Source organism: Maylandia zebra, linkage group LG5 (assembly GCF_041146795.1).
Source record: "Maylandia zebra isolate NMK-2024a linkage group LG5, Mzebra_GT3a, whole genome shotgun sequence".
In the NCBI taxonomy this organism is placed as follows: domain Eukaryota; kingdom Metazoa; phylum Chordata; class Actinopteri; order Cichliformes; family Cichlidae; genus Maylandia; species Maylandia zebra.
In genome coordinates, this window is record NC_135171.1 from 19,746,621 (window position 1) to 19,800,229 (window position 53,609).

General features: G+C 40.0%; 2 protein-coding genes and 1 long non-coding RNA gene across 3 annotated transcripts; 2 read left to right on the forward strand and 1 right to left on the reverse strand.

Annotated features, from left to right (window-relative positions):
* Window positions 1-7,954: 7,954 nt before the first annotated feature.
* On the forward strand, window positions 7,955-24,929 carry cdk4 (cyclin dependent kinase 4). Its single transcript, XM_004544987.3, has 8 exons — window positions 7,955-8,213; window positions 18,401-18,635; window positions 18,711-18,846; window positions 19,021-19,188; window positions 21,131-21,240; window positions 22,443-22,493; window positions 22,579-22,714; window positions 24,138-24,929. The coding sequence occupies exons 2-8, from the start codon at window positions 18,418-18,420 to the stop codon at window positions 24,237-24,239; spliced, it is 921 nt and encodes a 306-aa protein (XP_004545044.1). The 5' UTR covers window positions 7,955-8,213; window positions 18,401-18,417; the 3' UTR covers window positions 24,240-24,929.
* Window positions 24,930-27,625: 2,696 nt separating this feature from the next.
* Window positions 27,626-48,376, forward strand: LOC101475024 (arf-GAP with GTPase, ANK repeat and PH domain-containing protein 1). Its single transcript, XM_004544986.5, has 20 exons — window positions 27,626-28,440; window positions 29,001-30,231; window positions 36,674-36,732; window positions 36,818-36,905; window positions 37,221-37,306; window positions 37,414-37,555; window positions 37,635-37,769; window positions 37,901-38,022; window positions 38,227-38,385; window positions 41,002-41,085; window positions 41,356-41,460; window positions 41,554-41,701; window positions 42,289-42,417; window positions 43,441-43,578; window positions 43,711-43,770; window positions 44,017-44,168; window positions 44,473-44,563; window positions 45,204-45,426; window positions 45,614-45,914; window positions 46,342-48,376. The coding sequence occupies exons 2-20, from the start codon at window positions 29,085-29,087 to the stop codon at window positions 46,621-46,623; spliced, it is 3,651 nt and encodes a 1,216-aa protein (XP_004545043.1). The 5' UTR covers window positions 27,626-28,440; window positions 29,001-29,084; the 3' UTR covers window positions 46,624-48,376.
* Window positions 48,377-50,045: 1,669 nt separating this feature from the next.
* Window positions 50,046-53,271, reverse strand: LOC112430607 (uncharacterized). Its single transcript, XR_003022099.2, has 3 exons — window positions 53,112-53,271; window positions 51,855-51,990; window positions 50,046-50,571 (listed from the first exon to the last, which is right to left on the reverse strand). It is a non-coding gene; the product is annotated as an uncharacterized LOC112430607 (long non-coding RNA).
* Window positions 53,272-53,609: the final 338 nt, after the last annotated feature.

Genomic DNA, 53,609 nt, shown 5'->3' on the forward strand with positions numbered 1-53,609 from the left:
ACAGCTGCCACACTTTCACCCAAACCTCACCTAAAACAACTGCAAGGCTTCTGTGTAGGTGCAGATGTTGTGGTATTTATTTAGACTACATGAAACTGTGCGTGCAAATGTGCATTTGTCATTATTTATTTTGGTATTAAATAATTTTTTAATTTATGGCTTTATGTGTTTCTTAAAGCAGCCACTGTTTCCCTTTTTGACAGCGTTGCACGAAGATGCAAAGCTGTCAAGAAGGCATGATTTCATTACCTGGTAAGGTGACAGAAGAGCTTCTTCGGAGTTTAATTGGCACCGTTTGTGTTCCAGTTTAACCAAACTATCTCATTTACATCAGCTGATTGTGGAGGCCAGGTCGTCTGATGCACCACAACACCTGGAGGCTGTGCAAGGGCCACAGGTTCATCTGGTCTGTGATACATAAAGCCATGGTAGCTGGAAACATAAATCTAATTGGACCAAAGCACATACTTTGGTCTTCAGTTCAGCTTGTGTTTCTTGGCCCAAGCAATTTTCTTCTTATTATGGAGCTCCCTGGGTAGTGTGTGCTATTTGAACTGTGGGAAGCATTGGGCTGTACTCTGAGGTGCTAGTAATAGGCTATTTGAGGCTGGTAACCAAACTTTCATCAGCCATTATGACATGAAATAGTAGGCAAGCACGGGTGTTGCTAATCACATTAATGAAGGTTCAGTTATTTTTAGGTCCAGAAGTATCTTTAATGTGATTAGTAACATCTGTGCTTACCTACTACTTTAAGTCAAAATGGATTTTGTGAAAGCAGACTGTCATACTGAACAGTTTGACAGTTCCTTTGATTTTATAGAACAAAGGATCTTCTTATTGAAAATGACATAAACCTCCTTGAGAAGTAAATCAATCATTTGAAGAAGGAATATAGAGAAAAGTGATCCTTCTTAAAAACATAAGAAGTCTAGTCTGAGGTGATGAAACAAAGCAAAAACAAATAAACAAAAATCAACAACTAGACAAATTATTCCAACGAGATAGAGCTTCTTTTTTTTTAAAATCTTACTTAGATACAGAGAAGACATGAAAGAAACACTGATGACTTGCTTTTTTCAAGATGCAATTAATACAAATTCAGTTTAGAGTAGATTATGATACCCAAATATTTTTTTTTGTCCTTTCAAAGTGTTCCAGCACCATTACTGGTTAAAGCAAAAGATTTTGATTAGAGGTTGAGGTTCTGCCTCTTACTAATGAGCACTCAGTAAGGTTTGTATTTATTAAGCAGTAGTTTGTTTGCTCAAATCTACATTTGTAGAATATTAAAACTGAATTGCAGTGCTTCTTGTACTTGTAAAACCTTTTTTAAAATATAATACTGTTATCTGAATAATTTGTGTTTTAGAGTTAGCAGAAAAATAAAGGTTCAAATCATTAATAATATCAGAGAAAAGAAACGGTTTCAAGGTAGAACCACAAGGGGAATCTAATAAACAAATGAATTTAGAAAACCCAATGAACTTAAACATGACCCATAAACATCAAAATAAACTAAAACTCAAAACACTGGGTTAAAAGACCCAGGATCATGACAATGAGCTGAAGATGGTCTTGTTTTTCCTATTATACAGGTTATTTGTTGTGTACTGAGTACCTGATGGCCCAAAAAAACAAGAAAGAAGTTTCAATCTGAAACGTCTTTCAGTTTCAATCTGAACAAGACTTACGTGAAAATCATCTCGGGTTAAAATATTTTAGTCATACAGAGTGTATAGAGCTTTCAGTGAGTCAAAAAATGGCAGCTTGGGAAATTTCTAAATATGGTAAATGGCCTGTATTTATATAGCGCTTTACTAGTCCCTAAGGACCCCAAAGTGCTTTACATATCCAGTCATCCACCCATTCACACACACATTGGTGATGGCAAGCTACATTGTAGCCACAGCCACCCTGGGGCGCACTAAAACATATTTAACTTTGTCTACATTTTTTTTAGCAACGTAGAATTCAACTTGTGTTACTTTTCATGTATTTTCTTAACTGCAGAAAACACAGGTGTAAATCTTGAAATGAATAATTAAGTTATATACGTCAGGTAGAGATACGGTTTTCAGGGGAATTGTGGGGGAGAAAGGTCCTCAGATATTAATAGCGCTTGCATTTTTCAGTGATAATATTAAACTTTAATCATTTAGAATAAGTACTTTTTAAAAAGAGATACAGAATGTATAAGAAACCTAATGCATCATACTGTAGTGGTCTGTGTGTGGAGTATTTACCTGGTGTCTGAGCTTTGTGTTTTTCAAAATAAAGGGGTGGTGAGATGAAAACTCCAGAGATGCCTGAAACCCTAAGGAACAACTTTATTGTCAGACAAACGTGTTTCGGCTTGTGGCCTTCATCGGGGTTATTACAAAACACCAAACAGCTTGTGCTTAATTTAAAGTAAAACAACAGAAAATAAAAAAAACTAATGAACCAATCAGCCACTCACACATAAACATAATCATTAATGGGGATGATGATTGTTCAAATATGTTCTGGACTGAACCATTACAGGATAAGTGACTGGATGTCACCTTATACATGTAAAAGTGGGTCATTCCCACAGGTGCACAAAAAATGCAAACAAGATAAAAATTATACATAACAATCACAGGAACTCTAAGAAATGAATTCCATGAACTAAACAACAACAATATGCATCACAATTTTTTTAGAGACATTTTTTCAGAGACAAAAATAGATCGAATCACAGAAACTCATTAATAGCTAGATCTTCATTCATACCTTTGGGAAATAAACTCTTTAAATGGAATATCTAGAATGCCTCTCACTTTTCTCTGATGAAATTGATATAACCAGCTCTTTGACTGAGCTTGATGGCTTCAATGCCTATAAAGAATAAAGATGAGCTACAATGTTTTTCATTAAAATTTCTTGCAACAGGGCTGGTTAAATCATTTCTCTTAATAGAACTTCTGTGTTTGTTAATTCATTCTTTCACAGGTGTTTTGTTGCATGGACACCGTATCATGTAGACCACATTTTTAGTTTTGCTGGTAATAAAGCTTTTTGCATCAATAATCTTGCCACTTGGTTTTACATTTTTGAGTATTCTCAATGTATGGAAGACCCACACTTAAAATGACCTTGTAGGTTATGAGTTGCCAGGTGTTGTTTCTGGGGTTTAGAATCACAAAAAGCTCGAATAACCCTATCCCTAATGTTTTTATCATTGGCTGTTCTTTAAAAATCTCCTGTAAATTCGAAGGATGTGCCAATATTTTAAAATTATTTCTTTAATGTTCCTGGTTTTTGTTGTAATGGTTGTGCAAAAAACAAGATTTCATTTGGGTTTTGGAGGTTTCTTAGTTACCAGATAAAACTTTCTGTTTTTTGAGTCCACCTTATTTTCTGCAAATCTTAGCCAGTCCTCTTTGTCATTTTTATAACATCTTTTCTTTGCTGTAATTATATTGTTCAGGAATTTCACAAATGCATTTGAATCTAATGACTTGGCTTACAGGTAAACCTTTTTTGAGGCTGAAAACTTGCAGCGTGAAGTAATGTATTTCAATAGGTTTGGAGTAAAGAGAGGTGGACAGATATTTGTCTTTTTTGGTTACTATTATGCCAAAAAGGTTAATTTCTTTACTACCATGAACAAGAGTAAAACATCAATCTGCAAAGTGTTCATTTAAAAATCGTACAAACTCCAATACTGTGGAGACTGATCCCTTCCAAAATAAAAATAGATCATCTATGTACCGTTTCCAAGACATGATGAATGGTAGAAAAGGGTTTTTTTTGGTGGTCGTATAAAATTCATTCTTCCAGATGGACAACAAGTAAACAAGCAAAACTAGGTGTCATTTTCGTGCCCATTGAAGTCCCAGAAATTTGAAGCCATAGTGTGTCATTATAAAAGAAATCATTCCTCTTCAGAACAAAAGCAGCCAGCTTAATTAAAAAGGAAGTAGATGGTGATTTTGTAGGCCTGTAGGTGAAAATGTTCGACTGACTCTTTGTCTTTGAGGCTTTGTTGTTTTTTCACAAGGATGTAACATCATTCATTGGTGGGAGGTATTTGAAAAGAAGCAGGAAATGAGAGCTGTCTTTTATGTAGGAGTTCAAGGTCGGTACGAAATCTCACTATGGAAGCCTACAAAAGTTGATATTCACTAGATTTCTGTGGATTTTTGGAAATATATACAAAAAGCTTTTAAAGGATGTTTACTGCGTAAAAATGTTTTTTCCTTCAGAGAAATTTCACCATAGAAGAGGTCAACAAGGAACAGCTGTTTACAGCTTATTTACTTGTGACCATTGTGACAATGGCACCTCCTTTCTTAAAGGCTTTAAATACAATTATTTATCCTGTCCAAGCTCTATTACTGCTTTCTGTTGATCATTTGTTAAATTATTTAAGGGAAATCAAGTTCTGTGAGTCTACAGTATGTATCTATCACGTGATTTCTGTTCTCAGTGGGACAAAAATTACTTTTAATATTAAAATCACTTCATTTTGACAAGACTCACTTCTCATTAAAAATTCTCTGACGTTTTTACAGCTCTTAAAAACAAGTTCAAATGGACTTACAGAAGGAGTTGGCACAAAAGAAAGACGAAGTTCAAACACTGATAGTGGAGCGGGAGTCAATACAGTTCTGCTCGGGTTGGCAACAGCTGACTTCTTCCCCAATATTGAGATCGGGTCCATGGGCGGTCGAATGGATCTTTTCCTTTTCCCCCATCATCCAGGAGATGGGGGTTCCAGGGGATGAAACATTTTGCCCAAAAAAGGATGTCCAAGGTGGCTGGAGAATTTACATTGAGTCTTTTTCTTGTTTGGAGTGGTTGAAGGGAATCTTTGCTTGGATGTGTGTGTCATTAAACCAAACTTTCTGTTCTGTTGGGCGTGGTTCAGTGATGGTGGAAGTATTGGTGGTTAAATTGTGAGCGTCTTTGGACCAGGGATATATAAATCCCTCCTTATAGTCGTTCTAATCTCTGAGGAATTCTGGCTTTTTTTAGGTCTTTTATTTCTTTTTCACATTCTGTTAGTCTTATATCAGGTTCCTCCATTTGTTTTAGTGCATCATTATTATCTCTTGTCAACACTTCCAGGTACTGTTCATTCTTTAATATTTCATTTTGTATCTTACTTTCTTTCTCATTCAAGTACTTTATAGTAATAGCCATCAGCCAAATGGCTTTCACATATAGTCGAAACACGTAATAAAGTTGTTCCCTAGTGTTTCAAGTGTTGCTGTAGTTTTTATCTCACCAGTTCTTTATTTTTCTCCAAGCACCTTGGAAAAGGTGAAGTTGAGGCGGAAACTTTTAGATAACTGATTTTTAAAATAAAGAAATTTTCATAATTTATGCAGAAAGGAGACAATTTGGTCCATTATATGTTCAATCATAAGCTACAGTCATGATATTAAACACAGTATCAGGGCTTACTGGGTCACTTTCATACAACTGAGCCATCACTGATGTTATTATTAACAGCTGTGTTTATAAGGCAAGTAAAGTGTCTGCAAGGGAAGAGTCTATCGAAGGTTCTTAAAATAGTTCGAGATCACTTATAAATCTCTGCAACTGACTCTGTGTTTTCTCAGCAGTTCTCCTGGTAGGCAAAAAGCCCTCGAGCAGCTTTAGAGAAGCAATGCCTTGATTTAGAGTTTGTCCCAGCTACTGGGACAGCCTGCACGTCACTATCACTGTACTATATTCCCATTTCTGGTCACAAGTAGATAATGTCTACTTTCTTCCCCTCTAGCAGGCAGCAGGCACATAAATGCATGAGTGATGGCTGGAGAGAAAGCTGTAAAAGCAGGGAAAGACTGAGCGCCAAATGGATATGTTGTGCAGGATATCAGAGCACAGAAATTTTAGCTGACCTAATGGGATTTTATTTATAAAATACTACGTCCACCATTCATGCTTTTGTTTTTTGACCCCATGCATCAGTGCAGACTGACTGTGGAGTTTGTTCATAACCAGTAAGCATCCATTAAGTAAATATAATGAATGTGTCTGGGATTGAATTCACCCCATTAAAGCCCCTTTATTTCCAGTACTAAACACTTGTATGTTGTTTTGGGTGCCTGATGCAGAATTCCCTCAAGGCACGGAGACAGACAGGATGTCCATTAGTGTGGACAGACGATAAGATCAGATTATTGTTAACAAGAGATTCACAGCCAAAAGTATTCAACCTAATAGCCACGTGTAATTCATTATTATCTAATAATGCAACACTGAATTGTTGTAACAGTCTGATAATCTGTCCAGGATACTCCACCTCGTACGCTACATCAGTATGACAGACTTGATATCCACCACCTGCTACTCTATATTGGATAAGCATTCAAAATAACAGTATGGACAGACTATTAGCTGTCAGAGATGAATGAAGCCTGATGTTATTCCATTTGCATCTTTTAAATAAATACACAATTAGCCATTTTGCTAATCTAATTACACTGTTTAGTTTACATGGTGTAGTCTTTTTCTCCTTTTTAGAGGACACCTGTTTCTCTTTTGAATTGTTTTTAGACTAATTGTTGAAAAAAAAAAACTGTTTTGAAATTGAAATTAGGTGATGTTTTAAATACTGAACATATGGAGAGATTAAAGAAAAACTGTTAAATTAATTTGCAGGTCCATATGTCTCTAGATAAAGTTTGCAAACTTTAGTTTGGTATTTATGTAAAGGGTGATTTTAGGATATGAAATAAACTATTACATAGTTACTGGTACACAGTAAACAGAGGACAATACATATATGCATATTTCAAAGAAGTTGTACAACTTTTAATAGACTGGCTAGTCCTCTAGCCTCCATAGAGGAGGTGGGTGAGAGGAGGATGTTAGCCAAGCTAATGCCCATTATGGACAACAGCTCTCACTCCCTGCATGAGACTGTGGAGACTCGGAGCAGCTCTTTCAACAGTTAACAATTACAGCCACTGTGTAGGACGGAGCATCATTGCAGGCCCTACATCCCAACAGCAGTCAGACTGTACGATAGGCACATAGGATAAATACTTGCTGAGAAAAATATGCGTGTATATATTATCATTCCTGCTGCACTTTATTTATGTATTTAAAAAAAAACTTTGATTTATCTTTTAGAGTATTTTGCTGTGTATAGTATTGTACAAACCAGTCTTGTGTAGTGTTTATTTGTAAATCATTTTTCTTATTTATTCATGTATTTTAATGGTTTTCTGAAGTATCTCTAATTCACTTTTTCTTTCTGCCCCTCGTGCTACTGTAACAAGTGGATTTCCCCAGTGTGGGTCTATATCTAGACCATATCTATATCTGCATCAGTCTGTCTGTATCTGTCTAGCTGTAGGAAATGCAGAAAAAGAAGAGTGATTTCAATCTTAGAGTTAAAACTCATTTGACGAACCACACTGCTTCAGTGACTGGATGGACGGATTTTTAACATATTTTTGGGGAGGATCTAAAAATCTATCAGGTACTTCATATAAATTTTGATGATGTGTTAATTAACTCATAATTAGCATTATTTGATCAATTTAAGTTATTTATTTGTCTGTTTATTTATTTTTCAATGCCACCAGCAGTTTTTTCATCTTTGAACGTTAAAAAAATAAGCCAGTTCAAACTAAGAAATGATTTGTTTTATAAGCTGAAATCTCAAGAAACTATTTGTTTGCTTGTTATCAGTAGTTAAATATTTCTAAGCGACGTAAGCAGGCTATGTTATTCTCCTGCACGACGCACAAACTCAGACACGGTAATATGTAAATATATATTCTAAATAATAGTTTTGATGGGACAAATTAGATTTGACTACTACATATCAATTATCCTTAACTACCTCCCGACTGATTGTCATATATTGCTAATAACTGCAGATTCTGGACACTTTATAAAAGTTTAAGACGCACAGCTGAGCTCGGGAGTTTTTCATTCATTTGCTGGTGAATTATTTTGGCTCCGCCTCCGAGATTTGCTAGAAGCAACAGGAAGACAACCCAAAAGGGGTGCAGGCTTGAAGAAAAAAACACAGTGGAGGCCGAAATCATCTCGGTGTATTGGCTTCTCCACAGCAGATCCACTGCTGGGCTTTAAACCTTACCGACCTGCCACTTGTGACCCGTTTGTATGCGAGTTATACGTGGCAGATTAGTGAGCATGTCTTCCTTATAGAGCTAAAGTGAGCTTACCTGCCACAGAAGAGAGAGAGACAGACGGGCGAGGTGAGTACAGTATCTGGGCTGACGATTACTCGAAGCCGCTTGCGATCAGAGTGTGTGACACTGATATTTATGTAATGTGGCACAGATGTGGAAATGGAAGTTGCAGGCGGCGATTTGCCTCATCCGCTGCTTGCTGTAGTTTGCTGTTTTCCCTGCCACGTCAGTGAACATGTAGGTGAGGAGGAAAAAGTCCATGTGGCCTGTTGTTGCTGCACTTTGTTGCCAGTGTAATTAACAAAGGAGCGCTATGGAGGAGCACCACGTGTCGGGACAGAGCAGGCTTTCTGTGTGCCCTGGCCTGCTTTCTCTCTACCTCCGCCCACTGGCCTTCAGCGTCACTGGTTTGCATTTTGCTTAGAAGAATCAGTAAATGAATGAAATGTGTGGAGGTAACTGTGAGCTTCACGACCAGTTCTGGCAGCGATCAGTGACCCCAGTGTTGTCAGACGCTGAAGCTTCCAGATGTGCAGCTGTAGTGTGTCCCCTGGTTGTGCAAGCTGTTCTATGCTGGAAAAGGAAACCGGGAGATGTTTTTAGGGTGACAAGTCATGGGTTGTTCACTTCCTGAACGACTCACAGCTCAGACAGTGAGACCACAGAAAGGCTGATCATTCATTATGAGAGTCATTGCTCTACAGGCAGGCTGTGGTAGTTTCACTGAAAACCACAGGGCTGTTCTGTTGTGTCCTGCTGTGAAGACAAGGGGAAAACACTGCTGGCACTAGAGCCCGACGGATTATTTATTCTGACCACTGTCAACCAAGAATGGGGCAAAATGCACATGCAGTAATCCTCTCTACTGGTTCCTCCTGCCAGATATTATCAGTACATGTTTGACAGGGTTTCGCACATTTGATTCATTTGATGTCCGTCACAAAATTGTGCTTCCCACAGTTTGTTTGAGTCAATAAATGTAGACATTTGATCTGCCTGCTGCAAAACGTACATTTGAAACCAGTTCTGGGGAGCGGGGATAAATATTTAAGTCAGCCCACACAACCAAGTGCAGCCTAGCCCAGACCAGTTAAACTGGTGTTAGAATTGTGATGGGAAGGTTTCCTCCCTGACTCCCAAACCCCCGAGAACCCGCAGAACCAACATGAATTACAGAGTGCCTGCTTTGTGACTGTTCGTGGTCATTCATTATAAAGTGAAGGAGTAACCAGGTTGCATGCAGTGAAGAGGCAAGTGCAGTGCATATCATTTATTATCTCGACACATGTTGAGTACCGCTGTATCATGACGCCTTTGTTATCACGGGCAATGTTTTGGCCTATCATATCAAGCGTTAGTAATTTCCTGCCCTGATATTAATTTGAAGCAAATACAAAGGAACTGACTGCGGCCTGATAAATGGAAGTGCTAACAACTTGATTTTTTTTGTTGTTGTTGCTCTTTTAACCTCTGAAATGTAAGGTTTAATTTAAGTGTTGTATGCAAAGTTACTGACAAAGGTGTCGACTTAAATGAGGAGTTAAAGGTGAATATAAACTTGGAGTCAAATTATGTTGCTAGCTAGTTTACTGCTTTTCCCCTTTCCAGGCACATGAAACATGCTCATATGTTCATATTTATATATTAAACCAAATCACAACAACAGTCACCTCCAGGCACTTTATACTGTAAGGTCAATACACCAACAATCAGATGATCCCCTATTATCAAACACTTGGCGAGAGTGGGAAGGAATAACTCCCGTTTAACAGGAAGAAGCCTCCAGGCTCAGGGAGGGGCGACCATCTGCTTCGACTGGGGTGAAGCAAGGAAGACCGGACAAAAAGCACACGATGGGAGAGAGCCAGAGTTTAATAATAACAAATGATTAAATGATATAAACACATAGTGAGTGAAAAAATGTCAGTGAAGAAGAAACACTCGGTGCATCATGGGATGCCTCCAGCAGCCTATGCCTATTGCAGTATAACTTAGGGTCACCTGATCCTGCCCCAACTATAAGCTTTGTCAAAAAGGTTTTTATGTAAATATATCTTGATGGCAAAATTGATCTCAGTGTTATTTAGAGAAGTGAGTTCTGTTTTGTTTTTTGCAGAAGAGAAAGTTTTATTTGCATCCTGTATGTCGGTTCATTTCTTAATAATTTCGAGAGAAATTTTGGTGGATTCATGTCAGCAGACAAGTCTGACTCAGTTTTCTTTGCACAAGAGGAAGAGTTGCGGTAAATTAAAGCAATACCTCTTCCTCTTAGTAACAACAGTTTATATTGACTACATGTGGTTTATAATTGCCGTTTGTGGTTTGGGAGCACGTCTGGATATATAAAAACAACTGTAGGCAATATTAGTCATTTTTTATTCTTAGTAACTAATTACTGATTACTTCCCCCAAAAAGTAATCCAGTTACTTTACTGATTACTTATTTTCAAAAGTAATTAATTACTTAGTTACTTAGTTACTTTTTAAAAACACGATTTAAAACCTGAATAGGTGATAAAGCGATAGACCTTTCAGCCCAATTCTACTTTTTCTGCATAATCCATCATACAAAATGTAATCAAATGGAAAAGTCCCTTTTTAAAACTTTTATTAGTTTTAATCTTTTAACTTTATGCATCAAGCAAAAATTTAATTATATGCAACATTCTCTGACTGGAAGAAATTTGTTTAATATTTAAACCTATTTTGTACACATTCCAGCACATAAAATAAATTTTTTTTGTGTGTTTACACTCAGTCTTTCAAATAGATGCAAGTAAAACACAGCAGAAAATAAATAAAGTCAAAGACTAGCGGTCCTGTTGCTCTATTTTCACCTGTAAAGCAGGAGCGGGGTAGGCGGAGGTTTACCCTGGTGCAGGTGAGCCGCAGCGGTCAGTGGAAGAATCCGCGAGTTTCTCTGTGAGTTTCCCATTACGTCGTTGCGCACTCAGTGCTTGCTTGGACGTTTGGGGGGGGGGGTTTCGCTGTAAAAAGAAGTTTTCTTCCCACGCACAATGCTAATGGACACTAATGTTTTTGTCACTTTTTATGGAATCAAACTCAAAGTAAGGTCAGTACTTCCACGCTTTAAACACTGTACGCTCATACTCTCTCCCGCACTCGATATATTATCCACTGTTGATCTGCACACAGCTGTTGTCACGAACGTCGCACTTGCTTACGTCACTGTCGTGAGACATTCTCGCAAAAAAATCACGGTTTTAGTAACGCAGTAACGCAGCGTTCCTACGGCAAAGTAACGGTAATCTAATTACCGTTTTTGCAATAGTAATCCCTTACTTTACTCGTTACTTGAAAAAAGTAATCGGATTACAGTAACGCGTTACAAGTAACGCGTTACTGCCCATCTCTGGTTGATACAGTATTTTAGCCGATGCAGTGATCCAGTGGATTATTCATTCATTAAACACTTTGAGATATTAATAACAAATCTGAACTTGGCAGGTTTCTTTCGTTCCATATGGACATTTTCTTCTCGTGGAAGATGAGGACTGTAAGATTTTTACTGAATTATCTCTATGCTGACAATAAGCCCATAAGTGCACTCTCTATTTATTTGTTTTCCATCTCTGGGCTCATATAAAACACACAGAGATGCTTTCATACTGTGTAAGCCAAATATCTCACAGCCGTTTACAGTGTTGGACTTTGGATTACCTGTTTTGGAAAATGACATTAGCAGCCAAATCCAGAAGAGAATGAATTCCTTGTTGAAGTGTTGGACTTTGAGTGGATTGTGTTTCTAGTCCTTTGTTGCTGTGCCTTTCTTCAGAAAAATGTAAGTTCTAGGCCTACTTCATCTTTCTTTTCTCTGATCATCGTTAATGCACAGAGTCAGGTGATGTTTCTGCTCTACTTTTATTAACAGTTTGAGTCACATGAAAATAGGGAAAATAGATTTTGTTGGTGGCAGTACATCAGCCTGGGGATGTCAGGTTACAGTCAGCTTTGTCCTCTACTCCTTTTACGCAGAAGGCATGAACCAAACGGATGGTTTTGCTGTGCTGTGGTGGGTAATAAATACTGTTAAACGAAAGTGGTGCCGAATCCAAAACACTGGAGTCTAGTTTGGTTTGAGGTCTTTCTTTATTTCTTCGACAGCAACACATCGCTCGCTCTGTGACTTGACATAATGGCAGACAAGTCTTGGTCTAAACAAGATCAACAGGTTCTTAAGAGACCCTGAATGGGACATTGTTTTGTTTTCACACTTTAAAGAGAAGAGAACTTCTACCAAGGAGTAAGCGAGCTCAGAATGCAAAAGCAGGGCTTGCAGAGAGATCCGTATCAGGCATTAGAGGTGTAGTAGGTCAAAGGGGTGTGGATGGATGGAAATCAGTTAGGGGATGGGCTGAGCGGAGGAAGTGCACCAAGCTGCCTTGACAGATTAAAGGCCGAGGCTTTAACAAAGAGAAGGAAGCAGAGGGATGATGTTGTCTCTGGCCGTGTACCTGCTTCCTGTCGGGAGACTGAGGGCTGGAGCGACGGCACAGAAAGATTTTTTGGGTCGAGTGATTGAAGGTGCTTCCTGTGCTGCAGAGTGGTGGGCAGAAGTCCCTCGTCAAAGGACCTCGACTTTAAAGTGGAGCCGCATTTGTTGAGTCACATGACTCCTGCCACTTGTGGATTAAAAACCTAAAATTAATAGTATTTCCCTTTTTTGATGGGTGGGGGGTAAAGGGTGGGGTGGGGGTAGCAGTTGTCTTTATGTGGCAGTTGACAGTTGGGGGCAGGCAGGAAATGGGAGGTGGAGAAGTCAGGTGGGGCCGGAGGGGAGTATGATACGCAACACGTATTCCTGGCTGGAATCAAGCTTAAGATGTTTTTTGTGTCATGCGTTTCACCCATTTCGCAAATAAGACACTTCACATTTGATAAGTATATAATAGAGCACTGATGAATATATCTCCGCTCTAACCGATGTTGGCTTAACTAGCCTTCAAATGCTTTGCAGCTCCAAGCATAGTTTTGTATTACAAACACACAGTGAGAAAAAAAGCAAAGTTAATTCTGTTATGTGCACAAGTCAATTTTAATAATGCTGCTGGGTAAAATATAAAATAACACTAAAATAACATCAAAGTAACTTTTTGTTTGAAAAATCTTAACCCTCTCAAGGCAAGCGTTGCAGATTTGCAACAAGTAAAAGCTAACAACCTGATTACTCCACATACATATTTTATGAGTTTGTTTTACTCAGAAGTACCACTGCAGGTGTTCTTTTGTGCATTAGCAACAAAAACTTAATTTGAGCCTGAGAGGGTTAAAAAACAAATGTGTAAATTGTAAAGTATTTACAGCATGTGTACATTTTTAAGGAGCTACATTAAACGAGCTGAGTGACATTTTTACCATAAGTTTGTCAAGATGTGGGACATTTTTCTACTCCTAAAGCATTTTAGTAGAACTTTCTCAGCCTTTCTGTGTGTATATATCTGTATGGACCTTATCACCTCTTCAACAGGGAGACCAGTCTGTGGCAGAATTTTGTTTGTCTTACTAGAGCTGGGCGATATATCGAGTTTTTAAAACATATCGATATAATTTTATACGAGATATAAGATGTGACAATATCCTTTATATCGATATAGTCTATGTTACGTTATAATTATAGTTGTGGAGCCGCAAGTTTGCCTCTCTTTCGTCCACTTTTGTCTCTACGCAACGTTACTCCGCCTCGCCTTCACTGAAGACAACTCCCCCTCCTCCCCCATCGCTTCACGTGCAGGCAGCGACAAGATGGACACGGCAAATCTCCGTTAACGAGTTACTGCGCATCGCCCTATGCGTGGGGCTGGACGGCGTCAACGTGCTAACGAGCTAAACATGCTAACGAGCTAACCGCGCTAACGAGCTAACCGCGCTAACCCTAAAATCCTTTCATTCTCTCAAAAGTTGATAGCGCGCCTTATGTATGAATTCTGGTTGTGCTTGATGGCCGCGAACCGATTTTATGTGGTACACGGCGCTCAGCAATCTGTCAAAAATGTTTGAGTACGACTTTGGTAAGCTACGGAGCTGCACCGCTTGATAGATTGTCGGCGTATTACGGCTACCGAGGAGCTTCGCGGAGTGATACGTACTGTGCTTCAACTTAATATTACCGTATTGTGTGTGTATAAGGACCATAAATGGCACCTGTAAGAGACGTGGTTATGAAGCGGATTTCAAACTCCAGGCTATCAGTCACACAGTAAAACTCGGGAACAGAGCAGCTGTGAAATCTGTCTGTCTTTGTTATTACGCTCAGTGTCTTTTAGTTTACATTTTGACTGCACAATTGTGAGCTCTTTGTTTAGCACAAAAACAAAATTGTTTTCTTTTATTTATGGAGCATTATTATTTAATAAATGCTCATAATTTAATTTTGAGTAATTTTTCATGTACATCTGTGCTGTATGTTAATAAAAGTGCCTGTGTGACATCTGGGACACAGCTTTGACTAAGAACTCTCTTTTTGTTCTTATTTTATGGCTTAAAAAAATATCGAGATATGAATTTTGGGTCATATCGCCCAGCCATATGTCTTACCACTAAATATGAATTGAAGAATTTTAAAAAGCATCCTAGGTCTACCTGTTATAAACATTCAAGTGAAGTACAATTTATCGTTTTTGATAACTTTTTATTCTTTAAGGTTATTAAATGGTAGGAGTGGGAGCATCGTAGAGATAATGGTACAAACTGGCTTTGAAAAGAAAAGAAAAAACCTTCACTGACAAGGAATAAAAAGACAGACCACATCATACCTTACCATAAAGACCTCATAGTACCACATCACCCCAGTAGAGCATCCTGCTCTCAGACTGCTGGTTTGTGGTTCCCAGGATATTTAAAAGTAGAATGGGAGACAGAAGCTTCAGCTTTCAGGCCTCTCTCCTGTGAAACCAGCTCCCAGTTTGGATCCAGGAAGCAGACACCTTCTCTACTTTTAGGATCAGGCTTAAAACTTCCCTTTTTGACAAAGTTTATAGTTAAGGCTGGATCAGGTGACCTTGAATCCTACCTTAGTTACACTGCAATAGGCCTAGGCTGCTGGGGGCTTCCCACTGAGTGGTCTTCACTCTCCGTGTGTTTATACACTGCTCTGCATTGATCGTTACTTATTATTAATCTCTGGCTCTTTCCCACAGTGTGTTTTTTGCCTTTCTTCCTCTCGTCACCCTCAGACAGTTGGGGCAGATGGCCGCCTCTCCCTGAGCCTGGGTCTGCTGAAGGTTTCTTCCTGTTAAAAGGGAGTTTTTCCTTCCCACTGTCGCCAAAGCGCTTGCTTGGGGTTTTCTCTTTATCAGAATCAGAATCAGAATCGTGTTTATTGGCCAAGTATATGTGCAGACACATACAGGGCATTTGGTTCCAGTAGATGGTGGCTCTCAAGCACAGCAATGTAAATCACACACACACACACACACACACACACACACACACACACACACACACACACACACACGTGTCTATATATACACATTACACATACATACACAAAGCTGTGTAAACCAACTATAAATAACGAATCTAAACTTATATACATAAAATACAGAAATGAATGAGGTGGAATGAATACTACAAAATGTACATAAGGTGCAGCTGCAGTCTGGCAGTGGGAGCAGTGTGACAGGTCAACTGTTAAGAAGGGAGATGGCGAGGGGAAAGAAACTGTTCCTGTGTCGGGTGGTCCTGGTCTGCAGGCTTCTGTACCAGCAGCAGATCAAAAAGTCTGTGTCCAGGGTGTGAGGGGTCTGTGATGATTTTCCCTGCCCGTTTACTGGTTCTTGAGAGGTACAGGTCCTGGATGGAGGGCAGGGGCGTGCCGATGATCCTTTCTGCTGCCCGTACAGTCCGCTGCAGTCTGCTCCTGTCCTGTTTAGTGGCTGCTCCATACCAGACTGTGATGGAGGAGCACAGGACAGACTCAATGACCGCAGTGTAGAACTGGATCAGCAGCTCCTGTGGAAGACTGTACTTCCCCAGTTGTCTCAGGAAGTACATCCTCTGCTGGGTCTTTTTGAGGATGGAGTTGATGTTGGTCTCCCACTTCAGGTCCTGGGAGATGGTTGTACCCAGGAACTTGAAGGTCTTCACAGTCGACACAGGGCTGTCTGATATGGTGAGGGGGAGCAGAGTTGAGGGATGTCTCCTGAAGTCCACTGTCATCTCTACAGTTTTAAGAGTGTTCAGCTCTAGATTGTGCTGACTGCACCAGAGTACCAGCCGCTCAACTTCCTGCCGGTATGCAGACTCATCACCATCCTGAATGAGGCCAATGACAGTGGTGTCATCTGCAAACTTTAGGAGTTTGACAGCCGAGTTCTTGGAGGTGCAGTCGTTAGTGTAGAGGGAGAACTGTCACGGATTGCCGGGGCAAGCCGTGTGGAATGTAGAAAAGGACCCAAAAGGCGGCAGCTCTGGTGCAGGTGAGTGTTTATTGACAGGGGTGTAAGTACAAACAGCGGTGGCAACAAAACATGAAACCGGAAACCTAAACTGGGTAAACTAATAAGACAAACCAGAATGAGGATGCAGGGAGGTCCGGAGAAATACATACGGGGAGACGCAGGGAGACCGAGGGGAAACAACACAGACGAACCAGCAATTACTAAGACAGAAAATACAACTTAAATACACTCAGAACACAGGGAGATTACACACAGGTGGGAGACACAGCTGGGAGTGATTAACATGACGAGACCAGGGAGGCAAACTGAAAACACTCACATAAGACGCAGACCTTCACAATAAAACAGGAACACACGGGGGGGAACAGGGTAAACACCAATTAGAGGTGAACAGAACCAAAATCTCGAAGAGAAAACACAAAACGCTGGGTCAAAAGGACCCAGGATCATGACAAGAACAGTAGTGGTGAGAGGACACATCCTTGGGGGGCACCAATACTGAGGGACCGGGTTTCAGAGGTGATCTCCCCCAGCCTCACTTATTTTTGTAGGATCTTTACCTTACAATATAAACTGCCTCGAGTTGACTGTTTGTGTGATTTGGTGCTATATTAATAAAATTGAATTGAATCAAAATTAAAGGGGTACTACATCATTGAAAACTACAGCTGAGACAGTCGAATGTATTTGCACAGCAACACTGACAGCAGTAGTGAGTGGGCTAATTATCTCAAGAAGTCAAAAGGACTAGTGCTGCTAAAGACTTGCACTATAACCTATAACAACACGAGTCTTTGGAGCAATTCATTCACAAACAGACACTAAACTGAAAGCAAAATGAACAGACGAGGACATTTTTACAGATGTTTGGTCTGGTGGCAAAAGTGTAAGGTCTGCTAGACGAGGGGAAAAGCCAACAGCTGCTGATAGAAGTGGATCTCTGTAGTGGGGGGGTCTTTGGAGTATTAGGGAAAAGGTTTTAAAAATGTAATGTAGTGGAAGAAGTTCAACTGAATAATTTTAGCAAGCTAGAAACTTTTTCACATCAAAAACAGGCTAAAGCTCAAAGAATAAAAGAGAAACTGGTAGCTACCAAAAACATTTGCTATAAAAGCCCCCGCTGTAGTTAAACAGATAAAAGTAAGCATACTGTTGCTATAGAAGGTCATTTGCAAAGTTTAAAAAAAAAACACGAACAGGAAGACTTTCATTGAGAGCGCATGAAGTTCTAACACAAAAGTGCTTTTTTATCGCCAATTCGAAGTTATTTCTAAGATGGACTGCTGGCAGTGTGACAGGAAATAGACTTTGTACTCGTTTAGAAATGGATCCTCAAGCACAAGAGCTGTTGAGGAGCATCAATTCATTTTGGATGTGGCAGGTTTGCAGAGATGTGGTAATGAATTTCAGCCTCTGCCTGGTGTTAGCCCGAGGACTTTTCTCTCTTTATTACTGAACAGTCACCAGCTTCTCCCACACAGAATGTCTTTGGGAAGATGATGTTCCTTGTTCGGTGTAGAGAGTTCATAAAAAGTTCATTATGCTGGTTGACTGTTGTTAGATGGGTTTTTATAAGTTTTTTTTTTCTTTTTGCATTTTTAAGCAATGCCAGTGTTGTTGTTCTCTGAAGTGGATGGTCAGATAACCACTTGGGTCCAGGCAGTCTTCATGCCCAGAGGGTGAATCCAGCTGACTTTAACGATTTCATTACTTTTTTTCTAGCCTCATCATGTATTTGCATCTTCAACCACTGTGATCGGTCACTTGAAGCAGTGCACTTTCCACAGGACATTAACCGATTGCCAGTAATATCATTATTGCTTTATGTGTCAGGCTCTTTCAACTTGGCCATGGCCCACAGCACCAGCATCCAGTATGACCCGGTGGCAGAAATCGGTGGAGGTGCTTATGGGACTGTTTATAAAGCCCGGGACATTGAGAGCGGGCAGTTTGTGGCTCTGAAGAGCGTGCATGTGAGGACAGACCAAAATGGCCTCCCGGTCTCCACAGTCAGAGAAGTGGCTTTGTTAAAACGGCTGGAGCAGTTCGACCACCCCAATGTGGTCAGGTGGGTGTCGTCTTTTCATCTTGTGATTAAAATGAATGCTTCACACAGGAGTCATGAATTTTCTTACTTCTGCAGGCTTATGGATGTCTGCGCCACCAAGGGAGCAAACCAGGAGACCAAAGTCACTCTAGTGTTTGAGCACGTGGACCAGGACCTTAAGACATACCTAGAGAAAGCGCCAGCACCAGGATTATCTCCAGACCGCATTAAAGTGAGAACTGGCTCCAGCTATATCTACACTAAAAGTTAGCTAAAGTAAAATAACATTGCTGATACCACATTCCAAGCATGGACGGTTCTGCTTATTACTCATTTAAATCCCTGTTCCCAAGCTGAAAGCTGTAAAATATGTAGTTCCAGTGAAGCTCTGCTTGTGTTTTTGCAGGATTTGATGAAGCAGTTGCTGTGTGGTCTTGCATTCCTTCACTCTAACCGCGTGATGCACAGAGACCTGAAACCAGAGAATATTCTGGTAACCAGCCAGGGCCAGGTGAAGCTGGCTGACTTCGGACTTGCCAGGATCTACAGCTGCCACATGGCCCTCACTCCTGTGGTAAGACGTGTATAGAGTAATTTTCCAAAGGATATTGTAATTTTTTTTTCTAACTTTGATTAATTCTTATTGTCGATTTTCTACCATTTCATTGTAGTCAGCACTTCAAAGTGTTTTAGGCAGCTAGACAGTGAAAATAACATACAGTTTCCAGTCTTCAGCGTTCTGGTGCCAGGCATAAACATTTTGGAAAATATGCTTATTTGCCTTCTTGCTTAGCGTTAGATAAGAACACTACAACCAGCAGATGGTTAGCTTAGCGTAAGGCAGGACTGGAAATGGTGGGTAAACAATCCAAAAGTAACAAAAGCTGCCAAGTAGTAACCCCACGCCTCGGTAATTAATGCATTATATCACATTTTTGTGTAAAGATGTTGTGTAAAATCTCACGCCGTGACTTGGATGGGAGCAGTAACTTCCTGGAGTGTTAGCAGATTGCCAGGAAATACTCCAGCACAAACCATGATGCCTCAAAACTACATTTTTATAAATAAAAAAAAAAAGACGTAATATCCAGATTTACTGCACTGGCTAGCATTTTATTACTCATGTTTAAACTGCTATGCCTTGTTTTGGCGTTTTGCTTTTAATGTCACGCACATTTGCCCCATAATTAAAGATGCTGTGATTGTGGCTGTGTCCGCTTATTATTTGTTTTATTTGAATTCTGAAAAATTGTTTTAGTGGTTTAAAAAATGAACAGTAAAGTAACAATAAAAGGCTAGAGCCATGCTGGTATGTCTGTAACTTTAGCTAAATGCTAGCTTCTGCATTAGCATGAGTACAGTGAAAGAAAATTACCTGCTGAAGATGCAGACTTTTGCCAGGCAGGGGCATTTTTCCAGGACTTTTAAAAGGAGAGGCCCATCAATTAGTCAAATGAGTCAGGGAGGGAGGCTCATAGAGTTATTTTTGGTTGCTATCTTAATTACAAGGACAGGAAGTAGCTCCACATGCTTATTTTGGTAGATTTTTTATACCAGATAACCTTCCTGACACGACCCCAAAGGACTTTATGTTCCCTCCTGGGATTAAACCACAGACGTTTTACTGATATAGTGTGGAAGTACTGGAGGAGGCTAAAAAATATTCAATTAAATACGTAGGAAAACAAAAGCACTTTAAAAGTGTTTTTAAATTTAGTAGCTGTAATGATCTTAATGTTCACTAGACCTCCATTAGAAGACGTAGCTTCCCCATAATTATAAAGCACCCTTGCTGCAGATTCAGATTTAGCGACAAAGTAATGGAGCCAATAAAATAAAGAGTGGTTACAGCAGTAAGTATGTTTAATTTTCCTGAGTGCTAGAAAAAAACACATCGTTTTGCTTACAGTTTGCAAATTCAAGAGTTGGGGGGGGGGGGTATGAGGGGGAGCACATCTTTTAACAATGCTATTTAACCCTATAGCTGTCACTGCACGTAATGGTATTTACGTGCAGTGATGCACTGAGGGGGACAAAACAGTTTTTAACAGAAAAAGGGGCTCAAAACTTTCTTGTCTTCCTATCTTATCTGTAATTTCCGCCCATGGTTGGAGTGACATGACTACGCAATTTTGGAGGGGCAACATGGGGGCCCAGTTGAATATCAAGGGGGGTCGACTGCCCCGCCCCTGCTACTAGATAATGTTTTGTGGAGTTTTTTGCTAAACACTGTCTTTGCACTACGAATAAACTCTTTTACATGATCTTCAGACATCAGTAAAGCATTTTTTCTCACCTCAACCTGAATGACACACTCTGGAAACATCTGCAAAAAAGCAGCTAATGTGCGAGTGTTTTGTTCTTCAACAGTATTTGACCTGTTTGCGACTCTGTTAGAGCCCAACCCCAAGTTAGAAATTCCCATCAGATCATGATGAATTAGTATCAGCATATACATATTGATAAAAGGGTTTTTTGGTATGTATCCATTGAGCTGTTCTGTTTGTGTCTTCCAGGTTGTGACCCTGTGGTACCGACCTCCGGAAGTCCTGCTGCAGTCCAGTTACGCCACACCCGTGGATATCTGGAGCACCGGCTGTATCTTTGCAGAGATGTTCAGACGGAAGTGAGTCAGCATTCGATTTTTGTGATCTGAGTCACTAAGTTAAAAAGTAGCAGAGGCCTGATTACTCATCCTCTGCGAGGTGTGACGTGAGCTCTGGGTTCTCATTAAATTCCTGAAAACAGATTAGATTGCGATTTTAAATCATCTCCATCGTGCCAAGTAAGTTTGATTTGCTCTGGTTCTGTGTGAAACCATTGCCTCGATAACCATGACATCTTTTAACTGCACCCGTGATAGGGAAGCAGTGTGTACAAAGGCACAAGCCTGGGACTCGTGTCTAGCTTTTTATTTGCTGTTCAGGTTCTGAAACTGTTGGCTAAGGTTAGAGAAAGTTAAATATTTACAAAGTGTTGTTCATTTTTTCGGTTTAAGTCAGGCTGACTTTCTCATGTTTGACATAGATGTGGATCATTTCTTCGTTTTAATCACGTGCAAGAAATATTTAGTAAGATGCCAGGACATGATAGCAAATCCAGTGCAAATGTGCAACGAGGCTGAACATTTTACAGATATATGAACATTTCTGCATTCTGCTTCTGACTGAAACCAAAATATTCACGGCACATTTGCAGTCAGTGTGTGCTCTCTGGTCCTGAGGCACGGGCGGTTTTTAGTTTCTCATATATTAGTACATATATCAGTAAAATGAGTTTTAATAAGGGTAAATTGGTTTAAAGAGTAAATAAAAAAGGTCTTTGCCATAAACATTTTATAGCTGTAACTTAAGATTAAGGTTTATTGAGTTAAACGGTTTTTTTTTATAGCTGTTTAGGGAATGATGATGCTTGGTGATACAAATTTACCATAGAGCAGGGGTGGGTAATTAACCAATAAGCTTAATATTAATATTAAGAACTGACTTCAGCTCAGTATTAATTTTGTTTGGTGATTTAGAAGTTTAATTTAAGAGACTGATCCTGTGATAGCAGCAATTTTATGAACGTATTAGAGGAGCTTTTAAGTTTAATCAGAAATGCTAAGAAGCACACAGCAGCTCCACCTAGCGGTACAAATGACACATTGCATCAAAGGATGAATGCCTAAAAAACGATCCCTTTGTGAGCAGTTCCTATGAAGATGGTGAGATTCTTATGATTCATCAAAAATGCACAGTGTTATGATGTTGTAGCTTTTAGGCCAAAGGTCAAAAATAACCATCAGCTTCCAGCTTTTAACTCGTCTTTGTTCTGTCTGCGTGTTAGACCTTTGTTCTGTGGAGAATCAGAAATGGACCAACTTGGGAAGATTTTTGAGTGAGTAACAAACACTTTCAGTCACATTAACCCGACTGATCATTCTCGCAACTCCTTTGTCACTGAAACTTACACGTCATTTCAGGGTTATCGGCTTGCCGCCAGAGGAGGAGTGGCCGACTGATGTTACACTATCAAGGAAAAACTTCCCCACTCTCACGGCTCGCCCAATCACGGACTTTGTCCCAGAGATAAATGAGCATGGGGCGCAACTGTTGCTGGTAAGGCTCGTGAATTAAATCATTAGAGCGGCTTTGCATCCTGCCTGGTAGTTGATTTATGTCTCAGCTACATACCGAGTTAAAATCAGGGCATTAACAGATTAAGCAACCTCATATCCCAGAAGAATTTCATTTGCCTTAAACACGAGCCTCAGGAATTCAACTGCTGCGATCCTGACAAATTCCTGTGACTCCTTTTGCTTATTCAGCTGGTTGTGTTAGAGGAAGTGCCCTTTTAAGAAAAGGGTTTTGTTCGCATGCTTTACAGAGTGCTGGTTAAAGAGGAAATATGACTTAAATTGACAGTTTAAATGGAATATTTAAAGGAGATTTACAGTAAATGTTCATTCCTGTGATTAAAGGCGTTACCTAACTATTTAAAGTAGACAGAAGATTTTATCATGTCTCCCTGTATGATGTGATAAATAATAGAAACACAAGTGCTTTTACTTCTCGGTTTCACTGCAGAATTGGTAAATAGGACTGAATCTGCCAGTTAATCTTCTCTGGTGCAGGAAACATACCTCCGAGATCTTTTTGCTCCATATTGACATGATAGCATCACACAGTTGCTGCACATTCATGATGTGAATCACCCATTTAACCACATGCCAAAGGTGCTGTGGAGGCCATCCGAGTACAGTGAACTCATGGGCATGTTCAAGGAACCAGTGTGAGATGATCTGAGCTTTGTGACATGTTATCCAGCTGGATGGGTACACTGTGGTCATAAAGGGATGGTCATGGTCAGCAGGCTGGTAGGCTGTAGCATTTAAATGGTGCTCAGTGGTTCTAAGGAGTCCAAGATATGCCAAGAAAATAGCCACCAGCAGCAGCAGCTTGAACCATACAAGACACGATGGAGCCATCTTTTCATGTTGGTTACCCCAAAGTCTGACCCTACCATCTGAAAGTCACAGCAGAAATCGAAAGACCAGCCGACGTTTTTCAGTCTTCTGTCGTGTGAATTGTAGCCTCAGTTCCTGTTTTTAGCTGACAGGAGGAGCACCTGGTGTGGTCTTCTGCTGCTGTAGCACGTCTGCTTCGAGGTTTGATGTGCTATGCATTCAGAAGTCTGCCCATTCCCCTCTGACCTCTAAACTCAGAACTGCCGCCCACTGGACATTTTCTCTTTTTTTCTTTGGAAACCCTAGAGATGGTTGTGTGGGAAAATCCCAGTAGCTCAGTAGTTTTAGAAATACTCAGACTGGCCTTTCTGACACTACAACCGTGCCACATTCAAACTTACATCCTCTTTCTTCCTGATTCTGATGCCCAGCTTGTCTTGACCATGTCTACATGCCAGTTGCTGTCATGTGACTGGCTGATTAGATATTCTTTGGCAGTTCATCAAACTGTCCATTAAAGAGCTCACAACGTACAGTGATACACTTCTAACATCGTGCTACTCTTTCCTCCACAGAAAATGCTGACCTTTGACCCCTTGAAACGAATATCAGCCTTAAACGCACTAGAACATGAATATTTTCGGGACGAGGCGACGTCGACTCAGACAAAAAGCTGAAGTCGTCCAGGGAAGCGCGCAGCAAGAGGTAACAGTGTTGGAAGTTTCGACGTATCAGTGTCATTCACCGCTCTGCCTTTCACGATGTCTGCTTCGGAATATTATTTTGTTATTCCCGCATCACAAAAAAAAAGGTAAAAGGCTGAGAAAGAGGAATGAAATGAGGATCGCTGCTATGGTTCTCAATGTGTAAATGTAACGAGTAATAACGTGTCACGTCTTAAAGGACAGTACCAGTGTTTTTTCACGTATCAGTATCGTCAGCTGGCACTCATAAACACAAAAGTCGTGTCATCGCCGACAAAATGTTCCTCCTGCGACATTTCTGGACGTGTCAGATTAGAAAAGCCATTAGATAGTGAGTTTACTGTAGCTGTATTAATATAATACAATAGGAACAATAACATTGTAAGACTGTGACAGGCATTGAGCTGTATGTAAATGATTTAAGCTAGCTGTGTTAAATTTGTGAGGAAAAGGAACAAGTAGAAGTGGATAAGCACACAAGAACGACACACCTTATAAAAATACTGGTATTGCCCTTGAATTAGCTCAAGAAACAAAAGTATTTTTCTATGTGCTGAAAGACTGAATGGGTGTAGTTCATTTCATGTTTAACATTTGTCTTCTGTTGCTGCAACCATCTGAAATCAGTCATCACTGCAAATATAAATAAATGTTTCAACCACACTGAGGCTTAATTGTGTTTTATTACACAGATTGGGGGTCTGTGGAATGAATGAAACCGAAAAATGGACTGAAATGTGTTTCTTGAATGAACATGAGGTATAAAATTGTGAATCGTGCCATCGTTAGCATATTCAATTAGACGGTACTGTGAAAGCCCCCCCTCACTTCTTTATTTTTGTTAGGTAAATGGGACTGATTCAGTGCAACAAGTGCGAGTATTTAAGGCAAAACAGAGTTCGTAATATTTAATATTTTGTATGACCACCTTTAATCATCAACACAGCCTGAACTCTCTTAGGCAAGCTTCGTCATCATTGCTATAAGTAGTGTCTTGGGAATAGTTCTCTGGACTTCTTGAGGGGCATTCAATGATCTTCTTTGGATGTTTTCTGCTTTTTATTCTGTTTTTGGTCAAGATGATCTCTCGCTGCTTGAATAATTTTGAGGTTTGGGCTCTGGTGAAGCAGATCCGTCACTGATAGTGTTTTGCTGTGTTTTTTCTATTTAGGTATGCTTCAAAAATAAAGTTACTGGGTGAAGGTTTCCAGTATTACATGGTAGATAAATTCATAATCACTCATAATTCCATCAGTTTTGACACAAACTCCAACACACTGGCTGAAACCATCACAGAGCCTCCACTGTGTTTTACACATGGCTGCTGTACCTCTCTCCTCACCTCCTCCATACCTGTTGATGACAATTTGAACCAAAGATGTCTCAGATCCATCACGCCATCAGACCTGTTGCCACTGATTTTTAGTCGAGTCCTTGTGTATTTTGGCATTTTTCTGCCTCCTTCACTTTCTTAAGGATGCCTTAATAATCCCACCTTTCCACTGAGACCATTGAAGCTTTAGAGAACAGTAGATGGATCAACTGAAGAGGATTTGGGTTTTTCAGATACTGTTTTTTCTTTTTTTTTTATGCCTGCCACTTCTTCATTTGTTCTGCACGTGTTCAGTTTCTTCAGATTTTTTAAGGAGACGCTGCACAGCATGCCGAGATGTGCCATGTTTTCTACTTTGGGAGTAAACTTACATGAGAAAAAATGTGATTTTTATGCCTGTCAAACTGTGCTGTTTGTGACATTTTTGTAGTTATATCTAAAGAAATTTGGGGAAAAAATACTTTTTTATATTTTTCTTTTATTTGAATGAAGTTTTATTTGTCTCATGTAGACATTACATTAGTGCATCCATTGAGTTAGGCGCATTTTTAATGCTTGAATGACTCATAGGTCAGTGTGAAGTAGTTTAACAAATAAACAGTAAAGAAAACTTTGAAAGACCTTCAGAAAGCACAGATTGCTCAAAAGCATTTTAAACTTTGCAAGAAAGTCCAGCTGCTTGGATGTGAACTATAAAGAAATGAGAGTTGGCTGAAAGACTTTTTCACAGTACTATACAATAGCAATAGGCACTAGTAAGAAATGCGTTTATAGAGTGTTTTAGACTGTTAAAAGCAATATTTAAATCCCCAGGTCTATCTTGATTTGGTTAGATGAATACATTTACATTAACAGTTAACTTTGTGCTTTTGCAGCATTCCCATTGTTAGCAAAAAGCTCTAAATGTTATCAAGGCTGAAAAATGTGAATTAAGTAAAGACATATGAATGTAATGTTTTGGCAGGTAAGCACAAAACCACATATTAAACACTGTTCTGCTTTTTAAACGTGGGTTTTAACTTTCCATGATTTCCACCTAAATGGCAACCACCTGTGGCTACAAAGAAAACACTCAAAAAACCTGAAAATTAAACAGGCATTTGAAAATAGCGCCATTATTAGCACAACTGAAATATCTGACACATACTGTATATGAGTAATAGCCATTTTTGACTTTTACGTATTAGTTAAGTATGGAAACGAATAGATATCATTCCAGATATGTGCAGAAAGCAAAGTGAACGGTTAACAAGTAAATTATAAAGTACATATCAAAAAATGAGCAACAAAAATGCCAGCGAAGATTTAAGTCGATGAGATAAGATAGGATGAGATGAGATGAGAGCCTTTATTAGTCCCAGAGTTAGCTTCAATGTGTGTGATTGTACTGCTGCTGAAAGAAACTCTACTTTTCATTATTAACTGATTATGATGCTACTATTATAATTTCAGCAGCCTTAATAAATCACAATATGTTTAGTAAATATCTTAAAACCACAAAGGCTTTAACATAACATACGGATGCCCATAGGTTTTACGGCTCGATCTTCTGTTTTTAATCGAGACAACAACAACTGTGACTCTGAGGTTTAAATGTAAGTGTGAGAAGAAAGCCGTTTGCTTGATCCCTGAGTCATGTTGTTGATGCTGACAGGTTCATGATTAAGAGACAAGACAAAATAGGACCTTCTACCTGAAGGTTGTGCATTGCGTTACTTCTAAAGTATGTTTTTGTCCTTCCGCATCTTGTATCTTCTCTGATGTCTTCCACCTAACTTATCATCAATATTTGGAGTTTTCCCTCCATTTCTCCTGCTGTTACTGTAGATAGCTTCCCTCCCTCAAAAACCTATCTTCTGTTTAACATTTTCTATATCTTTCTAATTTTTTTCCCCTTTAGAAACGATCCATCCTGTACATCCTTACTTTCTCACTCAAAGAGGACATGCAGTGAGGCAGAGAGAGAAAGCAGGAGCTGCTCACAAGGAGAGCGGAGAGAAAGAGCTAGAGACAGAGCAGATGCATTGGCAGGAGTAGAGCTGAGGCTTTTTTTTCCCTCCTTCCTGTCTCTCTTTGTGTGTGTGTGTGTGTGTGTGTGTGTGTGTGTCGGCACAGATAAAAAGAAAATGTGATGAAGGTGGGCAAGGACCACCACCGCCTCACAGCAAGCTGCTCATTCCCCAGCCTGATTGCCCGAGCCGTATCCAGCGTGGATGTGGTTGTGCGGCAGGCTAACGGCGCGTAAGCAGGGGGACTCCATGGCTCTGTGGCAGTGAGAAGAGGAGGAAAGAAGGAGGAAAAAAAGGAGGAGGGGCTGTGGTGAGCTGGTGGGCTTCCTCTGCCTCACAGACACATTTTATTGACTTGCTAATTGGATGAGGCACTCGGAGGAGAGGATGCAGTGACCGAGAGGAGCTGCTCTCCAGAGGAGGCATACATGCAGAAGAAAGCATTGCTTGGGTTGTGGAAATCGGGCTACTTTATCCCTCTTTCTTTTTTTCTTTTTTCTTTTTTTTTTTTTTTAGCTTTTCTCGAGACATAACAACAGATGTTTTTTCAGCATCTCTCAGTGACCCTCGCACTGTGCATACATAATTTTATGCATGACATTGTCGATCGGAGGCTCCAGCTGCCAGACGCTTCGTGACAAGTGAATGATTTCCATTTTGTTGTTCCCCTTTCACCTGTTTTCATCTTCAGTTGGAGCTCTTTTCTGTCAGCCTTGTTTGATGTGCCATTTGATATGAATGGTAATCCGGCGGCAGGATGATTTCTTCGTCAGATCAAATGTGCACGAAGCCGTGAATGGATACTCTTCAGTGGGGAGAGAAAAAAAAGAAGGTATGATATGAGCAAAAGCCGAGACAAATATTGTAGTAGGGTGGCATTATACAGCTAGTATTAATATTAGCCCTATTCAAGAAATGGATCAGTCATGAATGTATAGACTGTTGCATAATTCCAGGCTGAAATCTGAGGCAGGGACACCTACTCTGTGGAAAGATATACCTTATTTAGATCCATCCATGTGTCTCTGTGTCAGATTTGCTCTGAATAAATGAATTTAAGAAGGAAAGCAAGGCAGAGAGGGAGAAGGATTATGAATGAATCAGTGGTAGAGACCAGTAGTAGTGGTGTGCATTGAAGAGGATTAATGGAGGCATTTTTAAAAAAAAAACAGTCTAGACTTGTTTCACCAGTGGGTCAGCCTTCTGAATATATTCCATAAATTTGCAATTCAAGTGTTCCTCTATTTTTTATTACTGACTTCCTGTTTTTATTAAGGTTTTAAGAGCAAACTTGGACTACTGTCAAGTGCATTAGCCCGACATCAGCCAAAATCTGCCACACATCATTTGATCAGATCTGTATTTGATTTTGTTTTTTCTTCTGGTCTTCAGTCTCATCCTGGTTGCCATGACCGAGGTGTGCAGGTCTTTTGAGGTCAGAGAGCAGGTGTCATTGCACTGAGGTCTGCTGTCCCAATGAGCAAAGCGGCCAACCCACAGAGACGCACCACCTACCTCATATCCCTCACTCTGGTGAAGGTTGAGGCTTTGCCAGAGGATGTAGCAGGAAGCCAGACGGAGGCTCTTCCAGAGGGGGAAGGGAGCCCTAAGAAGGAGGAAGAGGAGGAGAAGGAGGAGCTGAACATTACTCCTGACAGGGAGGAAGAACCTGTGTGTTTGGAAGTGGCAGAAAAAGAAAACACAGAAGTAAAAGAGGAAGTGGAACAGGTGCGGGTCAAGTATGGCAGCCCTAGTGAGAACAGAGGGAAGCCTGAGAGGAGGGATGGACACCAAAAAGACACTGTATCGGTTGGTAAGAGCAAAGACGCTTCTTTTGAACACCCACCTGTCAAGCAAATGGTTAAAGTATACGGAGGAACTACCACAGAGGGAACTGCGCGCAGAGAGGGACCTCGCTCAGATGCCTTGCGCCCTAAGACTGAGCTCTACCGGGAGCCCCCCATGCTCTTCTTAAAGGGTGAAAATGGAGCGGACTTGAGCGGTCGTTCACGTTGCAGCCTCCCCTTTTCTGTCCCATCACAGGTCAGCCCACGTCCTGAAGTCTTGATGAGATCCCACGCAGGAGGTAACTCTGCATGGAGGGAGTTCAGAGAGACCAACACAACAACCTTGTATCACTCTGCAAAGACTTTGGACAGAAGGGATAACCGCTTTGGGGACCAGTCCCCCTTAACAGCAGCTACAACCATGGGGCCTTATAGGGCGTCCTGGGCCGACAGCGATGGCAGGGGGGCGCTCATCCGTCCCGGAGCTCCCGTCAGTGGAGGATATTCAGGCATAATGACCCGGGACAGCCCTCAGGGGGAGAGATTTAAGACAGTTTCTGTTTCCTTATCCGCTACCGACATGTCCAGGGCTCAGAGAAAGCCCACAAGTCGTACCCTGGACAACAGCGACCTACATTGCCTCTCCGAGGACCTGAAGAAGGGAAAGGAGGGACAGGGAGGAACAATCCACCGTGCTCCTCCTCCTCCCCCTCGTGATCGTAAGATGCTCAAGTTCATTAGTGGGATTTTTACCAAAAGTGCAGGCGTGCCAGCCGGCGTCAACACTCCACCTCCGCTGTATCCACCTGTGGAGAGAGGTTCGAGTGAGGAGGAAGGTAAGGCAACCTCATGAATCTACTATCTCTTCATACAAATGCAAATGAAGGCTGTAAACCAGGGGTGTCAAACCTCAAATACACAATGGGCCAAAATTCAAAACTGAAACAAAGTCGCGGGCTAACGTTAATATATATTGAAATATATTTATTCCTCCAGATATAAGAATGAATCTTTTCTTATGGACTCAAACACGTTTGCTGAAAAACTGAATATGGAACAAGCAAAGCTTTATACTAAACAATATATATATTAGCTGTATAATACCAGTAGGCCAGCTCTAATAGTAATTTGGTATGGCTTCGCGGGCCAAATGTAATTAGTCTGCAGGCCAAATCTGGCCCGCGGGCCAGAGTTTGACACCTATGCTGTAAACAGTAGCACACCAGCACCCCTTTATTTGACAGTCTCACTCTTCTGGACTCTTTTGACAGACCCAGACCTAAATTAACACGTGCTTAAGAATCAGAGTTTGTTGTACATGGCGAACAATATGAATGAGATCTCTGGTGTAAAAGTGGCAACAACAAAAAAATCATTTCAGATATATTTTGTTTCACCCAACAGCAGTCCCTTGGGAGGAAAAAAATTAGCCAATTAAGATGATTAGTTTACTCTGTGTAATTAAGTAGGGTCCCGTATTTATTACCCATGTATATTGCCTTCTCTGGAGTTTGTGTGGAGCTAAACCCCTCAAAAAAACAAAACCGCCCCCTCTTAGTTATGCTCGAATGCGCTCGCTTATTTATTCACACGTTTAATTTATGTGAAGCACTTGGTGAAAGTTCCACGCAGACACAAGTATAGTGGAAAAAAATGCATTATCATTACTTTAGTTTGGCTTAACGATTTGTGTGAAACATCTTCTGTAATTGTTTCCTTTGCATGTTTCTCTGGGGAAATAGAAGACTTGTGTAAATAAAATAAAAAATAAAAAAAGCTAACATGAACATGTGGTACCTTTACAAGTGAGCTTTGTCACTATTGTTGTATTGCATGGTAGGTAACACCCGAAGGGCTAGAAATGTTCCAGTTACTTAAAGCTAATAGGTAACTTTTCCTATTTAGTGAGATCAGATGAAACAATTCCACTTATTCGTGGGCTCTTGGTGTATTTGAGATTAGTTTTAGGGTGGAATAATAATAAATATGTAGTCATAAACATATGAGGTGATCATGGGAGATAAGATTAGAAATGAGTGCATCAGAGGGGCAGCTCAGGTTGAGCAGTTTGGAGACAAAGTTAGAGAGGAAGGCTGAGATGGTTTTGACATGTGCAGAGGAGGGATAGTGGATAGTGCACTGCACAAAGGATGTTGAATACGGAGCTGCTAGGAGCATGAGGAAAAGAATAAGATCACAGAGAAGATTCGTGGATGCAGTGAAGGGAGGACATGCATAGGGTTGGTGTGACAGAGGAGGATGCTAGGGGTACGGAGATGAAGCAGATTATTCGCTGTGGCGACCTCTAAAGGGAGTAGCTAGAAGAAGAAGAAGAAGAAGAAGAAGAAGAAGAAGAAGAAGAAGAAGAAGAAGAAGAAGCAATCATAATAACATCTGAGGAAATAGCATACCTTTGAGAATTTATAAGAATTACAACGAAAAGCAAATAATGATGTTTTTGTATCTGGACATAGAAAATAAATACCTGAGTGTTTTTCTATGGATGAAGAGTATTTGTTTTTAAGGTTAAGTGGTATATGTCCTTTCAATATTCAATTACTCTTTCACGGCACAAGTGGGAAAAACACAGCTACAGTAATGAATTTGTGCTGCTAATAGAAAACTTGCTGTCCAAAAACTGGTAAAAATGAACAATTTTGATAGTTATTGCAACCATTTCACATTTTTATTCGCTGTTCTCTTTGTGTTTAGCGGTTTTGGACCTTAGAAGCAATTTAAATATATCACCTTGTTTTATTGACCAATCATCTATTTAAGATGGTGATAGATGATGAAAACAAGCTTGTTGGTAATCATTAGATTTGCAGTGTAAAAAGTAAATGTCAAGTTAATATCTTAGTTAAAAATAGAAGCTGGATCTGATGTAGGCCTGCAGGATATCTGATGGAGAGGTGATTAGAATATCAGGTCACTGTGAATTTATAAACCTATGGCAAGAGGGGGGAAATTACAGCAAACTTTCTTAGAGAAGGGGAAGAGATTCAAAGAGATTTTTAAAGTAAGAGTGTTTCAAATGTGTACAAGCTGTTCCTCTTTGGTAAAGCTGAGGCCATCACAGCAGTAAATAGCAAAGATGGGGTTTTTTCATGTGAAAATGCTGTCATGTGTCTTGAGTGCTTTGACTCTATGTTTGGGATATCAAACAAACAGAAATGTGTTCAGTGTCATGATGCAACTCTATCAATTTTTCATTTTTTTTCTTTCTTTAAAAAAAATCTTTGACAGGGTGTGTAGGATTTGGAGTAAGCCCTGAATAATTTGTCGGGAGTAAGTGGGACATGAATAATTAAGGTTTGGGATACACAGAGCTGTGTTCATCGGCGGAGCGAGGGGAGCGGGTCCCCGCCACTTCCTGCTCTGTGCGTGGAGTTAATCAGCCTTCAAATGCAGTCCATTCATCTGTCAGCGTTATGTTGTGTCATGATGAGTCTGTAATTGCAGCTTAAAATGTCAGCGTTCTGCTGGCGGACAAACTCGGTGATTTTGATGCAGAAAATATTGGCCAACACCGGCAGAATGTGAGATGCTTTCGTGTTTTCAGGTGGACATCACGTCTCCATGCCTCTCACACACGTCGCTGTATCCATGAGAGACCGTTTATCGTATAGAGACCCAGGCTTGGATGGAGGCTTCTGGAAAATGGAGTTGCCATGGCAACAGCAAGCCGCGAGAGGTGCTATTTGGTCTGTGGTGTGACGCTCTTGATGGAGGGGAGTGTGGGTGCAGGTGGGGGGGATTGCCCAAAGATGGGGACGAGGGAGAGTGGAGTCGGTTTAAAGTTAGTATCTGTGTCCCCGTGGAACCAGGACGACGCTGCAGCTCGCTCCACCCAGCTCAGCGTGACCTGCCAGCTTCAGAGAGTGCGCGCGCGTGTGTGCGTGTGCAAGAAATGTCTGTGTCATTGTCTCTGGTGAGACAGTTTCCTCATCACTGTACATCTGTAAGCACTATCGCATTGTTTTTGCCCCCGCTGATGGGGATTTGTGTTGTTCCTTCAGCTTCATATTTGCACATGTGTCCTCTGTGGCTCTGTCTGTCTGCCCCTCTTTTTCTCTCTTTTTCAATGTCCATTCACCGACATCTTTCTGTCAAAGATAAAACAAAGGAAAATTCAGCCATAAAACCAGATCCAGAGCCTGTTCGCTACAAAGATATGCTTTATTTATAATGCAGCGCATAAAGGCATTTAAAGGGTAAAAGAAAAGCTGGAGATAATAATAAAATTGTAAATGAATTAAAGTTTTTAAAAATCTCTTTGTTTTAAAGAATTCTTTTGGCTGCCAATTCCTCAGCCCATAGGGATATATATATATGTATATATGTATATATGTGTATATAGATAGATAGATAGATAGATAGATAGATAGATAGATAGATAGATAGATAGATAGATAGATAGATAGATAGATAGATAGATAGATAGATAGATAGATAGATAGATAGATAGATAGATAGATAGATCTCACTGGTATAAAGCCTGAAACTAGTTGAGGTTATTATATAATATTCCTGCTGAATCTTGCATTTCTTTCAAGACAAATGTTGCAGCTCAGATTAAGTGACTTGTGATTTATACTTCTGTAGAGTCTGGAAAAGAAATATATCCATGACCTCAGAATTAAATTAAAGGCTGAGCTACAGAGGAACAAAAATAAGAATACATTTTAACAGTTGCCTTGGTACTCTACCTCCCACACTAATACTGCTGTCTGTGCTGCTGGTAAAGAGTTTTTATCATGTAATTTGTCCACTCTACAAAATATTATTTCAGCCTGTGACTGTAGGTTACACTGAGTGATAGAATTACACAGTACAGGATTTGGTATTATGATGACAGTTAACCAATGTACTAGGTACATTTGGCCATACTCTCGCCATCATTTATCACCGTGACAGTTTTTAATAATTCTCAGTCATCATAGTTGACTGAGAATTAATGTTCATAATGTTCTGGTGATGTTCATATCGCTAAGAGGCAGTGACAGGAAAGCAACACAAACAGCTGTTTTTGCAGGGTCTAGTCATTCCACAAAGTGTGGTTAATGTAGCAAATATATTGTTAAAAATGCAATGAAAGAAGGTGTGTTGTGTATGAAAGTTTTTCACAGACAGTTCCTTCAGGAATGAAATATAGGATGGGAGGTAAATAGTGACTCAAATAGCCACTGTCATAACCGAGGTATGCAGAAGAGCATCTCAAATCTTGAAGCAGATGGGCTACAGCAGCAGAAGAACACACCTGGTGCCAATCCTGTCAGCTAAGAACAGGGAATTGAGATTATAATTCACAGTGGCTCATCAACATTTTGAACAAAAATAGATGCCTAGTAACTAAGTGAACACATTTTCTGTACAATAACAACGTTAACAGACGGAGGATTTAGTGCGCTCATCTCTAGAGTCCGACGTCTGCCGCAAGTTTAAAATGATGCTGATTATGAGTTAGCTATCATAAAGAGACATTTACTTTCTGTCTCCTCTCCTCCTCTAAACTGATTTCAACAAACTGTGTACACCCAGAGTCAGCCCTCAAGATTGTTTTCATACAAGGAAAATCTCCAGTGCAGTAAATCTATGTGTTCCTTGAGTCCAGTGTTAGAGGATTACTCAACAAAACATTATTTCGCAGAATGCTGCATGAGCATACGTGTTTCTACAAATAATTCTGAAACACTGTGACTTATATTTGACTCAAATCTTAACCCACTTTAGGTTATTTGACTTTCTTATGCAAACGATCTTCCATCACAAGCCTTTTGAATCAGGTTTCATCTTCTCGATACCACAGAGCACCGAGTGGCATACTCGGTCTTGTTTCAGTTGACACTGACTTCTATAAAATTCATGAAATGAGGGGAACTGCACAGGGAATAAAATGAATTATCTCACTCCAGCTGGCTCATATCTCTTTTCTTTTTCTTCTTTTAGTCTTCGAGGGTGAATAAAAGAATTAATGGCTCGTTAAGGTTGGTTTTGCCAGTTAACCACAGTAAGAGGGAGAAAAGAAGGTGGTTTAACAATGTTAGGGTAAAGTAAAGATACCTGCCATGCTGGCTAACTCGTATAGACTTGCCTATTTGTACACTTGATTTAATTTTCTGGGTGCTCACAGTTGGGGGAGTGACAGCCTCTTTGAGCTCAGAGGGTGGATGGGGGCGCTTGAACATTAATGCTGCTCACTGTGTTGGATCCACAGATAGTTAGGCCAAACCTGGCCAGCAATCATTCTACTGCTAAGTGTTTTTGGGACATTGTGTGTGTTTTAGAAACTCAAGGTTTATTATTATAGTTTTCTGCTTTATCCTGACTCTGAACTGAATCCAGTGACTGTTTTAGACCGTAACAATGCTGGAGACACTTAAAGTCATATTTTATTTTATTTTTTTTATTTCAAATGAGGCTAACTAACTGTGGTTTTCACTCATCATCAAAAGCAACTTCATGGTTGCTAAGTCTGCTGTAAAATGTTACCAAGGGTTGAATTGTTGTGTTAAAGGGTTGAGTAGAGCTATTTTGCATAAAAATAGCAAGAATATGTTTAAATATAAATCTATATTTTAAGTCAAATTATTTATTTAGGGGGCAGTACAGTAATGCAGTGGTTAGCATCACCTCACAACAAGAAGGTCTTGGCTTTGAATCCATCGGCCAGCCGAGTGCTCCCTCTGCGTGGAGTCTAAATGTTTTCTCCGAAGACTCCGGCTTCCTCTCGCGATCCAGAATGTTAGGTTTACCAACGACTCTAAATTAGCCATGGGCGTGAATATGAGCGGTACTGGTTGCCTCCATGATCTCTCCATGATAACCGTGTGACATACTGCCAGCCTGTCCACGGTGTACCCTGCCTCTTGCCCGATGACAGCTAGGATAGGCTCCAGCCCCCATGCAACCCTGACTTGGGTAAGATAAAGGTCAGGGGTGGATGAATAATGTATTTATACTAAATCCTACCGAACTGACTCCAGATCAGCACATACACCCCTATAAAAACTATCAACTTAGAATATTGGGCCTGTTTTTAGGCTAGTTTTTATTAGTCACTGGGCTGCCTGCGTCTCACACAAACCCCTCAAAAATGAATGTGAGGAGCAATACCACCCAAAATAGCACATAGACTCAAAGCAGAGGAATACCCAAGTGCTTTATGTCCTATATCACGTTATATATATTTGTTTGTTTTTGTTCCTGTGTTTCAACTCAACTTTTCACCGATGAATCCCGTCTTCCTCTGTTTTTGCTCCGAACGTTTGCCCTCAGTTGTATGCACCAGCAGTCAAGAATGGACGATGAGCCAAACTGTGCAAGAGCTACATCTGGTAAGCAGGAGACTATAGTTTTTACAAATCAGTTTGTGGATTTAATATTGAATTTATCATTTCTCTCTCTGTCTCTGCTCTTCAGGGTGTTTTGGGTGGTCTGTGCAGTGGGAAGTCTGCTCTGGTCCACAGACATTTAACTGGAAGTTACCTCCCACTGGAGAACTCAGAAGGTTGGTTTAACATCTCCACCCATTAAGAGCAGAGCTTTGTGAATTCAGTTCAGATTGATTTGGTTTAACTTATATAGTTGACAACAACAGTCATCTCAACTCTAAAATGTAAGGTAAAGGCTGAACACTATTAAAGTCAGATCTCCGACAAGCGACACCTGAGTCTCCTCCAGCAGATGGATGCTGGCTGTTTCTGATTTAGATGATCCAGGATCATTCTTTTAATCACTTTAATCACAATTTTAGTGCTGTAAATATCAAATGAGTTATTATGTAAAAGCTTTAAAAACATTTGTTTGTTCCAATATTTGCCAGGACGCCAGTATATTAAGGATGTGCTAGTTGATGGTCAGAGCCATCTGCTGATAATCAGAGAAGAGACAGAACTCCCGGATCCTCAGGTGGGTGGAGAATCGAGCTGAACTTGTTTGAGGGCTTATTTTTAATAAGAGTAAGTATTTCTTCCCTCTTGTACTTTTTGACTGCTATTATTTTTCCCTTTTGTTAGTTTGCAAGTTGGGTGGACGCAGTAATCTTGGTCTTCAGTTTGGAAAATGAGGCCAGCTTCCAGGAAGTTTACAAAATCTATCACCAGCTTGCAATCCATCGGCCTGTAACTGAGATCGCTTTCATAGTCGTCGGCACTCAGGGTAAGATGCTCACGCTCAGCATCTGTGCTTCCTTTATAATGAACTCTCGTTGTAGTTGGGTGATTTTTGCTTATTCCAGATAAGATCAGCAGCACCAACCCCAGAGTGATAGATGATGCCAGGGCCAGACAGCTCTGCTCAGACGTGCGGCGCTGCACTTACTATGAAACCTGTGCGACGTACGGCCTCAATGTGAACAGAGTCTTCACGGATGGTATGTACGTCCGTCATATCCAGAACCATATGGTGTGTGGTGCTGTAGAGGATGGACAAATATGAATTTTATTGGGGACTAATGTTTCATTTTTTAATTTAACTTCTGGGTTTGTTTGTTTTTTGCCACAGCTGCTCAGAAGATCATGGCAGCTAAGAAACAAGCTGCCCTACTGGCTTCTTGTAAATCTCTTCCCAATTCTCCCAGCCACTCTGGAGGCTCCACCCCAGTCTCCGGTGTCTTTCCAGGACAGGTAAAACCAGCACCTTACCTGTTGTCCATAAGAAGCAGCTTTTGTTACTCTATTTTCTGTATTTCATTTTGCTGTCAGGCTATTTTTAAAGTGTGCATGCTGTTGTATCAGGCTTAGCTATTTGCTCCTTCTGCTCAATTATCACTTCATCTCCTCCGTCCTCCTCCTGTTCCTGTTTTTTTCCCTCTCTCTCCCTCTCTTTAGGCGAGTAACGGTGGGCAGAGCAGCGACTACTCGTCCTCACTTCCCTCCACTCCTGTGATCAGTCACAAAGAGATTGGCAGAACACTGAGAGGGGAGAAGCAGGACGGTACTACACCTGTCTTGGTCCGTAGCGTCCGAAGACGCACCACGAGATTTGCGGTAAACTTTACTCAGTGCATGCTCCAATCATGCTTAGAGACCCTTTTGCATTTTTACTGTCAATCTTCTTTCCTCCACTTTTTTTCTTACTCCAAGCCAACCCTTCGGTAGGTTTCCATGTTTAGAAAATGAGCTGTAAACACTTGGCAGGACAAACCAAACCCAATGCAGGAACATACTTGTGGTCTTAAGTTATATAATACAGACAGCTAATTAAGCTGAAGTGACCCTACATTAACTACAGCGTGCTAAATTATCAGCTAACTGTAGGCACAAGCTGCGTCCAGTGATGCAAAATAATTCCAGTAAAATTGTTTTCCTCATCAAAGCTGAAGCACTGACTTCTTCGTTTTTCTGTTTGTGGAATTAAGAAATTCAGGTAACTATGCAGCAAATTATTACTTGACATCGGCTCGGTCACATTGGAAAAGCTTAGTGGTTCAAAATATAATTTTGATGATGCTGAAAGTTTGTTGCATGCTTTAGATAAGTACTGGGCAAAAGTCTTGAGCCATTCCTCATTTCCTTATATTTTGCTTCCAAGTAGCCAGGATTTGTAGCAGTTGCTTTGAGTAATAGTTCTCCAGGGTTTCTGAAGTTTTTCTCAAGGGATTTTCAGAGAAATGTGTTTTTTGTTTGTTTTTTGACACTTTCTTAGTACATATTTTAAACTTATCTTTAGCCACTTTGTTACTAACAAGCTGTTTCAAAAAAGTAATGATCCCAAACACACAATGGATCCCCATCATTCAGAGCCCGGACCTGAACATTATTAAAGTAGTGTGAGCTCAAACTGACAGACAACAAAACAAAAGGCAGCCAACATCCAACGGGGAGCTTTTAATGTCCATCAAGAAGCCTGGAGAACTATTCCTGAAGACTACTTATAGAAATTAGAAGAAAACTTGCCTAAGAGAGTTTAAACTGTGCTAAAGAATACATATCATGCCATACCATATTTCCATTTATGTTTGTATATCACTGCATCTTTTTCTCATTTTCCACCCTTTATTTTGAAATATAGAGACACGAGGGATGGCTGAACACTTTTCCACATCATTGCAATAATATAGAGCAGAGTAATATAGAGATAGGTGGGGCTAACAGTCAAAGACAATACACTGGCAGAGACATGTTGTCATGTTCCTGGGTCTGTTGACCCAGCGTTTTAAGTTTTAGTTTATTTGGATGTTGTTTATGTTTAAGTTCATTAGATTAGCGAAGTTCATTTGGTTATTAGACTCCTTGTGTTTTCTTCCCCTGTATTTAAGTTTCCCTCACCCTTTGTGTTTCATGCTGCGTGTCTTATGTTATCAAGTTTGTATTGTCATGTCTGTCTCATGTTTCCTGTTTTATTTTGAAGGAGTCGTGTGTTCTTTGTTCATTGTATGTTTCAATATATGTTTCACTTCCCCTGTCCTGTCATTAGGCTCATGTCAGTCAGCTGTTCCTCCATGTGTTCACACTTCCCCTAATCACCTCCTGTGTATTTAAGTCCTCTGTTTTCAGTGTCTCATTGTCAGGTCGTCTGTTGTCCACGCCATGCTTCCCATCCCATCCCATCCCATCCCATCCCATCCCATCCCATCCCATCCCATGCCATGCCATGCCATGCCATGCCATGCCATGCCATGCTTCCAAGTTTCATGTCTAGGTTTTTCTTGTTGTTTGTTTAGTTCTCCCAGTTTAGGTTAATGTTAGTTTTACTTTAGTTTGCCTTGCCCTTTGTTTGTACCTTTTTTACCAGCCATATTAAATGACTTGCTTTTTGTTAACATTCAAGTTTTGTTCCCTGTTCCTTGGAGTCTGCATTTTGGGTCCACTCTTCACAATATATACAGTCTGCCTCCACCAGACTCTGACACATGTACTGTAATATCCATTACAAACATTGCATATTTGTAATGTCTATTATGTCTATAATGTAATTATAATATTATATTCACTTGGGGTTTTGTTGAATGCTGTGAAAATTCAGCCTTATGGGAAAAACAATCTGAAATGTCATTAAAAACCTGCATTAACAAATATTTGCATCACCTTGGAGACCTACTCATCTGGCTGACTCAACATTTGAATCTAATAATTAATGCTTATGTTTAATCACATGGATCATACTGGCTTTTAAGCTGCTAAATGCACCACATATATAGAAATCCTTCACTCATTTTGTCAGTGTTTTTTTACACTGGGCAGGCAGTTTATTCAGAGGATTATCAGAACAGCAGCCTCCTGTGTCTGGGGCTGAAGTTGATTATAGTGAACCAGAAGAGTAAAGCTGTGGGTCAGAAAAGCTAAACAGTGGTCCTACAGACGCCATACAGATGAGGAAAACTACAGAATTAGGGTGGTAATTCTCTCTGCGTTTATTGCTATAAGTGACCAGAGCTGTAAGCATTTGATTAGACACTTGCATAAAAATACAGATTAATGCAGCTTCATGTAAAGCTACAGACAATTATTCTGAACCAGTTGCTATAAATACACACTTATAAGCCAGCTTTTACAGCCAGCAGAAACTTTCCAGCAGAAGCTCTGGGAAATATAAATTAAAATCAGCAGTAAGCTGCCCATTCCTGCCTGATGCAGTTATTGTCCATCCTTCCCTTCCTTTAGGGCCGGAGAGGCAGCGACTCAAACAGAAGGAGCGCAGACTTTAAGGGCGATCTGGGCAGCGGGCGCTCCATTCCCATCAAACAGGTAGGGCACCGATTTGCACTTGATACAGAAACAAATATGATGTATCAGATGACCCTCAGCAGAGGACATCTCACCAGCAGTCACTTCGGACGTGTGAAGCCAATTTCATCGTGTGGCGTGATGAAGTGCTGTGAGCTCCCATTCTGCCCTGATGAATAGTTAGTGGGTGTTTTTGGCAGCCAGCTTTCATTATGCTGCCGTAATATGTGAAATGAACACTTGAGACATTAGCAATAAATTGACAGTCTTCTGTGTTGTCGCCTCTGTAAGGGCATCTTGCTGAAGCGCAGTGGGAACTCGCTCAACAAAGAGTGGAAGAAGAAGTATGTGACATTGTCCAATGATGGCATACTGTCCTATCACTCCAGTGTCAATGTGAGTCGGCGTGTTAACAGAGCGCTCCAGAGCATTATGCTGCTGAAAGCACGACTGATGTTTAATGGTAATGGCTGATGTCTGGTTTGGCAGGACTACATGCTGAATGCCCCCGGGAAAGAGATGGACCTGCTGCGAGTGACAGTGAAGGTGCCGGGAAAGCGGCCGCCTCGCGCCATCCCTGCCTGCGCCCCCCCAGCTGGGCTTAACGGACGGGTCAAAGACGTTCAAGGAGCTGAGGGTAAAGATGTTCTCTATGGTACACAAAAGAGGGAAAAATCTTTAGACGTCTCACAATAGCTAAACCTTATATACCGTATATTTAAATAAACCTCGTGTAAATTAATTATGTCATCTAAAGTTACTGTGATATTGAACAGATTTTGGTCTGGCTAATCTAAGAAGCTCAAGATTTTAAATCTCCATGCTGGTACTTTTCTCTGTGGAGCTGATAAGATGAAATATTTTACCTGATGACCTTTTTCTATTAGAGAAGTGATAAAAAAAAAAAAAAGTAGATATGTAGAAAAGAAGGCTGCAGAACTGCTTTGTACGTATTGTTCTTGGTATTTTAAGACGGTTGTAAATGGAGGGGTCAAGCATTTGTGCAAACGGGGGGAAATTGCAGCAGGCTGTGAAACCTCTGCAAGACTACAAAACAGCATCATAAGGAATTTTGCAAGTGCTTTAAGAGTGTGTGGGGAAACTAAATCAGTAATGCATGCAAGTGTCAGAAAGCGTCACTGTTTGTTTTCACATTTAGTGTTTGACTAAATTGCTTTATTATTAAGTATGTGGTTGTTTATATGGTTGCTACTCTTCCTGTAGTCCCAATGAGTGCAAGCAGTCTCCTGCAAGTTGAGGAGATGGAGGGGCTGGGTGGTGCCCTGTTCCTGAGGGGTAACAGAGGTGTGCAGCGATGTCCTTCCACACTATCTAACCACGCTCAAAGCATTGGTGAGTATGGGACTAAAAACATGTAAGACAGTGAAATTTCTGAAATGTAACAAAAACAAAATGTTATTAAAAATGTTTCAAAACTACGAAGACAGCGTGGCTGTGATCTTTGAGCCCTCACTGCATGGGTTCAGCAACACTTCACAGCACACTGTCATTAACGTCGCCTCCACAAATGCAAGAAAAATCTTTACTTTGCAGAGAAAGAAAAACATTCTTTAAAAAAATTAGGAAGGCTGTCACCTTTTCAGGCCACAAGCTCATTTAGGCTAGACTGAGAAAAAGTAGGAAACTATTCTGTGGACCATCCAGTCACAATTTGAAATTATTTTTGGGTGGCATGGTTACTGCATCCTCCCAGCTACAGAGAAGAGGGACCATCCAGCTTGGTATCAGCATACAGTCCAGAAGCCAGCATCCATAAAGGCGTGGCACGATATTTGTGCATTTGGCCTGAAAGACGTACAAAGGGTTTGTTCCCATGCAGATGATGTCATTTTCGGGAAATGTCTTGCTTTTTTTTTTCAGCATGACAAAACATTCCTCACCATCTGCAGCTGTGTGGCTCCACAGCAAAAGAGCTCAGGTGCCGCCTGCAGTATTGAAAGCGAATTTAACAATATGAAAAGAAAAACATGACAAATGAGGCCCTGAAATATTGAGCAGCTGAAATAGTATTTTGAGCTAGGATGGGAAAATATTTCTCTTTTAAAACAACAACAACATTTGTTTCACTTAGTTCTCATAAGCCCAGAGTTGATGCAACACAGTGGTAAACATGTCCCTGCACCAACCTTTTAAAAAGGTGTTGCTGATATCAAATTTAAAACGAGCACCTATTAAAAAAAACAACATAGAAAAACCTTAAAATCTCTCAGTTTCAGCATTTGATTTTTTTTTTTTTTACTATTTCCACCAATTTGTGAATGATTGCATTCTGTGTATAAGTCATACAGTGTCCTGCTTTTTCGGAAACAGGGTTGTAGTAATTTTACGTTTGTTATCCTGTCTGCTCGTTACAAGACTCTGCAGTTGAGGGCATCTCGAGCTCTTCCTCTACCAAAGACGTAGGCTCTGCCTCCCCTGTCACGGACAGAAAAAAGCATCGCAGAAAGAAGAGCATGAATCAGAAAGGAGATGCCACCGCCGGCCAAGCAGATGGTAAATGATTACAAGCTTCAAATATGTTTTCATAGGCACCGATCGGGATGTTTCTAATGATATTTGTAGCTTTACTACACATGACGAAGACTTTGTGTTTTTCGCTGATATTTTCTCTCTTCTCTTATGCAGCTAAGCGCAAAATGTGGAAACTCAAAAGCTTTGGTAGCTTAAGAAACGTAAGCAAGACAGGTAATATAAATCAGCTGCGCTGCCTCCACACATGCCAGGCTATCACATTAAGAGTCAAGCTTCTAATTTAAAATATTGACAATTAATCAATTAAATCCTGCAGATCAGCAGCATAAAACTAAACCTTGCTTATGCACAACTGTGATCCTGAAGTGATGTTAATAACCTACTGCTCAAATTTCTGCATCCAGAAATCATTAAAAAAAAAAAAATCTGAGCTCTGTGTTATTGTCTTTCTTGTCTCAGACGAGGATAACTTTGACTTCCTCGTTGTGTCGAGCACTGGTCAGACGTGGCATTTTGAAGCACAAAGTGTGGAAGAGAGGGACTCCTGGGTCCAAGCCATCGAGAACCAGATCCTGGCCAGCCTGCAGCTGTGTGAAAGCAGCAAAAACAAGGCAAGAAACGACAGGAAAACATTCACTCTCTGACACACAGCAATCTAGTTTTTCATTCATTCATTTTATTGCCAGTGACAAATGGTAAATATTACAGACTTCCTGCAGATAAAAAGCTCCTTGAGAAAAAACAAGAACAGTGATTTTTTTTTTAAAGATCCACTCTAAGTTGTTGTTTTTTTTCTTTCTGTTACTGTCAGTACAATGACTGCGGTCATTCATCACTTTTTTCTTTGCAGAAATAGATTTAAACAGGAGAGTTCATACAAGTTCATTTATTCTGGTTACTGTTTGCCTCTCACAGGCTCGAAGGAACAGCCAGAGTGATGCAGTGGCTCTGCAGGCGATACGCAATGCAAAGGGCAACAACTTCTGTGTGGACTGTGACGCTCCCAGTAAGTCATGCTTGCCTATTTCATCCCTAATTTGACTGCTCTGTTTGCTTTCACGTTTGGAAGTTTTAATCAGAGCCGAGACCTCTTTTGTTGTTGGTGTAAGAAGCTGCATAGAGCGAGGAGAAAATAATTTGCTGCAGACTTGAACTTCTTTGTGTTCGGACTCTAGAACAAATGTGGACAATCACCGTGGAAAATGGGTATGACCCTCCTCCATCTGACAGTCTGAAAATAGCTTTCCGTGCCTTAGAGCGTTCAAAGCGGGGTACTTTTAACTTTTAAATTGGTATTTAGCATATTTGAAAACAGTCATTCATCCGCATGCTATGAGATAAGACAATGGAGTGTGAATGCAAATATTTTTACTGTATGTGCCTTTGTGTGGTATTTTTCACATCCCACCTGTACCACATTTTTCATATGATCTCTGTATTGTTTGAGGGCCAGATAAAGAATTTTGATGACTTATCAGATCTAAATTAAATTTAATGCTGAGGTTTTTTTTATGCTGATTTCTCAGACTCTTCTGTTGTGCACCATGGCCGATCGGGCGCATTTTAGTGGCACGCAGCCAAATGAAATTGGTAGACTGTCAGTTTCAAATGAAGTTAATTTGTTGTGTGCACGCTCCCTCTTCAAGATCCGACCTGGGCCAGTCTGAATCTGGGCGCTCTCATATGCATCGAGTGTTCCGGCATCCACAGAAACCTGGGGACTCACCTGTCACGGGTTCGCTCTCTGGCGCTGGATGATTTGCCACGAGAGCTGACGCTGGTTCTCAGTGCTATCGGCAACCACATGGTCAACAGTATATGGGAGGCACGCACAATGGGCCACCGTAAACCAGCACCCGATGCTACACGGTAAGGACAAATCATCTTTATATATATATATATATATATATATATATATATATACACAAGTTTTCTTTTTTTACAGTATGGACACATGAGCTGTGCAGCTCTTTCTCTGAGTCCACTGGAAAGTCCAGTGCTGTCATCTGTCAGCTGTAAATGCTGATGACTCACTTGTTTCTCTGTCCTTGTCTAGAGAGGAGCGGGAATCGTGGATAAGAGCCAAATACGAGCAGAAACTGTTTGTGGCGCCGTTGCCTCCTCCTACGAGCGAGGGCCCAGACATCACTCTATCTGGCCGTCTTCTGTTGGCAGTGATGGAGCACAATCTCCCCAAGCTGCTGCTACTTTTGGCCCACTGCACTAAGGAGGACATTAATGCCCCTCTCAGCCTGGCACGCTCCTCCCGGTCGCTCTTAGCTCTGCGGCTGCCCGCTTCCCCCCTGCACGCTGCCTGTCAGCAGGCTGATGTGGTGATGACGCAGCTTCTAATTTGGGTTTGTTTCCCTTTGTCTCTCTTTTTTTTAATCTTACACTGGTCCAGCTACGAAGCAGGTATTCTCAAAAATATATAGGGATGTTGCTGCAGTGGAGGTACTTGGTTAGGTAATGATTATAAATTTCTTCATCACAGCAAACCATTTTGTAGAGCTGTGCAAAAATGGTAAAATTACCTCCTCTGAGTCGTTCACTCAGCAAAGAACAAAAGTGGTCTAAATAGATGACTCAGCAGACAACTGAAGGTGATCTAAATGTCTGAAAGGTACAAAAGCTCTCTTAATCGCACCTTTCTGACATCATTTAGGGCAATCCTGTTCAGGCTTAACTTTTTTCCTACACATTCTAAAACTTCCTTGAAGTGTGGAGGATGGGATTATTACATAATCTAATCCACTTTGCTTTCTTCTCTTTTCCCGCCTGCAGTATGGCTGCGATGTTCGGTATCGGGATGCTCAAGGCCAGACAGCGTTGGCTCTGGCTCACAGCGCTGGCAGCCAAGAGTGTGTCGACATCTTGCTCCAGCACGGATGCCCGAACGAGCCGCCCCCATCCGTCGCCGCGACAGTCGGTTTCGCAGCGGCAGCCACATCCAGCTTCCCTGTTGCCATGACACCAAGCCTGACGGTTGCCACGACACTCAAGATCTCGCACAAGAGCGGCGGCACAAGCTTGAGTTACAGCACCTCCAGAAGAGCAGTGTCATAACCGAAATGTGGTGTGGCATAAAGCCTGTGCGTCAGAGTGTGTTAGAGTATATGTTTGTGTGTGTGAGTTTGTCACTTTACCCTCATAGTGTCATTGCGCGTCCACACAGGCCAGCGGGACTGATGGACATGTTGCCAGATGTTGCACTCGTAGAGCCAGATGAGGTTCTAAAAGGTGTCTGTGTGTGTATCAGGAGTGTAAACTGTGAATCACACAGCCACATGCAATCTGCTTGAACGATTTAACCAAAAAAAAAAAGGCAAAGTCTTCTCATTACGCTTTACAAGTGACGGTAAGGTAAAAGGAATACGACATCCTCTGCCTCTGCATTCAGGTTTAAAGGAATGTATTTATCCTGTATGGAGGACTGAAAGTGCCAAAATAAAAATAAGCGCATAAATGACAAAATGTATATAGATGAAATACAATTAAAATTATATTAAAATTAATATAAGCAAAGGTTAATTTATAAAATGTGACAGGCTGATATAGCATCTTCAGTTCTTCAATGATCTCCCTAGGCAGTTTTTTCTGTTGTCAGACTGGCATTTATTAACCAATTGACAAAAAGCTGATCCCACTTTAACTGAGGCAATTGTAGAAATAAATACAAAATAAGGGAAATATACAGAAATAAATAGAAGGGGGGTTAGGTTGCAAAGGGAAAAAATGTAAAATAAATAAAATTTAAATTTATTTATTTAAATGTATTCTTACTTTTTTTTATTTTGGCACTTATAGTCCTCCATAGTTATATCAGATTGTATGATTCACGTTTCAGAATGCAGTCAGTGTTCAACTTTATTCTCCACTCCATTAAAAATGGCCTCAAAGAAGCTTATCAGAGTATCTCCAGGCCAGACGTAAAGAGCTGCAATAAATTTTAAGATTTGAGGGGCATCTTGAATTTCTAGCATTAAAGATCGCAACAGTTTTTCATTTGGACTGTGAATGTGTGTTTATGCTTAACACAGCTGCTAATTCAGCTCATAAACGATGTGTAAGCCGACATGAAAAAGGGAGGGCTGTTTTAGAGATAAACAGAGTACGTGTATAGAAAAGCATTGATAAAATACTATGATTCTAAAAAAAAAAAAAAAAGCCTAATTTTCCAGAGTGTTATTGTATGATTTGTACAGTTGGTTATGTGTATAAAAATCCAAGGGTTACTCTGTTCAGAGATTTACTGTACAGCGCCCCGGCCCAGTTATTCTTTGATAACCGCCTGATTAACTCTTTGACATCCAAAACGGGAGGTTTTTATGTTACATTTGTATCGGTGTGTCTGACATAAATAATGTATAGGATGTATGCATTATGACTCCAGCAGTAGCTCATTATCAAGGCGAGTGTAAAACTAGATGTGCAAATGAACAAGTGAAATGCCTTGATTTTGGTCGAATGTAGAGAAAAAAAACAGATAAGTTAACTGTTTTAAAATACTAACATGTTTTTCCAGATAATGCAGTTTTTGGTGGACTGTCAGGGTGTTTTGTTTTTTATTCCTGCTGTGTCTAATAGAAAGGGAAAGTAGGGTTTGCCAGATGCAGATGTAGGCTCTCATCTACAAAACCTGGATTTTGAACGATTCGATATTTGTAAACATGCACCAGAGGAATGTTCCCCGATTTAATAGCTTTTTTTAACGGCATAAAAACATCTCTCCTGCGGTACTGTACGTATAAACTTGTGTTTATCTGAAGGCTCAGCTGACTATACATGTCTGTGATTTAAACATCTTCTTCCATTTGTATTCCATTTGTATTTTTTTACTCATGCAATGATTCACAGAGTATTCATTATTAATACACTAAGGCTACTGCCCAAGCTGTGGTGTTTTTGCTTAGAGTTGTGTGTGTGTGTGTGTGTGTGTGTGTGTGTGTGTGTGTGTGTGTGTGTGTGCGTGCGTGTGCGTTCAGATTTGGGTTATTTATTGACTTATTTTGTCCCCTTATTAATAAACAGTATAATTTACACCTTGGAGTTTAGTAGCATTATAAACACTACTAAAATGTTGGGTTGCTTACAAATGTTTTAGTTTTTCGAAAAAAAAGACTTGTTTTTATCGAACAAAAACGTTAAACATATTAGAATTACACTGTAAATGAAAGTAAATAATCATATAAGCCCGAAAACACTTCTACATAGAGTCAGTGTCACTGTGGCCCTAATGCAGGTTTAGAAGATATAAATTTGGCTAGTCGAAAATCTGAGAATGGCCAAGGAAACGATAAAGATGGATAAGGAAAAGACACTGCACTGTAAAAAATATTCCGTAGAAAAACAGAAAATGTCCTGGTAATTTTCTGCCAGTACATTTTCTGTTTTTTTACGGAGGTTTGACGGACCTTTCTGTAAATGATAAAACGGAAAATTCTGTAGATTTACAGTATACTCTCTGTACTATTTACGGACATTTCCTTCAGCTATAAAACAGAAGATTCCGTTTATTCACAGTATATTTTCCGTTAATAGAAAAATTGAAATTTCTGTTTATATTACTATTTCCAAGCACTTCTTTTCACTGTAACTCATTAAATATAGTTCTTTATATCCTTAAACGTACATTTCTATGCAATTACAACCTAGTACACCATGTACTCAAAAATTCATAAATTAAAACTTAATTTGTGCTTCGTACACAACAACATTGGTACAATTAATGTTAAATATTCTTTTATTCTCCTTAACTCAAACACTATACTTAAATATAATGACAGCATCCATCTTGTCATAAAACTACTAAACAGCTGATACATGAACAAAATAACTCACAAGCTTTCAAATTTGAGCATTTTTATTTCCTTGAAATCAGGTTGCCCTCATGTAAATGTGTTTATTTACATTCATTCAAGTGGCTACCAAGTGTTTTCTTCAAACAGGACAACTGACAAACAAAAAATGTCATATTTAATGACATGTTCACATTTAATAATATCCAGAGTACCTTTTAGTTAGAATCACTGCCTTGTGGTAGTTTTGCCTCAGCCAAATGGTTAAGGTGTGGTTTACATCCATCTCTGTCCACTTATGATACAGTATACACATGTAGTCAGTTATAGCCAAACACCTTTGATTACTGAATTACATTCACTTCATTAATGAAGTGAATGTAATTCACATTTGTGTGAACATTTGTCTGAGATTAACTCTTTGGGCTCTTTACCTTACAATATAACATACTTGAGTCAAAATTTGTTGACTGTTTAAGTGGTGCCACATGAATACAACTGAACAGATCTAAAGAAGATGTTCCTGAACTTTGGGTTTATTCGAACAGGACTGATGGATAACCACAGGACTTTTCCCCATATGATAACTACAACACATAATAAATTAAGACAGATTACTGTCCCAAACTTAAAGATAAAAGTGTATTTACGGGACTTGTTTTGTCAGTGAGGAGCAAAGTATAATTAGAAGTGCTTGTTCTGATGAAAAGTTAAACTGTAAACAGCAGCATAGTGAATAAGGATCTGTGTCCACGAATCCTCAGCAGTGACAACACTTAAACATCATAGTTCAAAATCCTTAATGCACACCTTTTTCTCCACGGTGTTCAAATTCTCTAAGCTGGTTAAGTAGAGGAAAAAGTCTGACATATTTCATGACCATTAAATGTTAGACAAGGCTCTGAAAACGAGGTTACAGTTACAAACAAAAACCTCTGCTAGTGCGCACAGACCCTAAATCACAACAAATAAGACAATAGTAAGACAAATTACTACAAAGTCTTGTTACCGCTCTTCATATAACAGTGTGACAAAGTCCTGAATGCAGCCTTGCATGTTAGTACATCAAGGTCCATCTGAGCTTTAAGTAAAATACACTCAGCTTTTCCTTGGATTTTCAGAGTTGCTCAGTTCATACAGGAACTGCAGCAGTCGGAGTTAACGTGTCGCTGTGTTGCTCCTCCGTGTCAGCCATTGAGACTAGTCGCAATTTATTCTGAGAAAAAAAAGAGAAACAACAAGTCATTTTTAAAAAGTTTGTATTTTTATAATTTTTTTTTACCTAGAGCATAAACAACATAAACAAAAAAAGGATTAGGGCTGTGCGATATGACGATATATATCAGATTACGATATAAAAATGTCTATCGTTTCATATTATACACTATTCTTTGTTTTGTGGTGTTGCAAAATAAACTGTTTACGGCAATATTTTTTTCATGGTTTTGATGGTCACTGTAGTTGCTATATTATTTCTTAAAGTTCTCTCCTTCTCTTATACTTAAAATAACCACACTATGGACGGACAAGTGACTGTTTTTACGCATACTTTCGTTACCAACAATGAGGATAAAACCATCGTGTGGCTCCGCCGTCCGCTTGTTTATTTTCCACATAAACCTTTCACAATAAAGCTCAAGTTTCTGTTGAGACTTTTCAAACTAAACTGAAATGATATACATTATTCTCAAACATAAAATTTCAGAATATGCATCAAACAAATGACCTCAAATAAAAACATCAAGTAACTATAAATGGCGCTTACAGTCACCACGCAGACGAAGGCACAGAGAATACCAGCATGGCCAGCAAGGATGAGGCAGAACCAGAAGGACCAGTCAAAAGAAATCGAGGACCTTATTGTTAAATGAGGGGCTACCTCTGTAGCATGGACATGGTTTGGTTATGAAAAGTCTGACACGCCCCAGAAAACTGTACTATGCAAATTATGCCACAAACTGGTCCCCACCACCACTCGAACACGACAAACCTCTTTAACCAGCTACACAAGAATCACATGAAAGAGTTTCGAGAGAGTTTACGAATGAAAAGCAAAAAAGAGTCGTCAGGTGCTCAAAATAATCCTTAGACTCAAACGTTAGAACAGGCTTTTCCTTGCAGCACGCCGTGTAATAAATACTCAGAAAGAAAATGGCGGCCATTTAAACTCATGTCTAAAAATGTATAGTTTCATGCATCGGTCAAAACACTCGACTCCAGGTACACGACGCCCAACTGAAAACATTTCACATAAGTCGAGTTGCCCGAGAATCACAGAATTTACAGAAAATGCACTATTTTGTGATATATATCGTTATCAGGAGAGATACGTCTTATATTGGGATATGAGATTTTGGTCATATCACGCAGCCCTACAAAGGATTATAATTCACGTAGAGTTGCATACACATAACACCATTCTGTTGCAACAAAAGCAGTTTATAATTAAAGTAACATACATACCTTGAAAAACTAAATCAACCACAACATTAAACTCACCTTGTGTTTGTAGAGAAGGTGATCAGGGTTTTTCTTCATTTCCTGAGACCAGCTGCTCTGGATCATCACCAGCTTGTATCTTCATCTTTTTTTTTCACTCGGGGAAGTCTTTCCTTTTCTTGGCCATTGCTCTGCACTGGAAAACCAAAGTGTGTGATCAAAGGTGAAATAAGGGATATTTTTCCACTGCAGGACTTAAAGTGCTTCAAGTAGTGATAGCTGTTGATCCATTTCTCAAATAATCTGTAAGGATCTGGATTTTTAAGAAAGATACAAATATCTCTGCTTATATTTGGCTAAAAGCTTGATATAGACAAGGCATATAGAGCCCCTGCACACCAGCACTGCACTTACTATTTCAATCAAGAAATAGTTATTATTGATTTATTATTGAATTTTTTTAGTAATAATTTTTAGTATTTAATCACATTAGCACAGTGGGGTGACAAAAATATTCCACATACAAGAAATACTGCTCAGCATTTCATAAATTACATTTTCAACAAATGTTGGAGTAAAAACACAGTTACAGGGAAAATGTGTCTGTCTGTAAATATTAACTAAACATTTCTATGTGCTACAAAATAGACATACTGTAATTGTAAATGTGCTGAGGTGAAACTATACTTTCAATAATTTTACCACTACAGTCTGTTAACCACCGAAATAATCTATGCTGGTCAGCTAGCTAAAAGTCTTTACTTTAGCAGCCCAAATCAGAGGCTAACATTAGCATTTGCTAGCGTCAGCCAGGAAGGTCTGAGGCTTAAACTAGGGTTAGTGTAACTTTGCCTGAAACCCTTTAAAGTGTACAGTAGAGCCAACTGTAAAACACAGGTATTGATACAGTACTTATTAGAGTCCTAGAATAATTTCTAGAACCATGAAGTTCTCACTTTCCCAGTTATCCACATCGCTGACTTTCGCTAATTAGCTAGTTAGCAGTCACAGCTGTGTAATACCCAGAGAGACACAGACAGCTAACTATAATATTTATGAAAACTGGTTCAGCCACTGAAGGGCAAAACTGGTGGTATCACAGTAAAAATTATTTTAACATTAACTAAAATAAAGCTTAAGTCATGTTAAACCTAAATAACAATTATTTTAAAAAATGAGTCAGCAAAATATTCCTGACTTGTCTGGAGACAGCCGAAACCAGTTAACAAATAAATTAACAATTCTTTCTAAATAAAAACACGGAGTCTTTTGAAAAACATTATTTTAATAAAACGAAACATGAGTTTTAATACTTACCACAGAAATTTGAAGGCAGTTTCTCCAACTTCAGAATCCAAAATCCAGATGAAGCCTGAAAGAAGCCTAATGGCTGCTCTTGCGCTTACTTTTCCCTCCTTTTCAGGTTCTTTTTCCCACAATGCATTGCAGTAGTTGAGAAATACAGAAAAATACCTGTAAATGACTAATACAGAAAATTCCTTCACGTTTATACAGTAGATTGTACTGTATTTTTACGGATTTTTTTTACAGTGTGAGTAAAGGAATCTATGGCTTTTTCTTGTCAACTCTGCCCAGAAGGACAGCATTCTGGAGTCCCCCGCTATACTGCCGACACTGAGACTGATGCATGTAGGTACCATATAATGAAGCTGCCGGTTGAGGACCTTTGAGGCATCTGTTTTTCAGACTAGACTCTGATGTACTTCTCCTCTTGCTCAGCTGTGCTCCGGGACCTCCCACTTCTCTTTCTGTTCTTTGTTAGAGCCAGTTTTGCTGCTCTGTGAGGGGAGACGT

Excerpts from the sequence above, each read along its gene's own strand:
- LOC101475024 (XM_004544986.5), top strand. The coding sequence starts at position 29,085 with ATGAGCAAAGCGGCCAACCCACAGAGACGCACCACCTACCTCATATCC. Across the intron at positions 37,556-37,634 it reads CATAGTCGTCGGCACTCAGG|ATAAGATCAGCAGCACCAAC; the intron begins GTAAGATGCTCA and ends TGCTTATTCCAG. Across the intron at positions 43,771-44,016 it reads AAGAAACGTAAGCAAGACAG|ACGAGGATAACTTTGACTTC; the intron begins GTAATATAAATC and ends TTCTTGTCTCAG.
- cdk4 (XM_004544987.3), top strand. The coding sequence starts at position 18,418 with ATGGCCCACAGCACCAGCATCCAGTATGACCCGGTGGCAGAAATCGGT. Across the intron at positions 21,241-22,442 it reads GCAGAGATGTTCAGACGGAA|ACCTTTGTTCTGTGGAGAAT; the intron begins GTGAGTCAGCAT and ends TCTGCGTGTTAG. Across the intron at positions 22,494-22,578 it reads CAACTTGGGAAGATTTTTGA|GGTTATCGGCTTGCCGCCAG; the intron begins GTGAGTAACAAA and ends ACGTCATTTCAG.